Genomic DNA, 72,089 nt, shown 5'->3' with positions numbered 1-72,089 from the left:
CGTGCTTCTTCAATCTCTGCTCTTCCTGCTCCAGCCGCTTAAACAAGCGCCGACGGGACTGCCTGCTCCCTCCTCCCCGTGGCCGGCTGTGCTGCCGCGCAGGCCTCACCGCCCCACCGTACTCCCATCGCTGGCCTAGCCATCCCTCTACTCACCCACACCTGTTGTTATTCTCCGGCGACGACAGACGAAGCAGTAAACCCTCGTACAGTCGTGCTCCCCTCCGTGTGAGAAACAACTGCCGAGTCTTCCCTGCCTCCGTGTCGTCCCCTTCCTAGGCCTCGCCGTCGACCACCGCCGTGGTGCTCTCGGCGCAGCGTGGTCAATGTGGTCAACGACCGACTTCCATCGGAAGAGTACTGTGCGTGGAGACGCTGACAGTTGGATCCACGGCCGCAGCAAGGAACTGCCTCCTTATTACGCGCAAAATAATTATTCCTCCACCTGACAGCGGGGACCCACCGGACGGGCCACCGTATTTCACGAAAAAAACGTTTCCCCCCTGACTGCTGGGACCCACCAGCTACACCTTCGCACGCAAGGAAGTGCGTCCGGGCAAAAAAACGATTCGCCCCCCTGACTGCTGGGACCCACCAGCTACATCTTCGCACGCAAGGAAGTGCCTGACAGTCGGGACCCACCTGGTCGAAGCGTACGTAGCGTTGTCATTCTGGTCGCGAACATGTATGTACATATATACTGGTGGATGTAGAGGCGCGCACGTGTCGTAGTAGAGGCGCGCACGTAGCATGTACACGTACGTACAGCGGCCAGGGGTCTCTAACGCCTACTCGCGCATACGTACGGCGAGGGCTCGTTGACATGGCTGGGTCGGAACGGAGAAACAGCGTCGTCGTCGTGTTCATGGGGAGGCAACGGAATGCGTCGTGTTCATGGGGAGGCAACGAAATGCGTCGTATTCATTGGGAGGCAACGGAACGCGTGGGAGCCAACCGGCTGGGTCGGAACGGAATGCGTGGTCTTGTTCATCGGGAGGGCTTGGACGGAACAGGCGATGGAAACGAGGCCTGGCGTACCGCAGAACGGAGGAAACGGCCTTGTGTTCGACCGGCCACGTTCGAAACGGGATCCTGTTCATCGGGAGGGGTCTGGCGTACCGCAAAACAGACTAAACGGACCTCCTACGGTCGAAACGGGGGTCCCGTTGATCGCGAGGGGTGTGGCGTACCGCAAAACGGATGAACGGACCTCCTACGGTCGAAACGGGGGTCCTGTTGATCGGGAGGGGTGTGGCGTACCGCAAAACGGACGAAACGGACCTCCTACGGTCGAAACGGGGGTCCTGTTCATCGGGAGGGGTGTGGCGTACCGCAAAACGGGACTCCACGGGATACTGTTCATCTCCACCGTCGACCTCCTCCAGCCTCCACGGGCTACCGTCGACCTCCTCCAGCCTCCACGAGCTCCTGTTCATCCAGCCTCCACCACGCGCTACTCCACCGGCTACTGTTGAACCACCCCTCCACGGGCACCCCTCCATCGTCTACTGTTCATCCAGCCCTCCACACCACGGGGTCCTGTTCAACCACCCCTCCACGGGCACCCCTCCACCGTCTACTGTTCATCCAGCCCTCCACCACACCACGGGGTCCTGTTCATCCAGAGGCAACGCCACCGCTCACTGTTCATCCAAACCCCCCCGCAACGCTCACTGTTCATCCCAGAGGTAGCATCGATCAGCTTCAGTTAGCAGCAGTAGCGAAGGAATCGCTCGATCGGGTTCAGTAACGTATCCTGCAGTGCAAGCGCTCGGGTTCAGTTAGAGCCCAACGCCTCGCTCGGGTTCAGTTAGAGCCAACGCCTCGCACACACGCGCGTACGTGTACGAGAGAAACGTGCATCGCTCGGCCCCCAACCTCCTACCGTAACCGGGAACTCCCCGAAATTTTCCTCCCCCTCGCTTCTACCACGGTTTTTTCCGTCATGGACGGCCCAAATAATGTCATGCAGCTGCGTCTCCGGCCCGCCCAGGACGAAAAGCCCATTTTCTGTCATGATTTTTTGTCATGGAAGTAGGAGCCCACCACATCTATGATGATACCGGGTTTTGTCACAATTATCGTCATAGAAGTGTCATATGTATGACAGAAAAAAAATTTCGTTCGGCCCAAAATGTCACAGATGTGTCTTTTTTTTGTAGTGTTGGTTGATGATGAATTTATGAAGATTTTAAAGACTACAAAAGCTTAGCTATTGAAGCAACTTCATTTTGACACAACACAAGGTGAGAAGTAAATATTGTGTATATTTGAGCAACAACGGACTTGAAGAAATGCAGTATTCTACATGCATGTAAAATTTCAAGCACTTTGATTTACTAACTCCGTACATAGCTAAATTCATAATAAGTAATGCGGGGGAATATTTTTATATGGATAAAGAATACAACTCCAATAAAGACATATAAAATACAAGTAAAATAATAAATAATAAATCTTGGCGCCCAAATGCGCAGTCATCCCGCTAGCTTTAATTATACTAGGACCCGCCTCAGTATTATCTGCCTGCAACTTGATCAAGAAACAGAGTGAAAAGATTATAACTGTTAATACTGCCAAATCAAACAGCTAGTCAATTTTTTTAAGAAATAACATAAACCCCATATGATGTTCATATGGATACATAGAAGGTGCATCAACTGAATTGGGGTTTCTACCACTACTCTGGGAGCCAAACACACGTATTAACACATAGAAAATGCATCAAACCACGTACACATACTAGGAGCTATGATTTTTTGTTGTTGAAATTTTGGGGCATCAAACCTTGTCAACCATTCTACTTCCCTGTGAAGTTTAGTGAAGAAATGATATCTGTGGTATTCTCAGCCAAAAGACCAAACATTTGATTATATAAAAAACTTTTTGAATGAATAATAGGCCAGACTATATTTTTTTCACTAAGAATACCACATATGCCATTTCTTCGCGATACACTCCAAGGAAAGCTCTTTGAGGACTTTTCTTCTTGTGAAAGTCGATGTTGAAGCTTCTAATGTGCCGAGACGGGTGCACCAAGCTTAGTTCCGATCATTCGAGATCATAAGGGTGGGATCATCCAGTCTGTTGGGTGCTCTCTGCTGAAATGTAGTGTTGAAGGAGAAGCGGAAGCATGTGCGGTATTCAACGGTTTTCTATTCCGGTAAAACTGCATCTTAACGAAGTTCACGATTGAGACATACTATGTTCGGATGGTCGAAAAAACTAAAAAAAAAAAGTGCCATACCATGAACATTTGTTGAGAAGTGGGTAAAGTTTTTCCTCGTACCAAATGGTGAGATGACAAGTATTAGAAGAGAGCAACCATTCCGGGTTGCTCATGAGTTGCAAATTATGCGAGACTTTCATGTTCTCCTTAAACCCAGAGACGATCGACCATGAGCGGCTGAATGGATTGCAGTGCTATTGTTTCTCCCTTCTTCTTGTTTCTAAATCCAATGCTACTGTTTCTAGTACCAGTAAAATGAATGGTATGCTCTTCTTCACGTATAAAAGAAAAAGAAAAGTGAGAGAAGAAGCCGTGACCGATCATGGGAGTAATCATATTTTTGTTAAACGGGCTTGACCTGGAAGAAGCCAGCCAGCCGATTGGCGGCGTTTCGAAAACGGCCGTCGGTCCGGATGCCAGCCCACAGTGGACAAACAGACACGCACGAGACTGCAGCCCGACCCCACCGCCACGTCACTGATCCGCGCCCCCTCGCTCCCTCACCAACCAGCGCCGAGCACGCGGATCGCGTGCTTCCTGCACGCAACCCCCAGCCGTCAGATCAGGACGCAATCCGAGACCTTCTCCAAACGGTAACAAGCAACCGCCTCGGTCCACGCTTACCCCGCGCGCCCACCCCCACCTATAAATTCCCCACCCACCTCCCTCCCCTCCTCCCACTACCCAATTCGTCGCCTCCCAGTTCGAGTTCCGCCGCCCGCACCAACCGAAGCCAAGTTTCGAGGCCGCCGCCGCCGAGGAGCAGTAGACGCGCCGCCATGGCCCGTACCAAGCAGACCGCCCGCAAGTCCACCGGCGGCAAGGCGCCCCGCAAGCAGCTCGCCACAAAGGTCCGCCTCATCCCCTCCCCCTCCCTTCTCCCCATCATCTGTTCCCCTTCCTCCGTTCCGATCTGTTCGATGTGGTTTTGTTTGCTGACGGTGATTCCGCGCGTGTGATTGCAGGCGGCGAGGAAGTCGGCGCCGACCACGGGCGGAGTGAAGAAGCCCCACCGCTACAGGCCGGGCACCGTGGCCCTCCGGGAGATCCGCAAGTACCAGAAGAGCACGGAGCTGCTGATCCGCAAGCTGCCCTTCCAGCGCCTGGTCCGCGAGATCGCGCAGGACTTCAAGACGGACCTCCGCTTCCAGTCCCACGCCGTGCTGGCCCTCCAGGAGGCCGCCGAGGCGTACCTCGTGGGACTCTTCGAGGACACCAACCTGTGCGCCATCCACGCCAAGCGCGTCACCATCATGCCCAAGGACATCCAGCTCGCCCGCCGCATCCGCGGGGAGCGCGCCTAAGCGAGCGAGGCCAATCCAGCCCCTGCCGCCGTCGTCGCCGCATTCGGCATTCGGGGGCGCATTCCAACGTTCGCCAGCATTTGTAGTAGTTGATTAGCCTCCCTTGTCGAGATATGCATCTTGTGGATCGTTGTAGAAAACCATGTTGGTTGGTTACCGTAGTTACAAAGGCTCTTGCCTGCTTAATTTGTTTTGGTTTGCGGTGATGCAAACCGATGCTTACTGTGATGAAATTGTTGGTTAATACAGCGTTGATTGACAATTATCGGTCTACATGCAGTAATCATGTGGTGCTGTGTAGTTGTCGCCTCCTGCTCTTAGAATCCGTCTGTGATTGTGTCAGTGGCGGATAGAGGTCCTGTGGCTGTAGTGCTGTGAAGTTGTTGCCTCCTGTTCTTTGAATCCTCTTGTGATTTCCTGTTCTTTGAATCGTGATTTTCTTCGTGGCGGATACTAGAAGGTCCTGTCGCTGTGGTGCCGTTTGGCCAACGGTGGGGAATTTGGATTTAACAGGACGAAGATGAGCGATATGTGTATGGCTCGGCACTTTGGTTTGGAAATAGCGCAAAATGTACGCATTTGACATCAGTTACGAGTGATTTTGAAATTGTTGCCTTTGATCCCTTTTGTCATTTTGGCTGCTGGGCTGTACAATATTCGATGGGTCCCGGTTTGATTTGATGTGCCGTGTGGCCGACGGATGCGGCGGCTGGGAATTTCAAGGTGCACGGTGATCATCTTGACTGGCTAATTGATGGGCAACGAGTTCGAGTTGGGTATTTTCCGCGGATTACAACCTCGAGAAAGGAGAAATCAAAGAATCGTCTAACTTGATGGTGAAATTGGCAACTTGCATCCAATTGAATCAGCCAGTGCATGATGGAGATGGCGTCTCTGCTGCATTATATAGATGTTGCGGCTCCATAGCAGGCAACAGCAACAGCCAAAGTTTGCATCATTCACGTCAGATTTGCGCAGCCGTACCGTTCGCCAGGACCATGTACTTGAAGGCTAGCGTTTGCTCCAAAGCAAGTTTCACTGATCTCAGGTATGTAGACCGATCTTATTTTCCTGTCTGATATATGTGCTGATTTGATCTAGAAAAGTTGAGATCAGACATTGTATTAGGGGTGATGGAATTGAGCTCTAGAAGCACTGCTCGTCCAAAATTCTTTTGGGATCTACTAGGATTTTGTTTTGATGTAAAATCAATACTTTTCCAACATTACCGTAATCAACTCAGGTTTCATGTTTTTTCAACAAGTTAAAAAGTCCAGAGCCGGAGCCTCCATCCTGGAAAGTTCAGTCTTCTTAACTTCGTATTCCTAAGACATCAAAGGTTCAAAGATGTAGATCGGTGGGGTAGACATCAGACATGGAGGAGTCCTGTGGCCTCATGTGTCCTGTTCCTAAGGAAGACACATGGCCAAGTTCTGATGGATGCAACGAAAATCTCAAATTCTAATGTCCACCGTGGACTGGATTAATCTATATCTATATCTATATCTATACCTACTAATAAAGCAAGGTGAGTTTCGCCGATTTTTTTCATGGGAATCGTTTGGGAACGGCGCGCCGGCGGAACGCTCGGCCGGATGCTCCCGCTCGCACGCGCCTAATTGGTTGCACCCATGCGGGCCCGAGGGAAGCCCACCCATTGACAGATTCGCCTTATCTCCTCCCACCTCTGTCTCGTCTTCCCCTTCCCAAATCTCTCTGCCCAGTATTCGTCCCACACCTCACGCTGCTCCTTTGCTACGGACGCCATGGCCGTCAGCAGGAGATCCTACAGCAGGGGGCGCACGACGGCGGGTGCTGCAACCAGCACTCGCTGGAGCTGGGAACGATGACCACCGGCGGCTGCAAAACGGGGGCACCCATAGATGACTGGAGCGTAGACGTTGTATGGCACAGGCGGCTAGTCAATGTGCTTCAACCGGCATAACACATGGCTACAACCGGCAAGAGTTTTTGCTGGGACCGGCGAGTTTTTTTGTTGCGTCGGAGAATGGCGGAAGCTGCTGCCATGAAAAAAGCTGGAACCGGCTATGCGCAAAGTTACAACCAGCAAACAAAAAAGCTTCAACCATTGTCATGGGGTACATCGGCGGTGACCACGAGCTGCGCATTTGCTGGAAGCGACATGGGGTGCTGCAACCGGTGATGGCAGAAGCGCCCACTGGCCATGGGAAAGTTGCAATTGCAACCAGGGGGAAAGCACGACCGGTGATCACAATTGCTACAACCGGTGACCGGGGTGGACGAGAAGAAGCTGCTACAATGATTTTTGTGCTGGAAACGGTGATGAGAAAAGCTTCAACCGGCAATGAAAAAAGCTTCAACCATAGACTACGGAAGTTATGAACGGCGATGAAAAGCTACAACTGTCGGTGACAAAAGCTACAACCGGCGATGAAGAAAGCTTCAACCATTCATGTCCCAGCACTGACCTAACAATTTTTTGCTGGGACTAATGAGCTTTTTTTGCTGCATGCGTTTAATGGAGCAGGACGGTAACGAGCCATGGAGTACGTCCGGCGACTGCAGCGACGTGTGCCGCGAGCATGACGGCGGGTGCTGTGATCGGGGCGGCATGGAGCAACGAGCTCGCCGACGACATAGTGCTAGCTCGGCGAGGGCCACGAAGCGCTACAACTGGATTCGGCGGCGCACGATGGAGCCTAAGAGTGCGGCGCCGATGAGCACGCACTATGTGCTGGAAGCAGGGCGTTGGCGAAGAGCACGCCCGAGCCCATATTTGCGGTTGTTTGACAAGGTCGTGGGCCGTTTTTCCTTTTTTTTTCTGCGAAGCAGTTGTATTATGAGGATGACGCCAGAATCGCATGGCCCACATGACTCGTATCGCACGGCTGGCAGGCGACCGGCCGAAACTTTCGGCTGGCGCGCCGGCGCCTATTACTCCCCTTTTTTCATCCGTCCATCCTTAAAATTTATTTTTCTATCCGAGGTGGTACTAAATTTTTGTGCGTCCATCTGTATTTTTAGCAATCACGAATTTCGTACTCGGCCCGCACATGATGTGGCCCAGTAAAGCCAGCCCACTTATTTGCCTGCCCATGTAGCCTCAAAAAGCCTAATTCTCGCCATGGGCAGTAGATAGTTTGAGTTCGCACGGGGCGCTCAAGACTGGGCTGGCCCGTTTTGTTTTTCCGTCCAAATTTATTTTTATTTTTACCTTATTTCATAATTCAATTTTCTTGAAAAAAGTTCAGAATCTTAATTTTTGTAAAAGTTTCGAAAAATATTTGAATTAGAATATTATGTTCGCGTTTTCAAAAATATTTGGAACATTATTTCATTTTCTCGTTCCGATTTTTTTCAAACTAAGAAATATTTCAAAATAGTGTGTGATTAAAAAATGTTCTAAAAATGAAATATATTCTTATTTTAGTAAAGTGTTCACAAATTCAAAATAATGTCTGAGTTTAAGAACACATTTTGTTCTAAATGTTCAAAACATGTTCCGTTTTCAAAAACCGGTCACAAATAAAAAAAATGTTTGAGTTTTGGTAGAAGGTTTTTGTGTTCAAAAAATGATGTTATTTCAAAAAAAAAAGAACATGCTTTTAAAAAAAATGGACGGCATACTAAAAACATTGTTGGAAATTTCAAAAAATGCTCATGTTTCAAAGAATATTCGACAATTCATATTAAAAAAATCAAAGAGTATTTTATATCCGATGTTGCAATATGTTCTTAAATATTCACGCTGACCATTGGTTAGTAGTAGGCGTTTGTTGCCATGGCTAGCGGCACATGGTCCGGTCTTTAAGGTCATGTGTTTCAGTGTTTTACACGTCGTTTTTTGGATTATAGTTCGTGCCTTGCAAATACAGGTTATTTCGGTGCCTGCCAGTGGGCTGGCCCAGACGCGAACTGTTGTGCGTCCCACGCGCTATTTGACGCAACTAGTGTCATATAGTAGCTCCCACACGGCTGCCCTAAGAAAGGAAAAAAATATGTGTATAGATTTTGTTTCGTCCATTCCACACGTAGCTCCCCAATTTTTTCGGTTGTCCCCCAGCTGGGCCAAACTGGACCTACCACACATTTCTTTTTCTGTCGGACGGACGAGCAAAAAAAGAGGGGCGCGAGTGGATTGAACTATGGACCTTCCCTATTGTGCCCACGGATAAAACCAATCCAGCTAGCTTGCAATTATGATAGGAACAGTCTCATCTTGAAATTTTATACTAAATAACACCAGTTCTTATATGTCCATAAGTTGTCTGGAAATAAGGAAGTTATGTGAGAATAAGGAGGTTGTTTTGAGAATTATGAGCAGAACGAGGGAACTTGCCAATAAAAGACAATATGCTGGAGATAACTTGCACGTGCCATGCTGGCTGGCTATAATGGGAAAAAATTGTGGGCAGGTGCTAATAAAAGAGAATATGCTGGTTTTGCTCTAATTAATAAAATTTATAGGCACGTGAGCGTAAAAATAGTTGAAGAGAATAAACCCTGAGAATGATGGGACATTCATGCCTGGTTATGCGCTACTTATGCTAATGAAATATAATTTATGCGCTGCAATTAGTAATCCATCCGGTTATGTCGTCGTAGGAGAAAGTGATCGAAGTAACCGTGCCTCGAAGATCGCCTGCCGCCCAGCAACCAAATGAAGACGGAACCACAACTCCGAGACAGAGGTCGACCCGGAGGAAAAAAAGGTACAAGTTGGGTGGTCGCCGCCGCGTTGACTAGCCCCACCACTATTAAGATCTCACGGGCCAAACATGACCCGTGGGAAGACCGCAGCTCCTCGCTCTGTCACCCACCGCAGTGGAGATCGTTTTTTATGAACACATCAATTATATTTTTTGCCGCTTGTTATAAAAACAATTATCTCTCTCCATTGCAACGCACGGGCATATGTGCTAATTAGCAGAAAAAAAGGAATATCAACTCGGCCTGAGTGGCGTGGTAGTCCGCCATGCCAATGAAGCATCCGTTAGTCCGGCATGTGCTTAGTTTCAGCTGCAGAAGGACATCCATGGTTTGGATGGTTTTTTTTTTTTTTTTTTTTTTGCGAATGGTTTGGATGGTTTTCTGCCCTTCTAATTTAACCCATCCCCGTTTTGTTCCTGTTTAGATCTTACTTTTTCTTTAAGCTGATTTAGATCTTACCTGATGATGTATGCATGCAATTTTGGATAGCTGAAAAGAAAGAAAAGGTGTGGGCTGAGAACCTTAACCTACAGACATCAGCATGTATGACCATCAAGAAAATTGTGTAACTTCCATACCTGGTGAGACCTGCACAGACCAGCATGTGGCGTTCTCAAGCTAATTGAGTTATTCATGCAACCTCATCCAGAACCGAGAAACTATTACCTCTCAATACATGCACAGTTTATTTTCCCCACTATGGTAGCTATTACATATTGCAGTTGTGAGGATGCACCATGGAATAAGTTAACACCATAGTTACTAATCCATTGCACAATAGTAGATGCATATACATTTATGAACATGAACATTGTATATAATTGTTCTATTCCTTCCCTATTATAATCTAACAAGAAGCTTGACAGGTAAAGTGTTTGTATACAAAATCCCAAGCTCACGATCTACTAAGAAATACAGATATCAACAAATTATTTCAACTCAATATTTTATATCTAGAATACATATTTTATAAAAGCTGATGTTTGTTATCCGTTGCTGTAATTTTTTGGATCGACAAAAAAAAGTAACCAGGACTTCAGCCTTTCTATATACTCACATACAAGTGGTCAGGTTCCACTATTGATAAATATTTTCTTCTGCAATGTGTGAGGTGCTGCATTATTTTTCTATTATTTATAGCCAGATTAATGTTACCTTACTCATATTATAATTTCATACCAATTGATTTCAATACTTATTTATGTAGATTTATTTGAGCTGATTATGCATAATTATATTCGAAAAGCGAAGGTTTTTGGTGCCAATGGCTAACTACAAATCGATCCTTCATTTCACTCGAAAGAATTTATCAAATCTATCTTTACGTAGATAACTATTCTTTGAAACAGTATGTCGCCAAGAAACGGAAGCGCTCAAAAAAGGTGCAACGAAGGAAAACTAATTACAAGAATAAAATTCATTTTCCCCACAGATAACAAAGAGATAATACGTCCTGTTGTAAATATGTTGGTTTGCCTATATTTAAGTCCTTTCTGATTTTTTATGCCGGTGTTAATTTACCAAAGATCAACTCCACTGAAATGGAAATTCAAAAATCAATTTTAACTTTCAAATATACTAAGGTTGTACTTTTCAGAATTGACACAGTTATAAGAATATCTTAGTCGGCTTTGGATTTACAAAACAGTTTTAATATATAACAATAATATGTCAGATATGTATATGAAATATGTTTCAAACTCAGATTTGCTTTCACAACTTATGTGCTTTTCAATATAGCTAGCCCGTGCAAGCGCACGGGTTGACGACTAGTATATATAATTACAGGGTAGGGTAAACTCCAATATACATGTAACACAAAATACATACTCAACACAATCTCGTGTCGTCGGCAGTCGGACACGGTCACCGGCGCGAGCCGGGCTCCGTTGGTGGCTGGGCTCTCCTCCCGGGGCCCCAGCGGCTTTGTCCGCGAGATGGGCTTCGTGGTGACCATGCCGACGCCCCTGGCTCGCTTGATGTACGTGCCGGTCCAGGCTCCCGCTCTGGCCATGCCGGAGCGGGGACGGAGCTGCTGCTGACAAGCCCGATCGCCGTCGTGCCTTGCGCCTTCATGTGGTACAGCGACTGCCCAGTGAGCTCAACCCCGTTGCCAAGGGAGGCTTCTCATGTGGCTGGCCTCCTCGGCGATCACCCGACAGGCGAACCCCGTCAGGACGGTCTTGTAGGTGTGGATGATTCTCTGGCTAGCTGCGACTGTGAGCATCCTAGAATAGGGATGAACACCGGTGTGCGTGTGGACGATGTAGACATGGGTCTCTGGTTGTGGCTGGGATGTGTTGACCGACTGAACGAACAGACAGTGGCGTAGCCAGGATTTTTGGGTTGGGTGGTCCAATTGATATAAAATTATATTTACATCATAAATACAACATACCAACATATAGTTATGTGTCAAGATGAGGGGGCCAATGCCCCCCGGCAAGTTTGAAGCAACTTTGGAAAAAATGGGAGAGCTTACATGGGAAAAATTTAGCCTTTGCTCTTCCCTATCCCCCAACACTTATGGTTTGTCTTTTTCCCTCCACGGGAAGATATCGGGTCTATTTGGTTCGGCGCCCCTTCATGTGGCACAGTGACTGCCCGGTGAGCTCAACCCCGTTGCCCAGGGAGGCTTGTCATGTGGCTGGCCTCCTCGGCGGTCGGCCGGCAGGCGAACCCCGTCAGGACGGTCTCGTAGGTGTGGATGATTCTTTGCCTAGCTGCGACTGCGAGCATCCTAGAATAGGGCCGAATACTAGTGTGCGTGTGGACGATGTAGACATGGGTCTCTGGCTGTGGCTGGGATGTGTTGATCGACTGAACGAACAGACAGTGGCGTAGCCAGGATTTTTGGGTTGGGTGGTCCAATTGATATAAAATTATATTTACATCATAAATACAACATACCAACATATAGTTATGTGTCAAGATGAGGGGGCCAATGCCCCCCCGGCAACTTTGAAGCAACTTTGGAAAAAAATGGGAGAGCTTACATGGGAAAAATTTAGCCTTTGCTCTTCCCTATCCCCCTGTTGGTGAACGTAGTAATTTCAAAAAAATTCTACGCACATGCAAGATCATGGTGATGCATAGCAACGAGAGGGGAGAGTGTTGTCCACGTACCCTCGTAGACCGAAAGCGGAAGCGTTAGCACAACGCGGTTGATGTAATCGTACGTCTTCACGATCCGACCGATCAAGTACCAAACGCACGGCACCTCCGAGTTCAGCACACGTTCAGCTCGATGACGTCACTCGAACTCCGATCCAGCCGAGCTTTGAGGGAGAGTTCCGTCAGCACGACGGCGTGGTGACGATGATGATGTTCTACTGACGCAGGGCTTCGCCTAAGCACCGCTACGATATTATCGAGGTGGATTATGGTGAAGGGGGGCACCACACACGACTAAGAGATTAAGAGATCAATTGTTGTGTCTATGGGGTGCCCCCGTATATAAAGGAGCAAGGGCGGAGGCGGCCGGCCAAGGAGGAGGGCGCGCCAAGGGGGGAGTCCTACTCCCACCGGGAGTAGGACTCCTCCTTTCCTTGTTGGAGTAGGAGAGAAGGAAAGAGGGGGAGAGGGAGAAGGAAAAGGGGGCTGCACCCCTTGTCCAATTCGGACCAGAGGGGGGTGCGCGCCTCCTTCCTTTTGGCCTCTCTTCTCTATTCCCGTATGGTCCAATAAGGCCCAATACTTCTCCCCGGCGAATTCCCGTAACTCTCCGGTACTCCGATAAATACCCGAATCACTCGGAACCTTTCCGAAGTCCGAATATAGTCGTCCAATATATCGATCTTTACGTCTCGGCCATTTCGAGACTCCTCGTCATGTCCCCGATCTCATCCGGGACTCCGAACTACCTTCGGTACATCAAAACACATAAACTCATAATATAACCGTCATCGAATTTTAAGCGTGCGGACCCTACGGGTTGGAGAACTATGTAGACATGACCGAGACACGTCTCCGGTCAATAACCAATAGCGGAACCTGGATGCTCATATTGGCTCCCACATATTCTACGAAGATCTTTATCGGTCAGACCGCATAACAACATACGTTGTTCCCTTTGTCATCGGTATGTTACTTGCCCGAGATTCGATCGTCGGTATCTCAATACCTAATTCAATCTCGTTACCGGCAAGTCTCTTTACTCGTTTCGTAATACATCATCCCGCAACAAACTCATTAGTTGCAATGCTTGCAAGGCTTAAGTAATGTGCATTACCGAGAGGGCCCAGAGATACCTCTCCGACAATCGGAGTGACAAATCCTAATCTCGAAATACGCCAACCCAACAAGTACCTTCGGAGACACCTGTAGAGCACCTTTATAATCACCCAGTTATGTTGTGACGTTTGGTAGCACACAAAGTGTTCCTCCGATAATCGGGAGTTGCATAATCTCATAGTCATAGGAACATGTATAAGTCATGAAGAAAGCAATAGCAACATACTAAACGATCGAGTGCTAAGCTAACGGAATAGGTCAAGTCAATCACATCATTCTCCTAATGATGTGATCCCGTTAATCAAATGACAACCCATGTCAATGGCTAGGAAACTTAATCATCTTTGATCAACGAGCTAGTCAAGTAGAGGCATACTAGTGACACTCTGTTTGTCTATGTATTCACATATGTATTATGTTTCCGGTTAATACAATTATAGCATGAATAATAAACATTTATCATGGTATAAGGAAATAAATAATAACTTTATTATTGCCTCTAGGGCATATTTCCTTCACCCCCAACACTTATGGTTTGTCTTTTTCGCTCCACGGGAAGATATCGGGTCTATTTGGTTCGGCGCCCCAAGCAACCCGGCCAAATATTTGGCGTTGACTTCAACATCGGCCTCTGTTTTGGATCTCGTCCAATTTATAGATTAACGTAAGCCCCAATAGCTTTCCCTATTGATTTCTAATCCTATATTTTGGTGAGGGACTGGCAGTCGAATTCTCCGGCAATTATTTGGCGCGCCAATATTGGCATGGCGAGCACAAGAAGGATCCAAACAGACCCATTGTATAGCTCAGCCACTGCATACTGTCATAGAATTTATCAAAAGAACACATCGTTAAGTTTAATCTTGCAATAATTCTACAATAAAAAGATTTAATTTATCAACTGTCAGTTCGAATGAACCCATAACCATAATTAGTTAGTTGGCTCCATTTATCAATTTTGAGTTCTGATTTGTATTCACATCTCAACCTTGAAGGAAAAATCATACTTTGAATTGAAAATGGAAGTCATACTTTAAATTGGAAAGATGTGAAGTCGATGGAGTTCCTTCTTCGGTGGCTCAGTCTGCCCGGTGCACTTGTTACTACCTCCCGCCTCGCCGGCACACTACATCCTCTAGGATACAAGAAAACTTGTTTAAGGATACGAGGGAATATTTCTTGCCGAAAGCGTACACCTTTATTTTGAGACAATCTCGCAAAGCTTTATTAATTTGTCACAGTGTTTACAGGGACGGACGAAAGATCTCCGGGATGTCCTAATCAGACATGGCAGCCATCACCAAGAGAGAGAGAGAACATGCTTCGCTAAATTGTGAGCTTCAACATTTGAGCTCCTAAATTCATGAATTACTTTGCAAAAAGTAAAAGAAGTCGACTGGTATATAATCTCACTAATAATTGCACCATAACTAGCTAAACTCATTTGCTTGATGTCATCAACTACCACCTTACAATATGAGGCGATATGGACCCGTTGAATATAGAGATCATCCACCAGAGCCATTGCTTCCCTTACTGCGAGCGCCTCCAGAGTAGTGGGATCTGAAATATTACCGAAAGCCATTGTTGACGCACCCATGAAAGCTCCATCATAACTCCTGCACATTGCCCCCACTGCTCCGAAACCCAGTCGTGAGACAGCCTCGTCAACATTAGTCTTCACACAACCGAACTCTGGTGCGGTCCAATGAGATGCCCTTTGCGCTGTTGGAATTGGGATTCTCGGTAACCGGATACCAAGATTTCGAACTCTGAAAGATACGACGTGATAAATCCTTGAACCGAATGTGGACTTTGAAAAATGTTCTCATGTATCGCCTTCCTCCTCTCCTCGCTCTCCAAATCGCCCGAAGTGACACCACTAAGCGGGAGAACTCATCATGTGGTAGTATTTCATGTAGGGCAAAAATCCAACTCTTTGCATTAGTGTCGTTGTTTGCACTCATCTGGGCAAGAGGCTCTGGTGCTAAAGCCCACACGCATGTAGACATAGTGCAGCTAAGTAGTGCATGTCTCCAGAAAGTAGGAAAGAATGAGGCAGCTAGCTATCAGATCATGTAGTCGTACATATATTGTGGGCTCGGGCCTTGAACGTTCGCTAGGGCCTGCCAATTTTATTTTATTTTGCAGATGTACTGAATTACTCGGCTGATTTACAGGGTGGTCCATGGACCACCCTGTCCACCCTCCAAATACGCCACTGCGGACAGAGGCAGAGCCACAGAGCAGAGCAAGAGGGATAGCAGGTAGACGATGGACATGGTGGATGCCTCTTGTTTGTGATGGAGCTAAGAACATTATGCATAATTCAAGATGAATTACAACACTGGAAATCTCCTTATTCAGAAGGAAACATGGGAGATTTATAACTATGACAATTGTCAATTTGGCATAATCTGTACTAATCTACGCTTTTATAGAAGTTGTTCCAATACAATCAACGGGAGAGATTTTTTTGAAAGAAGCATCAGGAGAGATAATTGATGTGTCCATCAAAACGGTCTCCACAACAGTGGGGCGATAGAGCGGAGAGCTGTGGTGTTCTCGCGGGTCATGTTTGGCCCGAAAGATCTTTATAGTAGTGGGGTTGGGCGAAGTGGCGGCCACTACACAATTCGTGCCTATATTTTCTTCAAATCCGCCTTCTTGTCGAGGTTGTGATGACCTCCTGAATTGTTTTTTAACATGTGAGCATTTTTTTGAAAACATAGTTAATTTCTGTAAAAAAAGTAAACAAAACTTGAAACATGAATATTTTTTTAAATTTACAAACATTTTTGAAAAAAGGACCATTTTTAAGGCAGAGAAACGAACATTTTTTGAATTTGTGAACAATTTTTTAAAACGGAAACTTGTTTTGATCATTGAAAACAATTTTCAAAAATGTATTTTTAATCACGAACCTTATATTGAATTTGTGAACATTTCAATAAAAAGAATTATATATCAAATTTCTACTCCCTCCGTTCCATAATGTAGTGCCTATAGATTTTTATAAAGTCAAACTTTACAAACTTTGACCAAGTTTATAGTGAAAACTATTTATATATACAATGTAAAATATATAAAATATGAAAATGCATCTTACGATGAATCTAATAATATATGTTTGGCATTCTAAATGTAAATATTTTTCTCCGTAAACTTGGTCAAAGTTTGTGAGGTTTGACATTTTCCAAAATCTATAGGCACTACATTATGGAACGGAGGGAGTATTATTTTTAAAATGAAATTTATTTTACAAATCTCGAACAATTTTAGATTTTTTTTAAAAATGTGATTTTTTTTCGAATTTCAAATACATTTTAAACAAAATAAAATTTTAAACTTCCAAATATTTTTGAAAATTCTAAGATTTAAAGAAAAGTAAAAAATTTAATTTTTGAAAATTCTAAAAATAATTTATGGGAAAAAATAAATTGGAATGGAAAATAATAATAATAAAACACAGAAAAATTGAAAATGGGCCGGCCCAACACTGGGCAACAGATGGGAAGCTCCAACTATATTCCGCTCTATGCGACAAATAAGGTTTCCCAGCTGCGTGCACAGGATATAAATGGGTGGCTTTTCTCGGCCTTAGCGCGTGCGGCCCATATACGAAATTCTGGGCAAAACTCTTTTGTTTTAGCAGATGGACCATAAAAATTTAGTACCACATCGGATAAAAAAATATTTTTAATGGTGAACGGATGAAAAGTTGGAGAAATGCACCTTGCTTTATTAGTAGGTATAAAAATGTGTATGAAAGATTCAAAACGTTAATAAATCATGCACCAAACTATTAAAATTCTGACCATAGATAGCTACAAGTAACTGTAAATGCCTGAATCAAAGAAACATCATCTTTCAAATGACTATAAAATAATCCCACGGTAACATACAACATTAAAGAAAGGAGCGGAGTAACTTCCAAATCGTTCTGTATTTAAACAACAGACTCGAACAAGTCCCTTTTACTAATTCGCGTTGATGAAAGCGACAACATACATACCACATGCATTGGTCTCTCTTGGCACAAGCGGTTGACTTAGTATGCATGTAAATTAAAGACAAAATGAGTGATGTCAGCAAAAGATTCTCTTTATTTCCAAACTTCAAAATATTTTGTAGCTCAAATCGTCCGCCAAATTGAAAAACTGTCTTCACATAAAAAATTCGTCGCGACGAGGGCTTCGAAACTAGATCCCATGTTGTTATGTTTCAACGAAATTTTTTTGGGGTCAAAAGTTACCCGACCTAGGCTAAATAAGTTATCACGTCTCTGATACGTCGGTTACCATCTTGTTTACATAGAAATTACCGAGGCATAAAAATGGCTCGTCCAACATTCACTCCAGATGCAAATGCACTAGAGCACAGGAATACTGATGTCATTGTAGATTCTCACTATTTAAAAACTGTAAAATGTTTTATAGCTTACTGTTGTTTCTGATTGAAAAATCATTTTAAAATAAAAATCCATCGCAACGAGAACTTCGAAACTAGATCTCATGTTGCCATGTTTTGATCACCTTTTTCGTCAAAACCTTTCTACTAGAGAAAGATTCATGTGATGTCGGTATTGGTGCAGTGCTTATGCAAGACGGAAGAAGTTATATGTATGTTAGCATGTTATTTATGCAGAAGTGATCGGGATGTGTTTTCAACAACTCCTTCCCCCGGGTCAAAGTTACCGTGGTATTTATACCTAAGTTATCAGGTCCACGATGCATATATCACCGTGCTACTTGCATAGAAGTAACCAGGGTATGTTTCAACAACTTTGTATTCGGGTCTAAAGTTATCATGGTGTTTGTATCTAAGTTATGAGGTCTATGGTGCTTATATTACCATGATAATTATCAATGTTCAGAAAATCTTTAACTGGTAGTTGCTCAGTCGATTTAGGCGTAGCGATTTATCAGTAAATGGGCATATTAACTGGATTAATCGGTCGACCATTAATCGGTAGATTGAATACGAACTTGCCAACATATATTCAAACTTTTTGTGTATTATACCATACTCTCATTGTCTGAGCTATGTAGTATACCAAAACATGCTTCCATACACATATGAAAACATAGAGAGGAGGTAAAATTATTAATGCAAGCTATTAAGGAGCGGGATGGGGCTAGAAGGGGTTACTAGCCAAAAATTTGGGCTTTGTTTGCCCACCCGTTCATGGGCCAGCAGGGATTAATCGGCATGACAACTGATTAATCGGTCTAACTGGCCTGACAAGTTAACATGATGAATAGGTGTTATTCGATTCGGCTATGCTATGAGTAGCGATTAACTGGCCAGTTAACTGATTAATCGGATGCATTCTTCAACAGTGATAATTATACAACCGGGGGGTGTATTCAATTTTTTCCAACATCCCTCCCCCACCCCTCACCACCGTCGCCAAAGTTATCATGACTGGGGAACATAAGTTACCAGGTCTGCGATGTGTGACTTATCACGCTATTCAAACAAAAATGGGGTATATTTCATCAAGCGCCCTCCCCCCATCCGGTTGCCTAATTTACCAAGACCGTGGTATAGGTTATCGAGTCTGCGATGTGTGAGTTACCGTACTATTCATATAAAAGTTACCGAGGGTATATTTCATCGCCCCTCGTCGTGAAAAGTTACCATGACTGGGGTGCATAAGTTATCAGGTCTCCTGTGTGTGAGTTACCATGCTATTTACACCAAAGTTACCGGAGGACATTTCATCAACCCCCTTCTCCCACCCCCGTGCCATAGTTATCAGCATTGGGGTACATAAGTTATCAGGTTTATGTTGTGTGAGTTGCCATGATATTCAGTTATTCACACAAAAGTTACGGGGGGATATTTGATCAAGCCCCCCCCCCCCCCCCAATTGCCAAAGTTGTTGTCAGGACCGGGGTACATAAATTGTCAGGTTTTTGATGTGTGAGTTACCATGTTATACACACACAAAATAACTGATGATATATTTCATCCCCCCCCCCCCCCCCCCCCCCCCGCGTCCATCTCGCCAAACTTACCACAGTGTCATCAACTCAAGACTAGTTGGTAAAATAATCTACTTAAGTGCGAAAAAGATAGGACATTGCATTAACTTTTGTGTAAACCTAGAACATGAGACATGTTAAATAGCCTATTTACTTTCATCTGTTCAAGAAAAGGGAACGTACGTGAGGTGGTTGGCTAGTAGAGTTACCTCATAAGAGGTATAAGGATCGAAACATGTCGTGCATATAACCATACTAATAGAGTAGATAAGTCATCGGACTAGAAAAGAACAAGAAAACAAATGCCAAAATGATAAGAAAAAAATAGTGCAAAAAAGGAAAAGAAAGAAAAAGGTTTATTTTTCACCCCGCGTTACATGCATGTACAAAAGACTGCTGACCTAATTGTAAACACAAGCTAAATGTAGGCCAGGCCTTGGCCTTCCAATCAAAGTGATTTCTCTCTCTAGTAGTATTTCTATGTCTATGTCTGTGTGATGCCAGCAGCCTTGGACTTGGAGGCTTGAACTGCTACGTGTGATGCCTTGCCAGCAGCTAGCCTTGGAGGCTTCAACTGCTAGTGTAAGGGTGCCGTACCGTCGGACGATGAGGATGCTCACCTAGCTTCTGGATGGACACTAACATTGAGACCACATTGGAGGTTTCCGAGCACAACCGCTCAACAAACTAATGCACTTGAAGATCACCATCACTGAGACCATAGCCCTATCGACGAGAAGAGGAAATTGCCGCCCATGACCACAGCCTGTTCCAACGGAAAAGTCATGAGAAGGGAAAGAGGTAGAGTGAGTTCAAGCACTATCAGAAAAGCGAGTTCAAGCACTATGAGGAAATTGTGAATATGCTGCATTCTGACATCCTGTTCTTTGATTTGAATTGACCACATGAGACGTGATTGTTCTTTGATCATTCTTTTTGAATAGTTTGGATTGCTTTGCGACATGGTTGTTCGTTCTTTGATCATTAGAGACTGCAAATGTTTGAGTGCGATCCTTTTTTGTCAATTTGATTGATAGGAGTACTTTGCGATGGCAGTGGGTCCCGGTTTGGTTTGATGTCTCCGAGTGGGACTGAGCTTCAGTGACGTAACTATAGGTGCAGTTGCTGGCTCACATGTCAGTGACCCAACTGCACCTGCAGTTACATCACTGAAGCCGAGTCTCTCCGAGTGTGCCTGTGCCGTGTGGACGACGGATTCTCATCGACTCCAGATTGCACAGCTAGAAAGCCTTTTTTGCCTTGGCTGACCAATTTTGGGGCAACACGTGTTTCGACAAGGAACGCTTGTGCTAGGAAGGAAATTTTGCTTCGTCCAGTAAGAAAGCGGCAAAACACGTCTGAAAAGCAAAGGAATTGACTTGTTTTACTGTCCATCCACATTAGTAATAAGAACATCTACAACTGGATATAGCAAATTCAGCCCCTATACTTCTCCAGAGATGTCCGTGAACAATGACCGGTCAGCCCTCGAATACCTCAAATTCGACCCCTCAAAACAATGTTATCCATGCAACATGCTATCTATGTCAAATTCGACCCCTAAAAACCATATTATCCATGCAACATGAAAAATTATTTACGTCGAATTCGACCCCTAAAAACCATGTTATCCATTCAAGATGAGAAACTATCTACGTCGATAATCATATGAACATAGATGAACACAGTTATAAAAAAAATACACAAGCATATAAACAATTATCGGTCCAACAATGCTAGTTCATCACGGGTAACATAGATAAAAACTAGATTAACTAGAAATTTAAACGGTGACAGAGAGGTGTCGGGACATCACCATTTACGTGCCGGTTCCTTGCTCTTGCGGTTACCGGTGCAACTGTAGCCCTTCATGTAGGCATCGGTGGCGCAAGCGTCGTCATCGTCGGATCCGTCGAAGGACGAGACGAGGCCGACCATCCTCAAGACCATGCGTGCCTGCTCCTTCGCCAGTCGGCGGCCTTGGTCTTGGCCGCCGCATCTACCTACGCTTCACGCTATGACTGCTCGATGGCGAGCCGGGTGCTTTGACGTTTTTGGGGTGGAGCCGCCGTGCCGAGCAAGTAGCGGAAGACCGACACGAGAAGCTAGTCCTCCAGATCGACCAGAGCACACACGTGGGACGGACAGGACATTGCATCCGCCGCCATCGCATTCTCCCTGACCTGTTGTCTCTCATGGTGTGTGGCCCGCGCCTCGGATTCAGGCGTTCGCGTCTATGCCAGCACCGGCGTGAACCCAACCGTGGCCTAGGACGCCATCCGGAGCGGGTAGAAAAGGGCGGCAGTGGGGGGGGGGGGGGTACATCAGGAGGAGCGTCGAAGTTGTGCGAACGCGATGGGCCGACGTCATTGTCCGCACTGCATTGCTGAGCGACAAGGGACGACGTGGAGTCATAGCTTCCGCTTCCGCCATGGTCCAGTCGTGACCGACGCAACGCAATGTGAACGATGAGCTCCTCCACGTCGTCCGCCTTCACCTCGTGTAGCAACAACTCCTAGTCGATGTTGCTGTCGGATCCGCCGTCGAATGATGCGCTGATGCCGGAGCTCGACATGGATCGGAAGGGGATGGGATGGGAGAGAAGGAGACAAAGAGTGGCGTGGAGTGAGCTTTGACTGCGTTCTATGGTTCCTCTGAGTGGGGATGTTTGTGGGGTCCACATGGGCCATGGTGGGCTGATCCGATGTCACCGGGCACGTCCGGATCTCCCCACGCCCACCCCATATTTGGGCTGGGTTTGAGTGATGCCGATCAGCCCGGACGACCGCGACCGGTTTGGGGAGACCGGCTGGGTCACGATTTTGTGACTGAGCACTCACCAGGTCGTCCACCTAGTTAGTTTGCAGAGCTCGGTTGCAGATGTTCTAATCTACAAATTGGAGACTCACCAAGTTTTTCTTATGGTAGTACTGTAATTAATTCATTGTTTTTTCAAACGAGCCAAGAGATTAGTCATTTTTATTGGTCGATAAGAAGAAATCTGCCTGTTTAATTAGAGGAAACCAAACAAAAACCTAGGGCCTTTTTGATTCACGGGATTCTGAAAACGCGGGAATAGGAAAAGTTATAGGATTGAAGTGTCATGCCCATTTGAATCCTATTGGATAGCAAGGAGTGTTTGATTTCACGGGAAAAGCAAAGGAACTGTAAAAAGAGGTCGGAGTGGATGTTAGATTTCCTATGGAAGTAGTACAAAAGATTTCATTGGAAAAATTCCTATATGATTCAATCTTATGAATCAAAGGACAAATGTAGGAAAAATTTCAAAGGATTTCAATCCTCCAAGAATCCAATAGAATTCCTTTAAATCAAACGAGTCCTTAGATTACAAAGTCGTCCCATATTTGTCGTTGGGTTACCGCCTCGCACCCTTCTTTGCAACACATCCCACATGGCAAGCACCGTGCGTAGTATATTGGGAGGTTGCCGCGCGCCGTACAATCAAAGGCTGATCGGACGGTCGCTTCAACTGAAGGGAGACTTTTCCGCGTAATTTTCTCGCGCAATGCCGAGGGGAACAAGCTCGAGGCGGCACACAAGCTGACCGACAGTGTCACACGTACGCACACAAGCACAAACATGCAGGAAACGGACTCCCCCACCGCCATCTCCCGCCCGGCGAGAGAAAACCCGAGAAGCGACCGACCGTTCATATCTGGTTAGTAGGCGTACGTTTGATCTGGAGCCCTGTAGAAGTAGCCACCGCCCGTGTGTGTGTATGTGCCCGGGGCAATAATGGAGCTCTCGTTCTGGTTTCATCAAGAAGAAGAAGGTGATACATCATGTTGATGTGTGCCTTGCAGCGAGCTGTCTTTGATGGCTCTATTGCTGGTTTTGGTTCTGATCGCTGCCTTGGCGTTAGGTAGAGCGAGCTGCATGGATAGATGCTGTCGACCATGGAAATGGAAGGATTCTGCCGCGAGTGCAGGCCATGGAAGGGACAGCAAAGCACATCCGCCGAAGTGTGAACCAAGTGCAGGAGTAACGCTTTGATCTTTGGTGCGAGCCACGTGATTGCCGGTCACTTGCAGCTACAGTGAGGCCTCGTTTGGTATCCCTCCCACCTCCCACAATGTGGGTTCCCAAATGGCAAAGGGAAGGGCCCTCAAATTAACACAGATCACAACAGACTTAGCTGCACAAATAACAATAGATTTGCACTTACAAAATTTCATAGCCTCCATACAAAATTCTACAGATAACAATGGACCACAGATAAGAATTCCACAAATAATCCTAAAAAAACAAGCGCATAAAATATCAAAATTCATGAACTAGAATTTTAGGAGATATTACAACCGATAACCATCTGTTCACAAGGGTTCAGATACCGGTCGAGCGTTGGTCTAAACCGTTTTCATGTGCCATCATCACTCAAATTTGTTCATGACAAGAAAAATGAATTATCACTTACCATGTTCAAGGCAGAGATACTCTCGAATTAGATGAACTGCATGGGCGCGATCACTGGCCCTACTCAAGTCGTTGAGAAACTTCGCATCAACATCAGGTACTGCATCTTGATGTTGATTGAACTACACAAAAAATTAAGTTGGCACCAGTACACAATTTCAATACACAAATTTAATTATAACGGATTAAGATGAAATAGTATCAACCAACGTATGATATGTGCAGTGTGCATAACAAAATCGAGACTATATTGCTTGCTAAAAGAATATAATTTCTTCAAGCTTCTCTGAAGCTCTGCAAAGTACTCACAGTCAGATTGTCCTAAGAGCCAGAATGCCACTTGCAGTCACTACAAAGTACTTATATTTTATATTCATTTGTCAGGGGACAAAGCAAAAAGAATCTTCAACCAGATGTTTGTGTGTGTGTCATCCTTAGACTACCCACAGTGGGAGTAACATAGGTGGTAACATCACACTTATCTAGGAAAAATAGATGATGTGGCATGTAATTAATGAAGAAAGAGAGGCATGTGGTAACATAGCTAGTTACTGTAATATCACACATATCAAGAAAAGATGAGTCTACAACGTAATAAATGAAGTGATCCATGACACAACACATATGTTACTACCCACTGTAGAGGTAGTAACATAGACTAGTAACATATGCATGTTACTACTCTAAGTTACTCCCCACTGTGACTAGTCTTAGCCACGAATGCTTATGTAAGGACGGGTTATCGATTAGGTGAGCTGTATATTCGAAAATTTGGGCTGGACAATGATAAAACACGAAACAATGGGATGAAGTTATGTTAGATGTGAGATAATGTGAGATATTATCTCACGTCTAGATGTGACATAGTCAAGCCCTTTTCTTTTATGATTGTAATGCGTAGGTGAACCAACAAACAACTACCTCTGTTTAGGTATATTAGTTCCTTAGAGCATCTCCAGCCACACCCCCAACAGCCCCCCCCCCCTCCCAAGACGTCATTTTTTTCGCCGGCGCCAAAGAAAAACCTAGTCGCCCCCTAGGATGCCGAATTCTGTCGGTTCAGTCCATTTTTTAGCCCGGCGATTCCAGGCCGAACCCAGCGCACTGGGGGCACTTGGGGGCTCCGGCGGAAGGAAAAGTGATGCGTGGGCCAGCACTGTCAGGCGAGAAACGCCTTTTCCCCGCCCAGATTCGACCCGCGCTTCGCATGACGCCACTTCCCCTTTCGCCGCCATGCCGATCCCGGTGCCGCCCACCTACCCACAGCCGCTGCTCCGCCGCTAGAAAGGCCATTTCCCCGCGGAAGAGAGAGTTTCGCCGCAACAGCCTCCATCCCGCTCCTGTGCGAGCTTTGCAGGGGCGCTAAAAACCATGTTATCCATGCAACGAGAGAAACTATCTACGTCAACTTCGACCCCTAAAAACCATGTTATCCATGCAACATGAGAAACTATCTACGTCAAATTTGACCCCTAAAAACCCGCGTACGTTCGATCTGGAGCCCTGTAGAAGTAGCCACCGCGCGTGTGTGTGCGCCCCCGGGGCGATAATGGCGCTCTCGTTCTGGTTTCATCAAGAAGAAGAAGGTGATATATCATGTTCATGTGAGCCTTGCAGTGAGCGAGCAGTCCTCTATTGCTGGTTTTGGTTCTGATCGGTGGCTTGGCGTTGGCTAGAGCGAGCTGCATGCAGAGATCCTGCCTGCCGCGAGAATATACCCGGTGGAAGAGACAGCAAAGCACATCCGCCGAAGTGTGAACCAAGTGGAGGAGCAACGGCTTGCAGCTACCGTGAAGTGGTGCACATACAATCTCTTGAAATAAAATAATTTTATTTAGCAAAGTTACACTACAATATTGCATGCTTGCATTTAATCGTAAGAATTTTGAGTCTAGAATATACCCGGTGGTTAGCTCGAGAAACCAACAAGAAATACAACGAATCTACCCGGTTTACCATGTGATGGGTGCATACCCTTTTTGTGTCGCCGTTTATTTTGTCACCAAACTTGAAGCCCACGCTGAGCGGATTTAATTTGGTATTTGGCAGTATCCGTATCAGCAACCGAGAATACAAATCATTCATTCAGTATTGTTTTCTTTTACTACCTCCGTTCTGATCTATTCGTTCCTTAGAGCATCTCTAGCCGCACACCCAACAGGCCCATCAAGACATCAGTTTTTCGCCGGCGCCAAAGAAAAAACCCAGTCGCCCCCTAGGATATCGAATTCCGTCGGTTCGGCCCATTTTTTGGCCCGATGATGCCAGGCCGAACCCAGCGCACTGGGGCACTTGGGGCTCCAGCGGAAGGAAAAGTGGCACGTGGACCACCACTGTCAGGCAAGAAAAGCCTCTTCCCCGCCCAGATTCGACCCGCGCACCGCAGGACAGCAATTCCCCTTTCGCCGCCATGCCGATACCGGCGCCGCCCACCTACCCACAGCCGCTGCTCCGCCGCTAGAAAGGCCATTTCCCGGCGGGAAAGAGAGAGTTTCGCTGCGACAGCCTCCATCGCGCTCCCGGACGAGCTTTCGAGGGCCCCTAAAAACCATGTTATCCATGCAACATGAGAAACTATCCACGTCAAATTCAACCCCTAAAAACCCGCGTACGTTCGATCTGGAGCCCTGTAGAAGTAGCCACCGCGCGTGTGTGCACGCGCCCGGGGCAATAATGGAGCTCTCGTTCTGGTTTCGTCAAGAAGAAAAAGGTGATATATCATGTTCATGTGTGCCTTGCAGCAGCGAGCAGTCCTCTCTATTGCTGGTTTTGGTTCTGATCGGTGGCTTGGCGTTAGGTAGAGCGGGCTGCATGCAGAGACGCTGTCGACCATGGAAATGGAAGGGTCCTACCGCGAGCCACTAGTAGAAAACAGGGCTTTGGTCACAGCGCAATATACACATTAGTCCCGGTTGCATTACGAACCGGGACTAATGTGAGCATTAGCCCTGGTTCAAATGGGCCCTCTAGTCCCGGTTTGAACACGAACCGGGACAAAAGGGCATCGCACCCATTAGTCCCGGTTTGAGATATGAACCGGGACTAAAGGGTGCGATGCCCTTTTGTCCCGGTTCGTGTCTCAAACCGGGACTAAAGGGCCCATTTCTCAAACTCTACCCCCCCCCTCCGTATCGCCATTTCAGTTTTGAAAAAAAAACAAAAGAAAATGATAAAAACTTCAAAAAATAAAATCCTTCGAGATGTAATTATATTACTACATCTACTAGTTAGGAAAATTAAAAAACTTAAATTTGGACATGTTTTGCAAAAAAGTGTCATGAAAAAGTAAAAACGGCTATAACTTTTGCATACGATGTCGGAAAACACGTATAATATATCAAAATGTTCAGCACGAAAATCCGCATCCGATTTTGGCGGCCGTAAACCTGTTTGCAAATTTTTAGAATCCTCAAATTCTAAAAGGAAAAAAAGATATGCTCAAATTTCAGTTTTTTTGAATTTTGGTTAAATCTGGTCAAACTACTTATTTAAGAAGTATTAGTGTTACTACATAATTTTTCACGAATATTATTGTTACTAAATCATTTTTTTTTGAATTTTGGTCAAATCTAGTCAAACTGTGGTCAAACTACTTACTCAAGAAATATTAGTGTTACTAAATAATTATTGTTTTTAAGAATAATAGTTTCAAACTCAAACAGTAAAACGTGTGACTTCATGCTCAAGCTAAACTCCTGAGGGTTAATAGGATTGACATCTTACTAGTGTCAGGAAAACAACAAGTGCAGACTTGGAAACGAGGGGGAATAGAACCCGGAAGTTAAGTGTGCTCAGGCTGGAGTAGTGAGAGGATGTGTAACCGGCCGGGAAGTTAGATGATTTGGAATGATGAGGGGTGATTAGAGATTAGAGGTTAAATTGAGCAGTGATGAGGGGTGATTAGAGATTAAATTATAAAATAATTCAGAAATTTGTAAATAAAAAAAATCGTAATTTTCTTTAGTCCCGGTTGGTGTTACCAGCCGGGACTAAAGGTGGAGCTCCAGACAGCAGCCACGTGGAGGGTCTTTAGTCCCGGTTCGTATAAGAACCGGGACTAAAGGGGGACCTTTAGTACCGACCCTTTAGTCCCCGTTCCAGAACCGGGACTAAAGGATCTCTAAAACCGAGACAAATGGCCCTTTTTCTACTAGTGAGCGCAGGCCATGGAAGAGACAGCAAAGCACATCCGGCGAAGTGTGAACCAAGTGCAGGAGCAACGCTTTGGTCTTTGGTGCGAGCCACATGATTGCCGGTCAGTTGCAGCTACAGTGAGGCCTCGTTTGGTATCCCTCCCGCCTCCCACCATGTGGGTTGGCAAATGGGCCCTCAAATTAACACACATCACAACAGACTTGGCTGCACAAACAACAATATATTTGTGCTTACAAAATTCATAGCCTTTGTACAAAGTTCTACAGATAACAATGGACCACAGATAAGAATTCCACAAATAATCCTAAAAAACAAACACATGAAGTCTCAAAATTCATGTGAACAGAATTCTAGGAAATATTACAACCGATAACCATCTGTTCACAAGGGCTCAAATACCGGTCGAGCGTTGGCATAGACCGTTTTGATGTGGCATCATCACTCAAATTTGTTCACGACAAAAAAAAAATTGAATTATCACTTCCATGTTCAAGGCAGAGATACTCTTGAAGAATTAGATGAATGGCAAGGCGGCGATCACTCCACATCGACAGCAGGTACTGCATCTTGATGTTGACTGAACTACACAACAATTAAGTTAGCACAAGTTCACAATTTCAATAGACTATTTTTAAGTATAAAGATGAAATAGTATCAACCAACATATGATATGTGCATTGTGCATAACAAAATCGAGACTATATTGCTTGGTAAGAGAATATAATTTCTTCAAGCTTCTTTGAAGCTCTGCAATGTACTCAGAATCAGAATGTCCTAAGAACCAGAATGTCACTTGCAGTCACTACAAAGTACTCATGACTTAATATTCATTTGTAGGGGACAAAGCAAAAAGAACCAGAATGCCATTTGCAGTCACTACAAAGTATTCAGATTTTATATTCATTCATCAGGGGACAAAGCAAAAAGAATCTTCAAGCAGGTGTTTGTGTGTGTCATCCTATGACATGTATAAATGTTGGACAAGATTGTGCCTGAAGCAAGCAAGAAAAGCAAGAGCATCTACAGCCGGACTCAGCAAATCCGGCCCTTCAAACACCTGCGTCCGCAGGCACTCCCTATATCCGCGTCTCCGCCCCCACGTATCTCTTATTCCGTCCCCTATTTTCACACTAAACCATGCAACGTTGATAAAACTATGTAGATCAAGAGCGGACATACAAATGCACAATCGGTTCATCAAAAGATTACAGCCGGATCATCGAAAGATAGCCAAAATTCACATAATACACATAATACGGCGGGCAAATTCAAACTACAACTACAAGCTTGAAATAAAGACGGATCTTCACCACTTCCTCGTCGGCCCTTTGCCCTTCCGGTCGCCAGCGCAGCTGTAGGAGTCCGCGGCAGGAGGTGGGTCCATGTTGGAGCCATCGGACCCGTCGGAGGAGGAGGTATCAGAGATGACGATGAAGCCTTGCAAGCGCCAGACAACGCGGTCTTGCTGCCGCTTGAACTTGGCCACCCTCGCCGCCTCGCTTGCTGCCTCCGCTTCCTTCCGCTCGGATTGCTCAATGTCGAGCCGGAGCTGCTTGGCGTTGAGCCTCCGGAGTCGTCGGGCCTTCGTCTCCTCCTCAGTCAGTGACCGGCGGCACGCCCACACAAAGAGACGGTCCTCCTTGTCGGGCACCTGGCGGCGGCGGCGGACTACGCAGACCCATCGGACCCGCCCGCCATCTCCATAGCCCTCTGCCTCTCGCGGCGGGCAGGTCGTGCCTCCGACTCCGGAGTCGGCATCCGTTGCGTCGGCTGAGCGGGCACTAGAACCTAACGCTGCCCGCGCGGAGCAGCGGCCGGAGGTGGACGAGGCCGTCGGGCGGGAGGAGCAGATCTGGCAGGCCTCGCTGATCCGAACGCAGGGCAGGAAGGGCTGGCACCGGCATCGGCGCTGGCGCGATGGGCGACAGGGGGCGTCGCACCACACCCGGAGCTGCCGCCCGTATCGACCCGCGAGCGCTCGAGCGTGATACGAAGCGCCAGCTCCTTCTCTTCTCCGGAGCTACCGTCGGAGTGGCTGCCGGTGCTGGACATGGTCGCCGGCTCTAGGGATTTGGCAGATTGGGTAAAAGGGACAGTCGGGAAGGGGAGAGGAGTGGAGCGGAGCAGAGTGAGCTAGGGTTTCTGCCGAACAGCGGTTTTTGTGAGGTCGGGGTGGGCCAACAATGGGCCGGGCTGATGTGGCGGGCGTGCCCGGACCGCCTCATATCCGCCCTACATTTTGGTACGGATATGAGGGGTGCCGGTCAGCCCGGGCGTTTGAGGACTGTTTGAGAGCTCCGGTTGGGTCAATATTTTGTGACCGGTCAGTTATCGGACGGCCTGCCCGAACGTATGAGACGGATATAGGGCGCCCGGTTGTAGATGGTCTAATTAGAAGCTGAAAAAGCACGACCAGAGTACCAAATTACTAATAAACTAATAATAATAAATATATAAAGGTTTGAGTTGGTGATGAGTTCACCCACCTCCTCCTATTCATTCTTACACATGGGACCCCCTACAGCAGAAGAAATAAAAAAAGTATGTATCATAAGTCTTACACATGGAACCTGCTGCAGCTAAAAGATTAAAAGAAATGTGCACCAGATGACCAGAAGTCAACCTCAGGATGTCTGTAAAGAAATGCATGGCTTGGCAACCGAACCACCCAATTGCTTGCACGTAGAGAACAATGTACTCCATAATCTATCTATCTATCTACCTATCTATTAAAATGATAGAAAACGAACGGACAAGATTTAACTAGCAAAAATGAAAGGTGAAGATTTAAAGAAGCTACTAATATAGATCTGTACGTGGGAGTCCAAACGTTTTTGACTTAGGCCAGATTGGAATCGGAAAGGTATTACAAGAACGTACAAGTAACCTCGCTGGACAAAAAATGTAACCAGAGCAGTCGCGTTTTCACACGTTTGTAAGGCAAAGGGTGATGGCCTGGATTCATGTCACAAATAAGAATATTTGACGGCGGCCAGACTCGACGGACAAAAAGAAAGGAATCTAGAGCAGTCCGGTTCTTACACGTTCTTAAGACAAGAGTGCTGTGGCGTAGCTTCACGTTAATTACAGAAAACAGAGCCGTGGTGGAAATCATATTGGTATAAATTGGCATCCCATAGTAGTGGAAACAATGACATCACGTGTTGATGTCTATCGGTCAATATATTTTGTTGGCAGCTTTTTTCTTTACTAACAATTAGACAAGTACTAACAAAGCTGTTGTCTACAAGATAATATACTAGGCACAGCCATTTTGTATTTGATAAACAAATATACCGTATTTACAAGATTAGAAGTAAACAAATGTTCTCACATACGTACTTCAGAATTTTATAAATAATAAAATTTAGATGGTAATAAATTGAAATTAGCATTCTCGCTAGAAAAAGACGAGCTTAGATATTTATTTCAACATGCTACATGTGTGAGTACTGTATCATATGAAAGAAGGAAATTGATACTGTAGTTACTATAGCACATGTTGGAATTAAGAACAATAGAACATGCAATAAAAAGCAAATAATTATATATTTTTATGTCTTTTTTTCCTTCTGCAATATAATATATATGGCATAGCAAATCAATATGGTTACGATCACAAAGAACACGCTAAGATGGGGCGAGAAAAGGGAATGTTTAAGACATTTCCAATGAATATACACGGATAAATATATATTGAAAATGAAAATATATTATGTGAGGCCCTAATAAAAGTATAAAAATAAATATGAACCTAAATTGATTGAGGGATGATTTAGATAAACTAAAAGACTCACAAATGAAAGAGTGAGTGTGAGATAATGTTTTAACAAACAAAATGTAAAACATACATGTCAAGTATGTAATATATGAACGGCAAGGAAAATGAAAACCCACACAAGTGGTAAGAAATAACAAAAAAAGGCTATAATTAGGACGATGAATCCCAAAATGGATAATATAAAAAAAAAAACCGTCAGTGTGAGATGATTCGCAAAAACTATAAACTCACAAGAAAGGGTGTAGATAATATTTTAACAATAAAGTTATAGAAGGGTCATGGTAAGTTTCTACTGGCGTATCTTAATTATGCAAAAAAAAGTAAGGCCAAGTCAAACAACATCGAGATGACCGGAAAAAACCATATGACATGTCCAAGTAAAAGAGGGAATGTTTTTGAAACTTTGAGGGATATATACCAATAATTGTATTGTCTTACATCAGTGGTCGGTCGACATAGGTAATTTAAGTAAGATGAGTTTGGTAAAAGCCTCTAGAAGCTCGACATGGCACTAATCGAAAACACCATAAATATCTAAGTAAAGGATGAAAATGGAGTAACATGGTGCGAAAAAAAAGAAACACAATTTAAACCAATAAGGAGGCTGGGAGACTCGGCTCCAGGAGGCTCGCTCGATTTTGTTGCGTTCTGGCCATCGGATGCTGATCAAAGAGGTGGTTGGCGTGCTCCTTCTCGTTCGATTCATCGTTGCGGTGTCGCGTCTCGTTTTGACCGGCCGGTGAAATCGCAGGGGCTAATGACGTGTAGGCTCATGGCTTGTAGCGATAGGCTGGGTCAAACGTTTCTTGGTGTTTGCGCGGCCTCTCCTCACCCGCCGCGTGCGCGCGCCGCGCGCTGCGCCTGTCGGGCATGCCTGACTGTTCGTTGTTGTGGGCAGTTGGACCGCTGCAGGTGGGCCTGCCTCCCCTCTGGTCCAATCCGTCAATTTCCCGCCGTTGCTTGTTTTGTATGCGTGTGGCGTCGGTGTCTGAAGAGAGGCCCGTGGTTGACTCCTACATCGTGCGTTGGGGCCGACCCCCACTCCATGCCGCGTCTCGTCCAACGTTGTACCGGCGCCTTTTGCTGCGGGTCGTTCTTTACCATGGTTCTCTCCTTAGCCATCTGATCAGCGGTCCATGTTTCCTTCTGGGCCCGCGCACCAGTGTCGATTGCTGCTGTGTTGACCGTCTCACCCAGCCACAGGCTCCTCCTCCCTCACCCAATGGCGGCTTCCTACCTTTGCCTGCGCCTCGCCTCTTCCTCCTTCTGACAGCGGCAGCGGCGAGCATGAGAGCAGCGGAAGCGGCTGGACGCCATAAGCTGGCCAAGGTGGTCTACGGCGAGGAACGTTCAAGCTCGACGCCGTCCTCCAACCCGTACGTCCCAACCCGATGCATACCCAAGGATTTCGGTGGTAGCTCCAAGGAAGGACCAAGGCCTGGGACGACGTGTCTTGTCCTCATCTCCCTCTAACATCTCCATGCCGATTGCTGCTTATTAGGGTGGGAGGGAGGGAGGGAAAAAGATAGATGGCGGCAGCTGGAGCTGGATGAGTTATTTGGGGAGCTGCGCAGGCGTCGGGCGACAGCGAGCGCATCCGACGCCAACACACCGAGGTGAGATTCGCTCGTTCTTTCTCTCCCCATGCGGCCTCCTCCCTTCGCCCCGATTCATGGGCGTGTTCAGACACCTTTTCTTCTTTGACTTCTCCCCTCTTTTTCATAAAAGCAAAAAGAAGCATGAGCAAAACGAAAGTGAGCACTAAACCATTGCTGATCATCACGTGAGATGGAGTAGTTTTCAATGGTGAACATCTATATGTTGATCATATCTACTATATAATTCACGTTCGACCTTTCGGTCTCCAGTGTTCCGAGGCCATGTCTGTACATGCTAGCCTCGTCAAGTTTAACCCGAGTATTCCGCACGTGCAAAACTGTCTTGCACCCGTTGTATGTGAACATAGAGCTTATCACACCCGAGCATCACGTGGTGTCTCGGCACGACGAACTGTCGCAACGGTGCATACTCAGAGAGAACACTTATACATTGGAATTTTAGTGAGGGATCATCTTATGATGCTACCGCCGTACTAAGAAAAATAAGATGCATAAAAGATAAACATCACATACAATCAAAATATGTGACATGATATGGCCATCATCATCTTGTGCCTTTGATTTCCATCTCCAAAGCACCGTCATGATCTCCATTGTCACCGTCTTGACACCTTGATCAACATCGTAGCGTCGTTGTCGTCTCGTCAACTATTGCTTCTACAACTATCGCTAACGCATAGTGATAAAGTAAAGCAATTACATGGCGATTGCATTTCATACAATAAAGCGACAACCATAAGGCTCCTGCCAGTTGCCGATAACTTCTACAAAACATGATCATCCCATACAATAACGTATGTCACATCATGTCTTGACCATATCACATCACAACATGCCCTGCAAAAACAAGTTAGACGTCCTCTACTTTGTTGTTGCAAGTTTTACATGGCTGCTACGGGCTTCTAGTAAGAACTGTTCTTACCTACGCATCAAAACCACAACGATGTTTCGTCAAGTTTGCTGTTTTAACCTTCAACAAGGACCGGCCGTAGTCAAATTCGATTCAACTAAAGTTGAAGAAACAGACACCCGCCAGCCACCTTTATGCAAAACAAGTTGCATGTCTGTCGGTTGAACCGGTCTCATGAACGTGGTCATGTAAGGTTGGTACGGGCCGCTTCATCCAAAAATACCGCCGAATCAAAATAAGACGTTAGATCTATCCTGCCATGGTAACAAACTATGTGTTCTATCCTGATCAGCTAGATCGGCAGTCCAATTGGGGGAGAAGCTAGGCCAGTGTGAAGGCAATTCAACTCTAATATGGCAGAGTGTTATTGGTGCTGCTCTTACCTGATCCTTAATTAGTACACAATATACAATTTATGTTGGTAGAACCACCCCATATGCATAATTCAAAAAGGAATATTTTCCTCACAAACAAATACAAAAAGACTTTTTACTTAGTGCGATGTCCACGTAATTTGTCAGGGTCGTTAGTGGCAGATTTTTTTAACTAAAATAACACCTAGAGTTTGTTCAAAATAACTATATGTTCTTTTTATTTTCTTATTATTTGAACCAAATAAATTCCATGGCATTTTAGATTTGCAAGCTTGATCTTTTGTACCTATATTGGACATTCTTGACATAGAAAGGATATAATTGGCTTCTTTCTTTTCTTCTCCTAAGACATTTTGGTCATCTCTTGACATCCATAACTTATCATAGATGGTTCAAAAATTTATCATTCTATTTCTGTTTCCTGTAAGTTATGTCTTTGTTTGCATTAATTTGTAATGCAATTAGTGAGCTTAGCATTGTCATTGCTTCCTGACAATAAATCATGCATGTTATTTTGCACATATCCTTTGTCTTTTATCAGAGTGATATGGATGAAGTGAGGCATGAAAGTAGAAGCAAACCACACTCAGAATCGACAATCCACGATTCACTACACTAGTCGTTTCTCATTTTTAACCGTGTAACCAATAATCGTGCATGGTACCCCTAGCTTCGTGTACCAACTAGACATGTTATGTACCCAGCTAGATTTTGCTATCCATTCGCAACCTCTTCATTCATATATCTCTGTCCACCACATCTTTCACACAAAAATAACAACCGAATGGTCGACAAATAATTCAATAATGGGCACTTAAACGGGCAACGTGTGACGCCACGCTTCTGCACTGCTAGCTAGTACATATAAAAAAGAAAACAAGAACAATCTATACCATGCAAACACGTACATGTATATCATGTATCCCAATATTTGTACGTAATGAAAAGAAAGAAAGAAAATATCAATCTAGCATACACGCACATGTAAATAATGTATCTTACTCATACCTTTCTATTATCACTTTCAATTATCATGAGCTTATTAAAATTAGTATGAGCCATTAAAGGTCATCTTTCGATAGGGCTATCGGAAGGAGTAGGAAATAACATGTTAGTTCCTTTGTCCGGTGACCGTAAGCGCCCCAACTCCTTTGTTTACTTGGACAAACATCAGCTACAACCCTAACAACAGTAAGTATCGTTTTAGATTTCAAGAAAGCATCGGTTGGTAACATATCATTTGACTTCCTCGCTGCCATTGATTACAAGCAACACCAGCACCCTTATCTCATACAAACTAGAATCGACCACCAACAGCTAAGGAAGAAGGCCCTGTTGCAATCCAGCGGTAATGTGCAATGACAAGGATTAACCGATTTGTTAAGTTTAGGAACCTATATGGAGGACATACGATCTGTTGATACAATTTGTGTAATTGTTCACACAAAGAAAAAGGAAAAGGTTAGCTAAATCGCTATGATTCTGAAGCACCCGATCGAGTTAAGGTACTATCAAAGTTTGTTGCTGCGGACAAGTAGGAGTATATTGGCAAACAAAGTTCTTGAAATCTGAGTGAAGCTTGTTAAAAATATGACTGACTGATATATGAGATGGAGTGAGTAGTTTAAACCAGCAAGTAGTATATCATAATGTATCACTGACTTGACTGATACATGATTTTTCTTTTTGAGAAGAATAATCACCGGGGCTCACTGAACTGAAGTGAACAGAACTGAAGCCTGAGGTGGAGAATCAGCTATAAAAGGTCGACCACCCGCAGCTAGCTCCATCACAAACAAGAGCCATCCACCATGTCCATCGTCTACCTGCTAACCCTCTTGCTCTGCTCTATGGCTCTGCCTCTGTCCGTTCACTCGACCAACACATCCCAGCCACAGCCAGAGACCCATGTATACATCGTCCACACGCACTCCGGTGTTCAGCCCTATTCTAGGATGCTCGCAGTCGCAGCTAGCCAAAGAATCATCCACACCTACGAGACCGTCCTGACGGGGTTCGCCTGCCGGCTGAGTGGACCTGCAAGGGCTTGTGTGACTTCAGTGGAAGCCATCGAGTGCTTCTCGTTTTGTATGATAGGGAGAGGAGTGGAGAATAACCCTGTGGTCACATGGAATGCTGCTCCATGGCCGGGGCCAGGCAAAACGGTCACTGCAAACGCTGAAAGGGACTCAGAGAGGTTGACAGCAGCTTCTATTTATAGATCTGGGTAGAATCAGTTGGTTAACTCTGGCTAAAAGGTTGGTTAGTACTCTCCGTACCAGTACTACTCTACTCAGAGTGCAGAAAAGTTAGCTCTACCAAACCCCCAACTTGGATAATATACTCTAGAGTTTTCTTTTGGTTATATGTAATCGTATGCTAGAATCGGCTATCAAGTTATTTGTTAGAACGTATATTTTAAAGAACTATACGAAGATTTTTTAAATATGTACTACATGTAAACACATTCAAACATGCATCATAAATTAACCCGTGGAGGTATGGGATCTTGTCATGCTTTATTTTCCTCGCATACACAGAGATTAGATGTAAATGTTTTTAAAAGGTTAAGTATTGAAAAGGAAAGGGACTAGCAAAGTTTTATTACAAAATACGGTTTAAATTTACAGTACCACAAATGTTGATTTCCAATAAAAAAGCTAATGTAAAACGAATAACATCATAATTGCCGAATATTTAGTAAAAATGATATTTATTTACTAATTATAGATAAGTTGAAAATATATTTTGATATAATTAATTCTAAAAGTATAAGAGTTTGATATAAATAAAAACGATCTAGAACTACATATTTTCGTTTCATGTTTATCAATCGTTGGCGGTCGGACGTATGGCGAAGCCGTGGAGGACGGTGCTGTAAGTGTGGATGACTCTCTTGCTAGGTGCGAGGAGGGTGTGGTAGGGGCGCACACCCACGGTGTGTATGATTCTTTGGCTAGCTGCGATTGCGAGCATCCTAGAATAGGGATGAACACCGGTGTGGACGATGTAAACATGGGTCTAACCAACCGCGTGTGTAGCCGTGATGGTCTCTTTTCGGCGGAGTCCGGGAAGTGAACACGGTTTGGGTTATGTATGAACGTAACTAGTTTCAGGATCACTTCTTGATCACTTCTAGCTTCTTGACCGTTGCGTTGTTTCTCTTCTCGCTCTTATCTACGTATGTTAGCCACCATATTTGCTTAGTGCTTGCTGCAGCTCCACCTCATCACCCCTTTCCTACCCATAAGCTTAAATAGTCTTGATCTCGCGGGTGTGAGATTGCTGAGTCCTCGTGACTCACAGATTCTACCAAAACAGTTGCAGGTGCCGAGGATACCAGTGCAGGTATGCTACTGAACTCAAGTGGGAGTTCGACGAGGAACTTGGTCGTTACTACGTTTCATTTCCTGATGATCAGTAGTGAAGCCCAGTTGGGACGATCGGGGATCTAGCATTTGGGGTTATCTTCTTTTCATTTGGATTTGACCGTAGTCGGTCTACATGTGTATTTTGAATGATGTATGAATTTATTTATGTATTGTGTGAAGTGGCGATTGTAAGCCAACTCTCTTTATCCCTTTCTTGTTCATTACATGGGATTGTGTGAAGATGACCCTTCTTGCGACAAAACCTACAATGTGGTTATGCCTCTAAGTCGTGACTCGACACGTGAGAGATATAGCCGCATCGTGGGCGTTACAAGTTGGTATCAGAGCCATCCCCGACTTAGGAGCCCCCTGCTTGATCGAATCGCTGACGTTGTTGAGTCTAGAACAAAAATGTTTTGAGTCTTAGGATTATATATATCGGAGAGTAGGATTCTTTTTACTCCTCAGTCCCTTCGTCGCTCTGGTGAGGCCTCCTGACGTAGATGTTTTGACTTTCTTCTCCTCAAATTTCACTAATTTTTTTAGGATCACGCAGGTATGGGATCGTTTTGATATTCTTGTGACGAGAACATTGTTCTTGGTGCCTCCTGACATTTAGGGGTAGTGGCAGTGTCCCGGGGAGTTGAGCTCCGAGGTGTTGTCGTCACCATTTTATCGTTGCAGTTCTGGAATACCTGAGTTTCGCCGACATCGAAAATCTCTTTTATGCAGCCAGTGGTGAGATAACCTCGACGCCACCAAGTACTGGGCGGGAGTTCGGGAGTATCGCCATAGCTCGTACAACAGATGCTTTTCGAAGGTTGAGGTACACGATTTTCGAAGGTTTCTTGGTTATGTGTTGACGGATGGATACAGCTGGATGTAGGGATTGTTAGTTTGGGTGAGATATATTGCTTCCCCTCTATCTCCAACACCAGATTGCATAACCAGAAAGTTTCGGGAGTTTATAGGTGGGAATTCAAGTAGCTCTAGCTTTTCTTCGGGCAGATATTTGGTTTGTGATTGGGTAATCCTTACCACTTATTTGCTCCAGTCGTACCTTGTTATTTCATTCATCAATCTCTTATCAAGTGGCTTCTCACCTTAATGGACGTGTGATGTTAGCTTTGGAATTCATTCGTTCATCCTTGTTCGAATGTTTATTGTGAAGCTCTGTTTCGATCCATTTTGTAAACTTGTCAATTGCCACCAAGAGTGAGTCTTTTTATCTTTGGATCTTTTGAAAGGCCCAACCATATCAAGTCCCCAGACTGCAAACGACCAAGTAATTGGAATCATCCTCAACTCTTGAGCCGGTACATGAGCCTGGCGTGAAAATTTCTGACAACCATCACACCTGCTGACCAAATCCTCTGCATCAGCGTGAGCCATCAGCCAATAAAACCCGTGGCGAAAAGCCTTAGTCACAAGAGATTTTGAACCAGCATGATGACCACAATCACCTTCATGAATCTCATGAAGAATTTCACGGCCTTCCTCAGGTGAAACACATCGTTGAAACGCCCCAGTGACACTGCGATGGTGCAATTCTCCGTTGACAATTGTCATGGACTTAGACCGCCGGGTTATTTGTCTGGCTAAAGTTTCATCTTCAGGTAATTCACCCTGGGTCATATACGCCAAATACGGAATTTTCCAATCAGGAATCGCATGAAGCGCCGCCACCAACTGCCCTCCGGGTCAGGAACTGTAAGATCTTCCTCTGTGGGCAATTTGACTGAAGGGTTATGCAGAATATCCAGGAAAGTGTTAGATGGCACCGACTTACGCTGGGACCCTAATCGGCTCAAAGCATCTGCTGCCTCATTCTTCCTGCGATCAATATGTTCGACTTGATAACCCCTGAAATAACCAGCAATAACATCAACCTCGCGTCAATAAGCCGCCATGAGTGGACCATGGGGCAAGGCTTCATACTCAGCTGCATTGTTAGTACAAGGGAACATCAACCTTAAGACATAACAGAATTTATCACCTCGTGGGGAAGTCAATACAACTCCAGCCCCCGAGCCCTCCAATCACCTGGACCCATCAAAATGAATAGTCCAATATGTGTTATTTGGCTTGTCCTCAGGCATCTGCAGCTCTGTCCAGTCATTGATGAAATCCACAAGTGCTTGGGACTTGACGGCCGTGCGAGGCATATATTTCAAACCATGAGGTCCAAGCTCAATGGCCCACTTGGCTACCCTACCTGCGGCCTCTCTGTTTTGAATAATATCCCCCAAGGGAGTGGAACTAACCACAGTGATAGGATGACTGAAGAAATACTGCTTGAGCTTGCGACTAGCCATGAACACCCCATAGACAAGCTTCTGCCAGTGCGGATACCTCTGCTTGGACTCAATAAGCACTTCACTGATGTAGTAAAGCGGCTGTTGAACCGGATATTCTTTGCCTGATTCCTTCCGTTCTACCACAATAGCTACGCTGACTGCCCGGGCATTAGCAGCCACGTATAATAACAACGGCTCTTTATCAATAGGAGCAGCAAGGATCGGCGGCTCAGCTAATTGTTTCTTCAAGGCTTCAAACGCTTCATTAGCAGCATCACTTCAGACAAAATTATCTGTCTTTTTCATCATCTGATACAAAGGGAGAGCCTTCTCTCCCAGCCGGCTTATGAACTGACTTAAGGCCGCAATATGACCCGCCAGACGCTGAACATCATTGACCGCTGGTTTAGCCAAGGAAGTAATAGCCTTAATTTTCTCCGGGTTAGCTTCAATACCCCGTTCAGAAACCAAAAAGCCCAAGAGCTTGCGTGCTGGTAGACCAAAGACACACTTAGCCGGGTTAAGCATCATCTTATAGACCCGGAGATTGTCAAAGGTCTCCTTCAAATCATCTATCAAGGTTTCCTTCTTTCTGGATTTCACCACAATATCATCCACATAAGCATGAACGTTGCGCCCAATCTGATTATGAAGACAATTCTACACGCAGCGCTGGTAAGTCGCCTGGGCACTCTTGAGCCCAAAAGGCATAGACACGTAGCAGAAGGCTCCAAAAGGAGTGATGAAAGCCATCTTCTCCTGGTCCTTAACTGCCATCTTGATTTGATGATATCCAGAATAAGCATCCAAAAAGCTCTAACGCTCACAACCCGCCGTAGCATCAATAATTTGATCAATACAAGGGAGAGCAAAAGGTTCAGCCGGACAAGCCTTGTTTAAATCCGTGTAGTCCACACACATACGCCAAGTGCCATTCTTCTTAAGTACCAGCACCGAGTTAGCTAACCACTCAGGATGAAAGACTTCAACAATGAACCCAGCCGCCAAGAGCCGGGCCACTTCTTCACCAATGGCCTTACGCCTCTCCTCATTGAAGCGACGAAGGAATTGCTTGACCGGCTTAAACTTCGGATCAATATTAAGAGTGTGCTCAGCGAGTTCCCTCGATACACCTGGCATATCAGAAGGTTTCCATGCAAAGATGTCCCGGTTCTCACGGATGAACTCAATGAGCGCGCTTTCCTATTTCGGATCCAGATTAGCACTGATGCTAAACTGCTTGGACGAGTCGCCAGGAACGAAATCAACCATTTAGTGTCATCTGCCGACTTAAACTTCAATAGAGGATCATGTTCCGTGGTTGGCTTTTTCAAAGATGTCATATCCGCCGGGTCAACATTATCTTTGTAAAATTTCAATTCCTCTGTTGCACAAACAGACTCAGCGTAAGCAGCATCGCCTTCTTCACAGTCTAAGGCTATCTTGCGACTCCCATGCACTGTGATAGTGCCCTTATAACTCGGCATCTTAAGCTGTAAATAAACATAACATGGCCGTGCCATGAACTTGGCATAAGCCGGCCGCCCAAATAGAGCATGATACGGGCTTTGGATCTTAACCACCTCAAAAGTCAGCTTCTCTGCCCTGGAGTCATATTCATCCCCAAAGGCTACTTCCAAAGTGATCTTGCCTACAGGATACGCCGACTTACCAGGCACCACTCCATGGAAAACGGTATTGGATGGCTCAAGATTTTTGTCAGTTAACCCCATATGGCGGAAAGTGTCATAATAAAGGATATTAATGCTGCTACCTCCATCCATGAGTTCCTTAGTGAACTTGTACCCTCCAACTTGAGGCGCCACCACCAAAGTCAAGTGACCCGGGTTATCGACCCGGGGCGGATGATCCTCTCGACTCCACACAATGGGCTGCTCAGACCATCGTAAGCAACAGGGAATCGCCGGTTCAACTGCGCTTACGGCCCTTTTATGGAGCTTTTGATCCCGCTTGCATAAACTCGTGGTGAAGACGTGATATTGCGCACTATTCAACTGCTTCGGATTACTCTGATAACCAGACTGCTGCTGCTGCTGTCGCTGTTGCTGATTCCCCTGATTATTCTGCTGGCTGTAACCACCTTGATTACCTTGGCCTTGAAAACTGGCACTTGAACCGCCACCTCTATGACCCGGATCATGAGGGCCGGATCCTGAACCGCCATTTGGGCCATGGCCGTGCTGGAAAAGATGAGAATCCCTGAACTGCCTCATGATAAAACAATCCTTCCACAAATAAATGACTAGATGGCTTTTCACGTGTTCCGTGCTTCGGACACGGCTGATTCATTATTGCTTCAAGGTCGTATCTTGGTCCCTGAGTCGACCTCATCTTGCGACGCTGATTATTATTCTACGTGTTGGTATTAGCCACAAAATCCAAATTATTATCAGCTTTGCGCTTACCATTGCCCCCCCTGATTCGCCGGGTTATGATGCTGCTGCTTGGCGTTGCCACTCTTCTTTCCCTTTCCCGGATTTTCATCATCAGACTCGGGGTCCTTGGTTCCATCAGAGTCGGCATACTTAACCAGAGCCGCCATCAGCTCCCCCATGTTGCTGCAGTGGCGCTTGACCCGCCCTAGCTTCTGTTTAAGGGGCAAAAAACGACGATTCTTTTCTAGCATCAAGACTGCTGTGTCGGCATTGATGCAATCCGATGAGTGCAGGATAGTTGAGACCCGGCGCACCCAATGGGTTGTTGACTCGCCATCTTCTTGGACACAAGCGTCCAAATCCACAATTGACATAGGCTGCTTGCACGTATCTTTAAAATTCTGGATAAACCGGGCTTTTAACTCGGCCCATGATCTAATAGAATTGGCAGGCAGCGCTTTCAACCAAGTACGGGCCGTTCCGTCCGGCATCATGGTGAAGTACTTAGCACATGCCGTGTCGCTGACATCCAACAGCTCCATGGCCATCTCATAACTCTCAACCAACGCCTCGGGGGGTAAGTCGGCTGTGTAATTTGGCACTTTACGAGGACCTTTGAAATCCTTGGGTAAGCGCTCATTACGTAGAGCCGGCACTAAACACAGCACCCCCAAGGTTCTAGACCTCACGCCTATCTCCACTGAAGTGGTTGGATAAACCGAAGAGTGTTGATAAGCCGCTTGTTGAGCCGCCGGCTCAACCTCCCGTCGTACTCTTCCTTGATCCACCAAAGCCTGAACACCATCCTGCGCCGGGTTCTGCCCACGAGGCTGGTTACGACGCCTGTCACTGCTTGAAACTTCTGGCGAATCGATGTGTCTTCTATAGCTCCGACTCGAGCGAGGGGTGGAATGAATCCTCTCACGACTGTAAGAATAAGCCGCCTGCTGGGCCACAGCCATCTGAAGCAATTCTCCGGCCCGTCGTATTTCCATGGCCGCCGGCGATTATCCTTCGATAGGTAGAGCCGCCAGCCGAGTCGCCGCAGCAATCATATTATCCAAAGGGTTAGAATAATGACCCGGCGGCGTTGGTATATGCTGAGGCGGAGTAATATTCAGGCGGAGTGGCTCCGTCGCACGCGGCCGAGCCGGTGTTCTCACCCTAGGTGCTTCAATCTGGTTTATCACCGGCGGCTTACTGGTTCCCGCTCCAGGTGTGTTGAAGAGATTCCTCGCCTCGTAAACCGGAGGTAGACGGCTCTGGTGCCTCCTTCTCATGACTTCATTTGCCGCGTTTTGATCCAAGTTGAGCCGGAAAGAGTCCGCCTGAATCCGCTGTGCATGAGCGTCCAAAACAGCTTGCTCCGTGGCCATCCTAGCGTTCTCCGCCGCGAAGTCCTCGTTGGCTTGAGCTATCTCATCCCTTAGCTTTGCCACATCCACCTTATGTTGTTCTTGATTATCTGGGGTTACCTCCACCCCCATTAAGGTTGTTAAGGCTTCCAGCAACTCTGTCAGAGCCTGAGCCGGCCGGCGCACAGAGCCGGCAACGCTGGCTGTCGCCGCGGCCGTAGAATCGAGGCCATAGCAGCAGCAGTTGCAGACCCAAGCGCCGGCTGAGTACCGACCATGAAAATTGCCACCCGGCTCGGTAACTCGTAGAGGTCCGGAATACTATCGCCATCGGAATAACCCCCAAGCCGGCCATCTTGTAGTTGATACATTGAATCAGTTGAGCCGAACGCCTCGCTGTCAGAGTATACGACCGTCTCTCCACCAGATACGGAACCTTCCTCAAATTCCGCCCCATGGATATGTCCAACAAAGGCGTGCTTCACAGCGGATCGATCCCGGGCTGGTTGTGCGCGCTGAGCCGTCTCGATGATGTTGGTGCAGATGTCCGGCTCAGGGCCCGGTTCGCCGATCTTGCCGATGAAGACGTGAACTCCGCCGAAGGGGACCCGGTACCCATACTCAATTGAGCCGGCCGCGGGGCCCCAGCCTGCGTCGTCGATGTAGAGCTTGCCGCGATGACTCTTGGTCATCCAGTCCACGGCGTATCCCTTGATCCCTTCGAAGTTGCCCTTCAAGAACTCGAAACCACCGTGCGCAGGCCCCATGGTGGGCGCCAACTGTCATGGGGTTAACATGGCAGATGTCCTAGTGCAAGGACTTAGTTGTGGAGCCATCACGCCGAGGTTAGCTTAAATGGGTTAATTGGGACAAAAGACACGGAGAGTTTATACTGGTTCGGCCCCTTGCGGTGAAGGTAAAAGCCTAATCCAGTTTGAGGTGGAATTACGTGGGTTTCGATTACCAGGGAGCGAATACGCTTGACCTAGCTTTCGATCTCTTGTTTCTTGTCCTAAAACACCGTCGGGTCGTCCCTTTATATACACAGGTTAACGCCTGTCGGTTCATAGAGTCCTGGCCAGCTCATACAACGTGTCCGGCTCAGTGACTAATTACTCCTACCTTACAGCACAAGTCATACATACATGGCGGTTTACACCTACGGGCCTTAAGTCGCCTTTGTGCTTTAGGCCCTTAGCAAGCCTGCTTCATGAAACGCCATCTTCAATATTCGTGGGCTGTCTTGGTAACCCGCCATCGGCTTAACCCGGCCCCTCCTGGCCGGGTTATACCTAGTAGTTATATCCCCAATAAGTCTCATGAACGCGGTCATGTAATGTCGGTCTGGGCCGCTTCATCCAACAATACCGCCGAATCAAAGTATGACATGGTAGTAAGCAATATGACTATTATCGTCCACAACTCATTGTGTTCTACTCGTGCATATCATCTACGCATAGATCTGGCTCATGATGCCCCTGCTGGGGAACGTAGTATTTCAAAAAAAAATCCTACGATCACGCAAGATCTATGTAGGAGAAGCATAGCAACGAGTGGGAAGATTGTGTCCACGTACCCTCGTAGACCGAAAGCGGAAGCGTTTAGTAACGCGGTTGATGTAGTCGAACATCTTCGCGATCCAACCGATCAAGTACCGAACGCACGGCACCTCCGCGATCTGCACACGTTCAGCTCAGTGACGTCCCTCGAACTCTTGATCCAGTTGAGGCCGAGGGAGAGTTTCGTCAACATGACGGCGTGGTGACGGTGTTAATGAAGTTACCGATGCAGGGCTTCGCCTAAGCACTACGACAATATGGCCGAGGTGTATAACTGTGGAGGGGGGCACCGCACACGGCTAAGAAATCAACTTGTGTATCTATGGGGTGCCCCCTCCCCACGTATATAAAGGAGGGAGGAGGAGGCCGACCTACATGGGGCGCGCCAAGGGGGAGGAATCCTACTCCTAGTAGGAGTAGGTTTCCCCCCTTTCCTAGTCCAACAAGGAGGAGAAGGAAGGAGGAAGGGGAGAGAAGGAAGGAGGGGGGCGCCGCACCCACCCCTTGTCCAATTCGGACTATGGGGGCGCGCGCCACCTCCTGGCCGGCCCTCTTTCCTCTAAGGCCCATGGTGGCCCATTAACCTCCGGGGGGGTTCCGGTAACCCTCCGGTACTCCGGTTTTATCCGAAACTCTCCGGAACACTTCCGGTGTCCGAACAACATGGTCCAATATATCAATCTTTATGTCTCGGCCATTTCGAGACTCCTCATCATGTCTGTGATCTCATCCGGGACTCGGAACAACCTTCGGTACATCAAAACACATAAATTCATAATACCGATCGTCATCGAATGTTAAGCGTGCGGACCCTACGGGTTCGAGAACTATGTAGACATGACTGAGACTCATCTCCGGTCAATAACCAATAGCAGAACCTGGATGCTCATATTGGTTCCTACATATTCTATGAAGATCTTTGTTGGTCAAGCCGCATAACAACATACGTTGTTCCCTTTGTCATCGGTATGTTACTTACCCGAGATTCGATCGTCGGTATCATCATACCTAGTTCAATCTCGTTACCGGCAAGTCTCTTTACTCGTTCCGTAATACATCATCTCGTGACTAACTCATTAGTCTTTTGCTTGCAAGGCTTATTATGATGAGTATTACCGAGAGGGCCCAGAGATACCTCTCCGACACTCGGAGTGACAAAACCTAATATTGATCTATGCCAACACCACAAACACTTTCGGAAACACCTGTAGAGCATATTTATAATCACCCAGTTACGTTGTGACGTTTGATAGCACACAAGGTGTTCCTCCGGTATTCGGGAGTTGCGTAATCTCATAGTTAGAGGTACATGTATAAGTCATGAAGAAAGCAATAGCAGTAAAACTAAACGATCATAGTGCTAAGCTAACGGATGGGTCTTGTCCATCATATCATTCTCCTAAGGATGTGATCCCGTTGATCAAATGACAACACATGTCTATGGTTAGGAAACACAACCATCTTTGATTAACGAGCTAGTCTAGTAGAGGCATACTAGGGACACTATGTTTTGTCCATGTATTCACACATGTATCAAGTTTTCGGTTAATACAATTCTAGCATGAATAAAAGACATTTATCATGATATATAAGAAAATATAAATAACAACTTTATTATTGCCTCTAGGGCATATTTCCTTCAAAACAAACGTGGTGAAAGGAAGACAAGTTGGGTCTCTTGGGAGAAGATGACAAGGCCAAAATATGAAGGTGGACTGGGTTTTAGGGATATTGAACTATTTAATCTTGCTCTTTTGGCAAGACAGGCGTGGAGGATCCTACAAACACCAGAGACACTTAGTGCAAAAATTCTGAAAGCGCGTTACTTTCCAGCTACAGATTTTCTTGATGCTCCACTGGGCAGCCAGCCATCTCAAATTTGGAGGGCAAATGTAGAGGACAAGGAGATCCTCTCACAGGGACTCATCAAACGCATTGGTGATGGCAAAGAAACTTTGATATGGCAACATAATTGGGTTCAAAAAGAGGCGTCCTTAAGGCCCATTGTTTGCCTGAGTCAACATAGGCCACAGTTTGTGGCTGAACTTATTGATAGCTCCAATGCTAGGTCGAAGCAGGATGTGGTCCGAGTGACTTTTCTCCCAATAGACGCGGATGTGATTCTCACCATTCCGCTTGCTACTCGGCAATGTAGTGACTCCTGGGCATGGGCATACGAACAGAAGGGGTCTTTCTCCGTTCACTCGGCATATCATATGCTCATCAATACGAAGCTAAGAAGGGATGCATGGCTTGAGGGCCAACCAGGTCCATCTGATAGAACCAGAGAAGAAACAAGCTGAGTCAGTCTCTGGAAGATTGCGGTTCCGTCAAAACTAAAGGTGTTCCTATGGAGACTTGCACAATGCTCTATACCCACGGCGGATGTCCTCAGTCATCGTAATATGTCCACATCGTCGCGCTGTGCTATCTGTGGAGAGGAGGACTCGTGGATGCATTCATTGATAACTTGTACGATGGCTCGTTGTGTATGGGCTCTAAGCGATCTGGAGCTGGTGGAGCACGTGATTGCAACAGCGGAGCCTAATGCAAAGGCATGGATCTTCAGCATGCAAGAATCAATGCCACATGAGGAGTTCACAAAGCTAGCCGTGACACTGTGGGCAATTTGGTCGGCGCGGAGAAAGCTAATCCATGAAGGGGAACACCAGAGCCCGATGGGGACACATTCTTTCATCACACGGTACTTGGCAGACTTGCGTATTGCTTTCTCATCACATGAAATACCGAAGCCAAGGACAATTCCAGCGCGGGTACAAGAATGGATACCACCACCGGCAGGTCACCATAAGGTAAACGTCGATGCAGCCACCCGTAAACATCCTCCTGTGGGGGCTGTTAGTGCTGTCTGCCGGGATCAGTCAGGAGCATATGTTGGATCGGCGGCAGTGGTCTTCCATGGAATGACTGATCCGAATATCTTGGAAGCTCTTGCATGTCGCGAGGCTATTGCACTGGCCAAGGACCTGACACTGACTCATATCAGGGTGGCCTCAGATTGCCTCTCGGTGGTCAAGGACATACAAACTGGAACTATGGGCACAATTGCTCCAATTGTGCAGGAGATCGACGACTTGAGCAGGGATTTTCAGTCCTGCTCCTTTACCCATGAGAGACGTATTTCCAATAAGGAGGCTCATGGCTTAGCTAGACATGCTTTACATTTAGGGGAGGGTCGCCATGTGTGGCTGTTACACCCTCATGATACTTCTATCATTCCTGTAATTCGCTCTATTGATCAATAAAGTAAAGCATGCTTCCCTCAAAAAAAATTAGGGAAAGATGTATGGTTCTTTCGGCTGTCTGGCTCGTTCGTTTTGACCGTTGTCGGTTTCTTTAGAGGCTTGACCGTTGTGCTTTCGCAGAGGCACGGCGGAATGAAAAAAAACGTGTTTTCTATTTTTTTCTTCTACGAGAGGCACATTTTTGCTTCGGTGAGAGGCACGGTTGTGGAAACAAAAAAAACACATTTTCTATATTGTTTTCTTCCGCGAGAGGCACGTTTTTGCTTCCACGAGAGGCGCGATTGTGCTTTCGCGAGAGGCATGGCCTTGTATCTTTCGGAAAGGGAAAAAAGGTGCTCCCGGTTCGTTTTTTTCTCTGTTTTTTTCGTGAAATAAAAGTTCGTCAAAACCTAACAACATGGGTCTAGTTTTGAAGATCTCGACGCGGGGAATCCAATGATGAAAACGGTTCAAGACTTGAACACATGATTTAAGAGGTAAAACATTTTCAATAAACAGATGCATGAAAAAAGGGAAACTCTCATGTTGCGATAAGTGGCGCGCATGCAGTGCGTCACTTGTCGCAAGCTGAGAAGGTGAGATTGATCTTTGAAACACATACTTTTTAATTAGTGATTTCGGCCGCACAGGGAGAGGAGGTGGTTAACAACTCGAAGCCCAGCAATCAGGAAAACAAAAACGTAAGATACATGTGCAAATCCTGAAGCCCAACAAACAGGAAAACAAAAACGAAAAAGCCCAGCAAGCACGTCAAAACAGGTACACACGCAACGCACGAATCTTGACAAAAAAACTTATGCAATGGACAACTTAGATGTGACATAATTATTTCTTATTTAGATGTGAATAGCAAACCCGTAATTTTATAAGTTAGTCGGATAGTTTCCTTGTGATGAGATCAGTCCACCTGCGTTTAAGTTTTAAAATTTGGCACCAGTGCTTGTATTTTTCTTAAATTTATTTTAGCCCCCACCCGCCTTTACTCTATCTATGGTATGGCGTGCCAGTGAACTACGAGTACCATATGAATGACTTCGTCAATCTCAAGTTCTGTCGGCTCGGTCTCTCGGGGGTATAGAGACAACTACCCAATGCATTGTCTCTTAGGTGTTGTGGTATTTGACTGGTCAGACATCAAGTGTGCATCATAATATTGTGGCCTGCTTGTGGAGAAAAGTAAATGACAGAAACATGGGGAGAGAAGCCACACCGGATCTAAGAGCCGTATGTCCACTAAGAGCATGGTTAATAGTATAGCCATGTATTGGCTATATGATCTTACCACATTATCTATAGCCAAACTTATAGCCGACAAGTATAATAGTTGCATATAAATATGTACCCTCTCCGTCCTGATTTATTGGTCCATTTCATATTTGTGCTAATTTTGACCTTAGATTTAATTAACAAAATATTAATGTATGTCACCGAAAATAATATCGGTGGAAACTATGTTCAAATACGAATCCATAATTTTAGGTGACATGCACTAATATTTTGTTAGTTATTGGTCAAATTTTGGCATAAGATACGAAGGGGACCAATAAACCGGGATGAAGATAGTACTACTTTTTTTATACATGACCCACCTTACTCTTTCACAACATGTCTAGAAACGTGTGCTGCGGCCGGCTATTAATAGCCCGCTTCCCTTCTTTCTCCTCTAACTCATAAAAATATAATATTTAAAGGCTTACAGCTCGCCTATGTCATCCTATTTTACTTGCTCTAATATACAACTCTCATCTCTCTTTTTTAATTGATTCGTCACTTTAGCTTTTTAGCTATGACACGTTTGAGGAAATATCTTTGACATGACGCTCCACTCGGGGCATCCTCCCGTCAAGCGGCATACCTTATACATGGCTAGCTTCGCTATGAGAGCGACGCCCGAGCTTTCGTCGAGAGAAGTTGAACATGATGGTGCCTCGAATCTTGGGCCTACAACCATCACTGCCACCTGTGTGTAGTGTTCCACTTTGACAAGGGAGGGGCCATCGTACCATTTATGTTCATATTTGTTGCCGGGGGGGGAGAGGGGGGGGCAATTGCCCCCATATATGTTATGTTTCTTGCAAATGGGCTTTGCAAGGCTCCTGATTGGCTGGTATATTTTGAGAAACTCCATGATTTGAAAATCAATAGGAGAGCGCCCAACATATCACATTTATTGTTTGTTGATGATAATGTGTTTTTTTTCAAAACTAATACATAACAAGCCACAATTGTACAATTTGCTTTGGGTCTATATGAATTGGCTACATGCAAGGTCCAACTTATCAATCCAACCTTTATGTGACACGATGAAGATCATAAAAAGTTTAATTATATTCCTGACATTACGTACACCATCTTTGAGGAGAAGTATCTTGGTCTACCTATCACTATTAGTGTCTATGCTAGAAGGAAGAAATAAAGTTGCCAAATGTCAACTTATAACTTACATATTTGACAAGATAATGGCGGTTTGTCAGAAAAATATCCATGGGTTGTAGGAAAGGAAATTCTTATCAAGCCAGTGGCGCAAGCTATCCCAACTTACACGATGGGGATACTTAAAATGGCAACCAGACTTCATGATGACTAAACGATTAGGAGATTATCTTGGGGAGAACATCAATCAAAAAGAAGGGTGCACTGAACCGCATGATCTTAAAAACTCAAAGGCTAGAGGGCTTGGGCTTCGTGATATGGCATTGTTTAACCAAACTCTTCTGGACTGTCACGGGTGGAGCTTGACCCAAAAGCAAGATTATTTGTGGGGGAAATCGACGAATGAAAAATATTACCCAAATGAAAACATTATAGAGAGAATGTTCATGGGGATGCATCCTTTTTGGGGCTAATACGGAACAACTGGGGCATTGCATATATTTCGTGTTCGCCGTGTGTTTTATTTTGTTTGTTGCATTCATCATGTCATCATGAGCATTGCATCGCATGTTTTCATAAAACTTGCACCCGTTGATAGTTGCCGCTTCTTCCTCGTCTCTGTTGACCTTTCTCAAGACCGACCATTCTTTTGTTGCCCGACTGTTTGACCCTCTCTACACAATGCTCAAACCCCTCACACGCGTCCGGAAACTGCCCCGAACCCGAGCTGCTCAATCATCACCGTTGCTTTGAGATTATCCCCTAACATCCCTAAAACATCTCCGTTTTCTTAATTGGACTTCCTAACCTATATTTTCTCAGTCGTTCAATTTAGATCAAAGGGCTTCCATTAGTCTGCATTTAGATCCACTTCCTATATAAACTAGACCAACCCTAGAATCTAGGGAGATGTCCCATCGATTCCTCTCGGCCGCCGCCACTATCTTCCTCGGGATCCATCCCAATGCACCTACCTCCTCTCCCCGAATTCTCCATCGGGCCAATCCCGCAGCCTCCTCCCGATCCACCAGCCAGCCACCACCAAATCCTCCTCCTTGCCTCGATCAAGCCCACAAAGAGAGGAGCTCCTCCTCTGCTTTCTCCTCGAGCCCGCAGCAACAGCGCAGCGCCCGAGCGCTCCTCACCTTGCCGCTGCACCCCGCCTCCATTCAGGCGCCGGGAACGAAACCCCCGCACCTGGATCTCACCGCCGTGTCAACCGTTCGAGCTCCGGTGAACCCAACCGCCTGAACCGCGTCCCGTCTTCCTCGTCGACCCCTGCAGCAGGACCAGGTCCAGCACCATGCCCCGCCTCCTTCCCTCGTTCTTCCTCCTCCCTTTGTATTCATCTCCCAGGGCTCTCTCTCTGCCGTGGACAGGAACCGCCCATGGAGCTCTCTGCAGCCTCCCGTGCGTCTTGCCGGAGCTCCACCCCATGACCTCCTCGAGCACCCCGCGCCGGCCAGGTCGCCTCACCTCATCCAGCTCTCCCTTCGGTTCTCTCTCTCTCTCTAATCTCTCAGCCTCTTGTCTGAATTTCTCCCCCGCCATGGCCTTGCAGCTCCCGCCGCCGCTCTGCTCTGTTCGTGGCCGTCTCCGACAGATCCGACGCGGCCCCGTGTCTTCGGCCTCTTCCCCGCCTCCAGGGTGCCGCGCCGCCCCATAGGAGACCACCTGCGCCGCCCGCCAAGTCCCCTGCTTCGCCCCCTGCATCCTCTGCTTCGAGCAGGAGGACGAACGCGCGCCTCACGCGTTGACCGCGACCACCCCGCACCTGGTCGCTGCCCCGTTGACCAGCTCGCCTTCAGATCCGTGCCCAGGCCCACTGTCGCCAGCAGCCTCCCAGATCCAGCCGGCCCGCTGGCCCCGCCGGCCTGCTGCCTCCACCAAATCGGGCCTTAGCCCATGGTGAGCCTCCAGCGTCCCTGCTCCTGTTGGCCCAGCCAGATTCAGCCCGATCATGTTTTTTTCTCGTTCTGCGAATTTGTCCAATTATCCAGAGTATTACAGATTTGCAGAAAACCCCTTGCTGTTCATGCATTCAATAACTAAATAACCATGCACCATATGTTAAAACTTCAAATATGAAAAGTGCTTAGAATTTCATCTAGTTTTATAATATGCTACTTTCATCCATGTTTAAAATGTTTAAAATGTTGTTTGTTTAAATTTGCTTAAATGCCATGTTAAAATGATTCATTTCATAACTAAATAACCGTAGCTCTATTTTAAATAAACTTTATATGTATATGGGGTAGGAAAATGCATAGATTAATATGTTGCACTTTATTTTCCTGTTTAACAACAATAAAATATGGTTTTAGGTAGAACAGTACCAAATCTAAAATATGGACATGAGGATTTTCCGGAATTGTTGTTTGTTGTTCCGGCCTCATTTAAATTTGCCTAAATAGTTAGTTTACTTATGCTTCACCTCTTGCCATGTTTAACAACATTTAATATTATTGGGTACATAACCGAGAGAGAACTAAATGAGTCATGTGATGTTTCGTCAATATGCAAGTCGTTGCATATTGAGCTTCACTTAATTTGTAGTATTGTTTGTGCACTTTTCCATGCCATGCCTCATTAAACCGGACATGCATCACACTTGATTGTGCATCATGCCATGATTATGCTTGGTTGTTTACCATGTTGTTTGCTTCTTTCCGGTGTTGCTTCTTCTTGATAGTTCCGGTTATGTTGCGATTCTGAGGATCCGTTCGACTACGTTGGTTCGTCTACTTCATGGACCCGTTCTTCTTCCTTGCGGGATCTCAGGCAAGATGACCATTACCCTCGATATCACTTCTATCTTTGCTTGCTAGTTGTTCTCTCTATCGCTATGCTTGCGCTACCTACCACTTGCTATATCATGCCTCCTGTATTGCCATGTCAAGCCTCTATCCATCCTTTCCTAGCAAACCATTGTTTGGCTAAGTTACCCCTTTTGCTCAGCCCCTCTTATAGCGTTGTTAGTTACAGGTGAAGATGAAGTTGGTTCCATGTTGAAACATGGATATTTTGGGATATCACAATATCTCTTATTTAATTAATGCATCTATATACTTGGTAAAGGGTGGAAGGCTCGGCCTTATGCCTGGTGTTTTGTTCCACTCTTGCCGCCCTAGTTTCTGTCATACCGGTGTTATGTTCCTTGATTTTGCGTTCCTTACGCGGTTGGGTGTTATGGGAACCCCTTGACAGTTCGCTTTGAATAAAACTCCTCCAGCAAGGCCCAACCTTGGTTTTACATTTGCCTACCTAAGCCTTTTTCCCTTGGGTTTTCGCGAGCCCAAGGGTCATCTTTATTTTCAACCCCCGGGCCAGTGCTCCTCTGAGTGTTGGTCCAACCTGTCAGCCGCCGGTGGTCACCAGGGGCAACTCTGGGCTGGCCTATCGGAAGTTTGGACAATCCGGTGTGCCCTGAGAACGAGATATGTGCAGCTCCTATCGGGATTTGTCGGCACATTCGGGCGGCTTTGCTGGTCTTGTTTTACCATTGTCGAAATGTCTTGTAAACCGGGATTCCGAGACTGATCGGGTCTTCCTGGGAGAAGGAATATCCTTCGTTGACCGTGAGAGCTTGTGATGGGCTAAGTTGGGACACCCCTGCAGGGTATTATCTTTCGAAAGCCGTGCCCGCGGTTATGTGGCACGTGGGAATTTGTTAATATCCGGTTGTAGAGAACTTGACACTTGACTTAATTAAAATACATCAACCGCGTGTGTAGCCGTGATGGTCTCTTTTCGGCAGAGCCCGGGAAGAGAACACGGTCTAGTGTGATGCTTGAACGTAAGTAGCTTCAGGTTCACTTCTTGATCATTTCTAGCTTCTCGGTCGTGCGTTGTTTCTCTTCTCGCTCTCATTTGCGTATGTTAGCCATCATATTTGCTTAGTGCTTGCTGCAGCTCCACCTCATTACCCCTCCTTCCTATAAGCTTAAATAATCTTGATCTCGCGGGTGTGAGATTGCTGAGTCCTCGTGACTCACAGATTCTACCAAAACAGTTGCAGGTACCGACGATACCAGTGCAGGTGACGCAATCGAGCTCAAGTGGGAGTTCGACGAGGAACTTGGTCGTTACTATGTTTCACTCCCTGATGATCAGTAGTGGAGCCCAGTTGGGACGATCGGGGATCTAGCATTTGGGGTTGTCTTCTTTTATTTCGGTTCCGTACTCGGACCTTGATTATACTCTGAATGATGTATGTTTAATTTATGTATTGTGTGAAGTGGCGATTGTAAGCCAACTCTTTATCCCATTCTTGTTCATTACATGGGATTGTGTGAAGATGACCCTTCTTGCGACAAAACCACCATGTGGTTATGCCTCCAAGTCGTGCCTCGACACGTGGGAGATATAGCCGCATCGCGGGCGTTACACATGTATAAGAAGAGGCTAGCAAATTGGTTAGAGAAATACCTATCCAGGAGGAAATGAGATTGTTATTGAGTATTTTGCACAAGCTATCCCAACTTTCATGATGGATGAAATTAAAATGTTGACGCGGTTTCAAGACGCGACCACGCTCCATTCAGGGAACACTCAAGGCATCCACCCGTCAATTTGTACACCTTATGCATGCCAGATCTTGGCCCTTGGGAACAATGCCCCAAGTGCTTCCTCACGAGAAGAAGAATGCGGTGCCTCCGACCTTGGAGCATGTAGTCGTCGACGCGACATCTGTAACATACCCCACTTTGTCCCTATGGGAGTGAATCAATGAAGTTAATAGAATTGTAGGAGGTATATATGACTGATTCTCCACCACCGCGTTGGAGATCGTCGTGCCGTTCGTCGTAAGTTAGGGCCTGTTCAGCAGCCCTCCAGCTCCTGATTCCTCCAACTCAACGGGTGGAGCTGAGCCGAACACGCCAACTCCTAGAGTTCAAAACCCAAACAAAGAAGAGATTGAGACACTGCTTCAGATCATACACCTCTTTGGCGATGCAATTGGACTAATGGTCTACCTGAGCAAGTCTTCTACGGCGTCGATTAGTTCAAAACTCTCTTGATCTAGCTCAGGTGCTTTACAATTTCGGTGGTCAAACAGTAAGCTTCTCGATCAAATGCCTAGGGCTGCCAGTCATCACCAGGCCTCGCATGGTTCACCTGCAATTCATCTTTGATTGCATCAGAGCAAGGCTGGCAGGGGGGAAAGGAAAGCTTATGTCAATTGCCAGCCGGAGAGTCTTGGTACGACGTGTCCTCAACGCGATTCCAATGTTCGCCCCAACTGTTCTGCGTGCACCAAAGAGACTTCTCCGTGTGAGCGACAACGGTTACAGTTAAACTATGGTCGTACTGCCTCCTTCTGACACTGCCCATGGCTTCAGAGTCTGACGCTCGCACAGCTCTTTCCCAGCTCTACAAACGCTCGAAGCGGAAGAATAGGACGGTCGATGCTGCTCTGCACAACAACACCTGGATCGAAGACCTGCGGCGCGGCAATGCTGCATATCTGGTCGTCAAGTTCCTCGTGCCGTTGAGAGCCCTTTAGGAAGCCAATATCACGCTACAAAATGATGACCCCGACGACATCAAGTGGAACTTCGAGACGTCTAGCAATTACTCAACCAAGTCTGCGTACAATTTGCAACTCAATAGAATCGTGCAAACAAACTTCAAGCAAATGATTTGCTAGGTCTGGCCCCTGACAAGGTCAAGTTCATCGTTTGGCTGCTGTTACAGGACAGATTATGTCGCGATGATAGACTACAAAGAATGTGTTGGGAGAACAATTACCTTTGCCGGATGTGCATTCAGAACCTAGAATGCTCAATGCACATCGTCTGGGAATGCAAGGCGAAGAGCTTCCCAAAATCATGGTTGCACGGTGATCGACCCTGCGGGCTGGAACCACTGCCGCAGATCAATGGATCAGGTTCAGATGATCACTGCAAAGGGTTCTGCTCACGACAGAAAGAGGGATCAGTCCATGATGTCCATCGTGTTGTGGAAAATTTGACAGGAAAGGAACCAGCGCATGTGCATGCACTCTTGCTCATTGGTGAGTCCGATCATGGCGGCTATCAGGCGTGACATGGATTCATGGAGGTTAGCTGGTGCTAAGTGCCTGCAAACACCACTAGGTGATCCTGGCTGAAGTTTGTTTCTTCAGCTTGTTGGGTCTGCAGTCCACACCCCTGTTTTTTTAATCTTTTTTTCTCTTGTAACCTCCAACCCATGATCATTTGATCACAGCGACTGTTTTGCTGCATTCTCCGTACTTAATATAATTGCAACCCTGCAGTGCTTGATCTTAAAAAAAGAGGTGGTGCGTGACTCCTATCTCGTGTGGGAAATGAGCGATATGCTTGCATGTAGCTGCTGCATGTCTAACAAAATTTCAATTCAGCATATGGATGCAACTTACAATGCACCACGCACATCAAGCACACAAAAAAACTTCTTGAATAAGAAGTGCCATCCATGATGAGGCACAAAGGCAGAACCAAACACAACTTGATGGCGATCCCACTATCGTCTCCTTCAAGAAGCCGAGAAGACACAAGACCCTCCTCCCTCGTCGAAGAGGCACTCTACCCCCTTGCCTGACTCGAAGGATGCCAATTGGACGAACGAGACGCTCACCCTTTAACTAGGAGAGGCACTGGCCTCAAGACTGCCAAGGCAGAATAACCCGTGGACAACCATCACGCCATGATGAGCAGACCTCAACAACTACAATGGCGGTGCCCACGAACAACCAAACTGAAAGGAGAAAGCTTCATAATGTAGTCACCAAACAACAAGGTGCAAAGAGGCGGGCCAAGCAACAAACATCGAGCATGAACCCAAGTGCGCCCCAAGTTATTTGCACCTTTGGAACATGTTGCTGTCGTGAAGGGGAACTCTATCTCCCCTTTCCGAGGAACGAGTGCACCGACCCTCCATCGAATAGAATCATGCAATAGACACCTAGGCATAACACATTAGACTCACCAAAACCTCAACACGGATGTCACCACTCAAAACAGGCTGCCGAAGGTGCCCACCAGCCATAGCACTAGTTGCACACGCCCCTGCATTGCCCAAGGTGATGCATGCAAAGAGGGTACAATACCCTCAATGCTACAGCTGCCAATCTGAGAAGGATTATGAGCTTTCACCCAGGAGCGAGGGATAGGGATGGGAGGGAGGCACCTCGGCGAAGCCCAATATCGTCGCCCCCATTAAGGTTGGACTGGATGAGCAAAGATTTTTCCTAGTCGGGAGCACACATCACTAACCGAATGTCCTCGGCAACTGGATCTGACTGGAAGAAGAGAAAAAATGGTAAGGGAACAGACTTGCTTCAAAATCACACATCAGGGTTCAACAAGGCATCTCACACAACACGAGCCGCAAATGTCGTCGTCTTACCATCCGCACGACTGAGGACGCCACCTATCGCTTAGACGCGTCACCGCTCCATTCAAGGTTGTCACGTCAACATTGAACTTACCCCTGAAAAGCGCAACGCCGAACTTTCCACCGACTTTTTCAAAGCACAAAAAGGGAAAATGAGCGAAGAGGTGACTTCCTCAAACATCAGAGAGTGAGAGAGGGCAAACACATGTAGTAGGTGAGGAACCCTAGCCGCCTCATAGCCGCCCTGTGTCAAACGACACGTCATTACAACGAACTGGGAGTCTGGGACGTGTCAGCGAATTCACCTTACATCAGCCGTTGCCAAATCGAACGAGCCGAATGGACGGTGGCACATGCACCGAACCCACCGGAAAACACAGAAGCACACGCCCCGCGGCGACGAACACACGAGAAGAAACACACGCGTCGCGCGGCGATCCCACGCGTACGCCCGCGATCTCGCGCCCCACGGATCGCGATCCGGCCGCGGGGCTCGCCGGCCAATGGCAGCGCCCCGCGCGGCGGTATAAAGCGCGGACCTCAGACCCCCACACCTCGCCACAGCTTTGAGTTCCGCTTCACCAGTCACCACTCACCACTCGCTAGAAGGTGCTCTGTTTTGATCCAAGAAAAAGAGAGGGGGCGCTCTGCTTCGTTCGATGGCGACCGTGATGGAGGCGGCTGCTGCTCCGGCGATGGTCGGAGCTGGCGAGGAGGTGAAGGAGGCGGTTGCTGCGCCGGAGAAAGTGGAGGAGGTGAAGGAGGCGGTTGCTGCGCCGGAGAAAGTGGAGGAGGTGAAGGAGGCCGGTGCGGGCGAGGAGGTGATGGAGGTTGCCGAAGGTGAGGCAAAGGAGGCGGGTGCGGGCGAGGAGGCGATGGAGGTCGCCGGCGGTGAGGCGAAGAAGGCGGAGGAAGGGGGTGAGGTGAAGAAGACGGAGGGGGGGCAGGGGAAGGGGGAGGAGAAGAAGCCGAGGAGCAGGAAGCCCCGGTCGGCGGGGCCGCACCACCCGCCCTACTTTGAGGTGAGCGCTCTGATCTGGCCTGATGTGATTAAAGTACGGTAGGAATTCAGTTTGTGTTGGGTTCTGAAATGATCTTTGTGCGCAGATGATCAAGGAGGCGATCATGGCGGCGGGCGACGGCAAGGCGGGGGCGAGCGCGTACGCGATCGCGAAGCGCGTGGGGGAGCGGCACGGGGAGGCGCTGCCGGGCAACTACCGCAAGGTGCTGGCCGCGCAGCTCCGGAGCTTCGCCGCCAAGGGCCGGCTCGTCCGCGTCAAGGCCTCCTTCCGCCTCGCCCCCGCCGAGGAGAAGAAGGCCCTGCCGGCCAAGAAGACGACCACCAACAAGGCCGCGTCGAAGAAGGCGCGGCCGAAGAGGGCGAAGAGGGCGGGGCCGCCGCCGGCGAAGCCGAAGCCGAAGCAGCCCAAGTCGATCCGCGCCAGGAAGGCCAACAAGGCCAGCGCCTGATGCCGCCGCCGCCGCCGATGCCCTGTCCCCTGTACATATCTGCTCCGTAGCAGTACTAGTCGTACTGGCACGTTCGATCGAGCGCCGTGTTCTGTAAATATCCACCCGTGTGTGTGTGTTCCGGCAATAATGGCGCTCTCGTGCCGGTGTCGATGGATGTGAGGAAGGAGAAGATGGTGCATGTGCCTGTGACCGCAAATCTGCAAGACTGATGCTTGTAACACTCGGTCTCTGTGTTGTGATCATGCTCTGCTCCTACCCTCTGCGGTTTCTGGCTTCGATTGGTGGGGGGAACTGGCCGTGGATGCTGCTGACCATGGCAATCGAAGGATCTTGTGGGTAGGGGTGGAAAGTGACAGGGGATAATCCGAAATATCCGATATTCGTATTCGAGAAAATGCCATTCGCATCTGAAACATCTGCATCTGAACCAAAATGAAAATGGAAATTATTCGTATCCGAATTTATTTAACAAATAAAAATAAAATATGGTTTGAGTTTTTGACACAAATATGGATATGGAGTGGATATATTCGTATCCAAATAAAATTATGGAGGTAGTTTTCAAAATTCTAGCCCCAATATGCGAATTATCCAACATAAAAGCCAAATAAGTGGTCAAATTTTACTCTTTTTATGATTAAACTTAGAAGTAGTATGCATTACAATAGTATTTATTCATAAACCTGTTTATCATTGATTTATTGTATGTCACAAGTTAATTATTTCATGTCACATAGCTATTGACTAATAAACTTAAGCAATATGTCGCTATTATTCGTATCTGTCCGAATGAAGAAAACATCCGATATGTATCCGTATTCAGATAACATCCGAACCGCATCCGTATCCGATAACATCCATACTCGCATCTGTATTCGTTTTGAAAATAAGAAAATGGAAGTGGTAAGAACACTATTCGATCCGTTTTCACCGCTACTTGTGGGGCGCATGTCTTGGAAGAGCAACCGCATCCGTATTCATTTTGAAAATAAGAAAATGGAAGTGGTAAGAGCACTATCCGACTCGCATTCGATCCGTTTTCACCCCTACTTATGGGGCGCATGTCTTGGAAGAGCAACCAGACGATTTCCTTAAGAAATAACTCAACATCAGAGCAGCTCGCAAAATTTAGATCGTGCTCTTTGCGGGATGAAAGTTCTAGATATGCTATTTTCTGTCTGCACGCGTAAAAATCATATTAAGGCACTTGGTATTGATAGCTCTCTTGTTCACTGTCACTCCTCGGTTCCTCGGTAGTCCTCACTCCGGGAAGCAAGCCATCCTACACAAAATTTTGAAAGATCTTCTCTGTTTACTTGTTCGACGAACTCCTCCTATTTTAATGTTGCCCTTTTGCTTGAAACTTGAAAGTTTCGTGCTCAATTCTGATCAGGCTCAGTTTCTTTATGCTCAGTCTCTTGTTGCCACTTCCAATTCACAAATGCTATTTCTCATTCAAGTCGTCGCCTATAGCGTGTCCGCTACAGGGCTGGGCCAGTAATATTGCTGTGGCAGGATTTTTTTTCATCAACGTTCTTTTTATCGGGTTATCACTGTATTGAAGCGGTTTTCTTTGTTTTCTTATGTTCTAATTGTTTCCTTTTCTTTTTTGTTTTCTGAACACATGTCTTACTTTTTCGTACATATTGTATATTTTTTATACATCAGATTTTTTTATAACACATTTGACATTTTTAAATACATGATTAACTTTTAAAAATGAATAATTTTATATCTTTTTCACACATTACATATTTATCCACATATAAAATAATTTTATATACGTTTAACAGTTTTAAAGTACATGATTAATATATTTAAAAAAAAATAAGTTTTCATGTCAATATTTCTAATACACATTGTATACTTTTATATAGATATTACAGTTTGTTATACACTTTCAATTTTATTTAAATACATAATTAACATTTAAAAATATCTAATGTACATATTCTTGGAAGGAATGATTTTTTTGAAAATTGCACACATTTTAACATGTCATGCACTTTTTTGAACGTGTGAACATTTTGTGCCAATCTTTTTTAATTCTTTCTACATTTTTGAAAAGTATGTGGTCCAAATTCGCGGAAAATATTTTTAAAAATAATCACGAGTGTTTCGAATATTTATATATTTTGGAAATAGAAACCAAAAACCCCCAACAATAATAACCAGAAAACCTAAGAAAATCGGTGATATGTTAACTGGGCCTGGCCATTTCAAGCTGGCTTGAGGCGATGTGTTCTTCGTCTTGCTAGAGGCGAGACATAGTGCCCCTGAAAGCCGAAGCTGTGGACCTGCTCTTGATTCGACGGACGTCAACGTTATCTACGGCCTAGATGGGCTCAGTCCAGTTTTTCACAAAGCTGATACTCCCTCCGTCCGGAATAACTTGTTGAAGAAATGGATAAGATCAGAGCCCACAGAAAATTACACTTTTTTCAAAATGTCATATCACTTGTGTGGTGGAGTAGGCAAGCTCATTATCGCACACCTGGGATCACTAGGTCCATGATCTATGCTTTTATTCGTTTTATTTTCTCCCACTATGTATGATTTGAGAAAAATATTTCCTGATTAAATAATGTTCATTTAAAAAAACTGAAATTTTCAAAATTTTATGAATCTGAAAGTATTCTCTTGAGTTCTTAAAAATGTCCATGAATTCAAATTTTAAAAAGTATTCATGAAAAGAATAAAGGAAACAAAGAAAGAAAACGAGAAAAGAAAAACAAAGAATAAAAAGGTTAGAGTACTAGAAAACTAGTTATAGAAGCATAGAAAAAAAACCGTCCGAAAGCTTACCAAAACCGAGTGGAGTCTTCCTAACCCTGTGAGTGATGCTTTGTAAAAATGTTCCAGTGCTTCTGCTAATGAGCCGACCCACCAAAAGTGTTGCGTGCGCCTATGATATTGCTTGCATTGAGCGATACATATCATTGATGATGTTTCTTGTCATATCTGACTGCTTTCGCACCAAAACACATAAACTTAGCCTTATAGAGTCATTAACCTTGACAACTTCAAGGCGATGTATCTGCAAAAGTGTTCGGTAAAACTAAAATCCAAATGCTCACATAATCCAACCGTTCATCACGAAGTTGGTCCAACATGACAAAATGTTTATCCAAGGAAGGAAGTATGTATGAAAATTTATAAATGTCGTTGATGTTATCCAGCCTTTTGCCCCCATCTGAAAGCTGCCTCTATTGTATTGTTGTAATCTGTAAAATTATTGCATCCCATTTGGCGATGGGACGGGGAGCCCTCAATGCATGTGGTGCAAGCCTATGTTCGGCTACCAATGCACGTCTGAGCTACCACTTTCCTTCGTGTGTGTGTTAGCGCTAAAACGTGAGGCATGCCACATCGCTATGTAGTCACATCGATATTTGAAATGTTCCTTTATAACGAGTAGGCAAATCAACTTGCCAACTAAAAAAACTACTCCTTTCGACTTTATATTAAAGTTTTTTTTTTGCGGAAAGACTTTATATTAAAGTTGTGCTGAAGCTGCTACAAGTAATATCGATGGGAGGGAGTAGTTGATCTTTTTCTTTGGAAATTGAAAATCACGAGCAATGGAAAATATGAGCACAAGGATTTTGCCCTAAATCTACTTGATCGATGATGAGGCCAAAGCCAATGTCCTTCATTCCAGTCTAGCTTGGCTTAGCCCACTCTCTGCAAACAAAGTAGGACCTCTAAATGTTTTTGAAGATCCTGATTTTTCTATGTGAATAATCTCTCAAAGTCCAAATCTAAATGCAGTCTAGACAGAGAGATACAACGTGAATACGGGATTAGTCTTTCGTTTTAATCTACGCGTGGAATGAATTTGGTCTAGAACGGTAAGACATACTCCGTTCATCCAAAAATACTTGTCGATCAAATGGATGCACTCCATCTGTAAAGAAATATAAGATCGTTTTAGATCACTAAAGTAGTGATCTAAACAGTTCTAAAAAAACAAAGTAGCGATCTAAACGCTTTAGTGATCTAAAACGATCTTATTTTTTTTTTACAAAATGAGTATGTAGTGTAATGGTAGCAACCGAATGACGGGGAATGTGGGTCTATCCCTTTATAAGTTGATGGCAACCCTAAAACTCGTCCTAGAGCGAATTTCAAAAGAAAAAGAAAACTCGTCAGAGCTCAGACGTTCCAAATACCAAAAATCTATCAACGTGCCAAAATTACCGCTACTAGTTTCCTTGCAGAAAAGTCAGAATAACCTCATAAAAGTTTTAATAATAATTAAAATTAAAGCCAGTGTGGTTATATCCGGTGGATGGAGAGGTCTGTCGTCCAAGGAGTCTGCCTTCCTTCCTTCCCCTCCTCCGTCCAGCGGTGGGCCCCGGCGGCAAGTCTCTGCAAGCGACAGCGCCAGAGGGAGCGAGCGAGCGTTTCCTCCCTTTCCTTCCACCCTCGCTCTCCCCCCCATCGGCCTCATCCACCATCAATCTACCCGCCACCCCCGCCTCCCTCTGGACCGTGGGCCACCCCTCCCCCTCCCCTCTCCCTCCCGCGCGTCGACGCCCGTCCTCGCCGCCGCCCCTGCTCCCCAACCCCCGCCATTCACCAGCGCCCCCAAAGTCCGAGCGAGACAGACGGGGGAGCGGGAGAGGGAGGGGAGAGCGGCGGCGAGCAGCCAGCTCCGACCCCGCAGGCCCGGTCGCCGGCGGCCGTGCCCCGCCGTCCCCCGTCCCGCTGGCCGGCGGGCCCCGCCTCCTCGCCTCCGGGAGCTTCTGCTGCTGCTGATAGTACTGTGTGGTAACCCCTCTCTCCCCTTCTCTCGCCCTCTCTGATAAGTACAGTGCAGCGGGGGTTGCTTAATTATTTCCCCAAACGAAATTTCCGCGGCGAGCAGGGGAGGGGCCGCATTGGGTGCCTGCGGCGGATTAGGAGGGGATTCGTCGCTTACTCCACCCGCGAATCCGCGGAATCCGCGCGGGCGCCAGGGGGAGCGAGCGGCGGCGGTCCTCGGTGAGTGATCTAGGGTTTAGCGCTTCCCCTAACTGGGCTCGTTTCCTCTGTTGCTAATTTAGCGTCCTCGTGTCCAAGTCACGGCTGTGAATTCCGCAGGAGGTGGCGGCTGGCCCTGTTTTTGCCCCCCTTTTGCAGTTAGAGGGCGCACAGAGTGGAAGTGCTGCTTACTGTGGGATGGGTACTAGTGAGCGGGTGCATGTGGTGTAACTCTCCACAGCTTCCTAGTGAGCGGGTGCATGTGGAGAGTGTACTGCTAGTTTCAATTGAAGGCAGCATTGTGTGCAGTTGGATTCTATGATGCTCACCGGTCTGTTCGTGAAGCTTTGGTTTGGCTATTTGAGCATTAGATTCAGAGTCATGTCCATAACTGTTTATGCATCCAATGTTTTGAAAGGACAATAGCTGATCTGCTGCCCCCTCCTACTTGCCTAGCTAGAGATGAGTACTATTATTTGAAATTGTTCAGCTGCGAAACTATGTGGCAAGTTTGGTCTCCGGGGATTTGGAGGCCATATTGAGGCTCTGGTTCTGCATTTCTGCTATCTGAGAAACTGAATCTGGAGTTAAAGTCGGTGAATGAATAATTGTTTATCTTGATACTAGCTGATTGACTTGTTGCCTTCTCTTATGCATTGAGTAAACATGCGTTGCTACTTTGTTCCCCAATTATACTGACACATTTTATTCTGATATCTATTGCATTTCTGAACTGGTTCATGTGTTGGCTTAGAAAGCATTCTACATTGATTACCTTTTGCCTTTCCATTCCTTATTCTCGTTTTCCCCGGTAGCTCTTTTGAGCTCTGACATAGCAGCAAGACAATCTAGCTAGGTTACTCTTAGGCAATACCTTCCCTGTGATAACACATTTGCCGTACTCTTAACTCTTTTTCTTCTTATCTTGAAGGTAGTCACATAGTTGCCCTATTTCTCCTCTCTGCAAACATATGTGATAATGGACAACCTTGGACATAGGGAAAATGGGAGGCAAAGGCCAGACCCATATAAAGCACTTCATACTCAGGTTTGTGCAATTCATCACGAATAATTCTTGTGCAAGATTTTAGTTTTATATATTTGTATTTTGACATATGAAAGTTACACTGTGTTAGTAATTAAAGCATAGAACATTGATTTGATTTATCTTCTGCTAGTAAGAATTGTCCTGTAACAAATCTTCTTTAAGGGCATAACCAGATCACAAGCGGTAGATGAGTGGCTAAAGTGTACGTGTGCTTGTTTTAGACTGAAGACAATATTATTCAGCTTTATGAGAAAGCTAAAAGTTGAGATAGTATGCTGGTCAGTGCTTGTCCCTCAGCTAATGTACATAGTATCCCTAAAGTTTCTCCAAACTGAGGAATGATCAAACTAAATAGTAGAAGTTCATGGTGATAAGATAGTAACAAATTTCATAGCCCTCTTTTTGTCATATTTTTTGTTTTGTTCTCCTGCATAGCTGCAGAGCAAATGGTACAGTTGAAACAACCATGCCCAAGAAATGAAGATCACGACCTAAACTAGTCTTGGAAATGTGTGACGTTGAGCTTTTTTGTACTGCATTCAGAATTGTCACAAACATCATTTTATATTTTTTTCTGAACATAATTGTTGCAAAGATTTGCTCTCTGAACGAATGCGGACCTTATGATAATTGCTCTATGTTTCAGTGGATGATGCCCCAAAGGCAAATGAAAGACCACCACAGCATGAACCTCCTAGCACTAATGAGTGAGAGGGACACCGCCATCATGGAGAGAGACCATGCTCTGGCTGAGAAGAAAGCTGCCATGGCTGAGAGAGACATGGCGTTTGCCCAGCGGGACTCTGCAATGGCTGAACGGAATGCTGCAATCATCGAACGAGACAATGCCCTTGCCGCACTTGAACTGGCCCGTACAAATGGATTTAATATGAATAACGGGACCGGATTCAACCCAGGATCTCTCAATGGAGCAAAGAACTTCCACCACCAGGACCAGCAGCCCCATGCTCAATCATCGCCACTGCAACTGGCAGATTCTCCATATGACCATGCGAGGGAAATGCACATATCAGACGCATACCCGATCTCAACAGCCCCGGTGAGTGCTGCTGGAAAGGCAAAGAAGCCCAAGAAGAACAGTTCCCAAGCATCTCCACTGAAGAGGCCGTCAGGCGTGCTCCGGAAAACCAAGAAAGCCGGCGGTGACTGGAGAGACGCCGGAATGTCTGGTGTCGGGGAGGATCCAGCTCGCGCCGCTTCTGAGATGAAGAACGAGTGGAAGGACCAAGACCTTGGTCTGAACCAGGTCTCATTCGACGAGTCGTCCATGCCCGCGCCTGCCTGCTCGTGCACGGGGGTCCTCCGGCAGTGCTACAAGTGGGGCAACGGCGGGTGGCAGTCGTCCTGCTGCACCATGAGCATGTCCATGTACCCGCTCCCGGTGATGCCCAACAAGCGCCACGCGCGCATGGGCGGACGGAAGATGAGCGGCAGCGCGTTCACCAAGCTGCTCAGCCGACTAGCGGCTGAGGGCCACGATCTCTCGGCGTCGGTGGACCTCAAGGACCACTGGGCCAAGCATGGCACAAACAGGTACATCACCATCCGGTAGCTCTGCTGCTTCTGTTCAACATGTAAGGAGGGGTATGCGGCAAAGGTCCTATAATCTCCTTGCTGGGGTTGGACGGGTCATCATCTCTGTAATGTCATTGAGGGATGTAGGCTAGAATTCTGTGTAGGTCCTCCTCCCTTTCTGAACCCCGAGTCGCGCTGGACAGTGGAAATGTAATTTTAGCAACCCCAGGTATTCGTCGTCGATTCACTGTATAGTTTTGACTACTAGATTTAATTGGCAGTAGGCGTTTCTTGCTTTGTCATTGGTTTACATATCAGATGCTGCATTAGGATTCGTGTCTTGCTCCTGCAGGATAGCAGACGAATTAGAAAGAAGCAAGAATAATAGCAGCATCAGGCTGCACGAACGTACGTACCTCAGCAGTGAAATCCCATTTTCCATTATTATTATTACGTTGCAGTTGTTCAACGTTGCCATCATCGTACAAAATCTGGATGCCAAAAGTAAAGTACAGAGATAGGAAAAATAATTTAGTTAGCACGAAAGTAGCTTTCTACACTCTGGCTCGAAATGCTCCCGGCGTGAACAGTAAAATACTACTTTTAATAAATGTTTGTTGTGCATGTAAAATGCGTTTTAAACATTTTCAGGACATAATTTTGTTTTTTTTATCACGCCTTACACCAATGTGATTTCGCGAGCAAACACACCAAACATTCTTTAAATTTTGCCACAAAAAAGTCACAATTTTTTGAATTTATTTTCTATTTTTTTTGAATCTATTGTTAACCCGGGAGCATTTGAGCCCGGATGTAGAAACTTCATATCTGACAGACCAGAGGGAAAAAGTGGAGATGGCAAAATAATAATGCCCGTCTACTGAATGTGTACCTTGAGCTTTTGTGAACAAGTGCCAAATGACATAGCATCACCACCACAGAACCTGTAGAGAAAGAAACAGCTTCAAAACTAACCAAACTGGCTAACTTAACACATGGAGGTAACAACAACATAAATAGCAAAGAAGAAAGAATAAAAGCAAGGACGAAGCGGATCACCGGAAACTCCTATAAATTCATCCTAGCGGACGTGGGATTGAGCGCCCACCAGACCATTAGCGCTCGTTCGCTCGCATCGGTCACTAACAGTGCTGGGCCGCTTCTCTGAGGACAATTTTGGTCATTTGGTGTCAATTTCTGCCCATTCACTTCACTTTCTATTGTAGCACTCTTTCGGAAACACGGTTTTTTTCCTTTCACGAGAGGCACGGTTTTACTTCCGCGAGAGGCGCGGTTGTGATTTTGTGAGAGGCACGGTCGTGCCTTTTTCGGAAAGGGAAAAAACCGTGCTCCCGGTTCGGTTTTTCATCCGGTTTTTTTCGTCTTTTTTTCATGAAAAAGTTCGTCAAAACCTGTCAACATGGGATCTAGTTTTGAAGATCTCGACGCGATAAATCCAACGGTGAAAACGGTTCGAGATTTAGACGCACGGTTTAAGAGATAAAATGTTTTGAATAGATGAATCTACGAAAAAAGGAAAACTACCAGGTTCGACAAGTGGCACACATGGAGCGCGCTGTGGGAGTGATCTTTGCGAGGAGTACTCCTCAATTAGTGATTTCGGACCATGTATTATGTTCTAATATCCATAGCACGACCCATTAACGCAGCAAACCACATATAATAAGCAAACATATTTTTATTTTTTGCGAAATAATAAGCCTACATTTATTCAATGAGGGTTACTTTTTTGTGGTGCCTTTTTGTAAATGCCAAAATAATTCAAACGACAACATTTGTGTTCTTCTCAACACCCAAATGCTGCATACAAAAGTGTAGGGGCAAAAACTACACATTTTTGCCTATGAAAAAAAAAGCAAACTTTACAAAAAAAATGTCTCTTTGAGTTTGTTTTTTCACTAGCAAAAAACCGCAGCACTATGTCACTTGGAAATTTTGATAGATGCTTCTTCCACTAAAAGGAACATGTACAACACATGACATTTTTTTTCATATTTAGTATATTGTTTTGCTCAATATTTACACTGCACAATGCACTCTTGTGCACGCAAAGGCCGTAAGTAGGATATTTGCAGTATCCATACTACCATGAATTTGTGATTGCTACGAAAATAATTACAAACCATCAATATATTATCTTTTCACGTGTAGACATACTAGATCTGCTAAAAACGATTTTGTTGGATAAATAATAAACAATTACACTAATTTACCGGCAAAAAGTTGAGCACCCTACTTGCACTTCACCAGAACACTCCCACACGGGGCCGCTCGCGCTAACGGCATGCGTGTCCATCCCATGCGCTTCTTCTCAGCGACGCCTCGACACGTGCATGCCTTTTCCCTTTCTGCCCCTGCCTCCAGCCCGCGCCGTCGATACAAATGAGGCAACAAAAAAGAGCATGGTTGGAAAGTCTTCGTACCCTGTGTGAGCACGCTGGAATTAGGCCAACTCCACCGCGCGACCCCAAACGGACATCCGGTTTGGCCGGATTTTGTCCCTTTGGGGCGCCGATGGGTTCGCCCGTGTCCGCCTCTGTCCGTTGGGTCGTGCATGCGCCCACCGCACAGCCGCACCCCAAATCACGTCCGCGTTGGATATGATTTAAAAAAAAGAAAAATGTAAATAAAATGACGTAAAAAAGTAAATAAGCGCAGTTTAATAAACTTAAAACTTAGTTAGGGTGGTCACGGCCACAAAACGGCCCAGTTTCACGTCGAACTTGACATAAAAAGGAAAATAAAAAACGGCCGCCGCTAGCGCGCTCCTGCCCGTGCCCGTCGATGACGTCGTCGTCGCCGTCTTCACTGGCTGCCGGCGTCGTTGTCGTCGCTGACAAGGTCCACGTAGGCCGGCGGCGTCCAGAGGTGGGCCGGCGGTGCGTGGTAGACGGGGGCGGGCTGGACGGCGGGAGGTGCCTGCACCACCTCCTCTCATGGCGATGCCTCTCGCTCCGGTGACCGCGGCGGCGTCGGGCGCCAGTTCACGCCCACGGCGTCGGCCATCTCGTCTGCAGTGCACAACTAGCCCCACCCCTGGCCCACCAGGCCGGGGTGGAACGCGGCCACCGGCTCCACCTCCATGGCCTCCCCCCTCCTCTCCTCCTCCTTGACGGCCACCATCTCCATCTCGGGGAAGGCGACGTCGCCGGCAGCAGAGAGTGCCATCGCCTCCTCCAGGTCGTGCCACTGGCGCTCGTCGTGCGTGTTCATGGAGTCCTCCATGACACGCTGCATGAGCCGGGCCTCCTCCTCCGCTGTCATGCGAGGAGGTGGAGGTGGTGACGGAGACGGGGAAGGCGACGGCGTGGGCGTGAGGCCGCGCACCCGCGTACGCCTGCGCACCTCCCGACGTGGCCGCCGCGGCCCCGACACCGTGCCGGCGAAGTAGGACGCGCGACGCGTGTCGTGCTCGTCCTGGAGCCATGTGTCCCAGAGCACCGAGTCGGGGGTGTACCTGTCGTCGTAGAACAGGTCGTCGGGGAGGAGGCGGCGGCGGCGCTCGATCTCATCGCGGCGCATACGGCCGCTCGCCGGCACCGGCGGGATCGGCACACGGTTGGCGCTGAGGTGCCATCCGTTGGGGAGGTGGACGTCGCTCCACGGGACCGGCGTCCTCGTATCCCAGTACCGCCGGCACACCTCCGCCGCGAGGTACTGCCGGTCGCGCTCGCCGGCGGGCCTAGGGTTGATGGTGAAGGGGGCCGGCGCGGGGGCTCGACGGGAGGAGCGCGGCGGTGACTGATACGTCTCCAATGTATCTGTATTTTTTGATTGCTCCATGTTATATTATCTACTGTTTTGGACATTATTGGGCTTTATTATTCACTTTTATATTATTTTTGGGACTAACCTATTAACCGGAGGCCCAGCCCAGAATTGTTGTTTTTTGCCTATTTCAGAGTTTCGCAGAAAAGGAATATCAAACGGAGTCCAAACGGAATGAAACCTTCGGGAACGTGATTTTTAGGAAGAATATGATCCAGGAGAGTTGGACCCTACGTCAAGAAAGAAAGGAGGAGGCCACGAGGTAGGGGGGCGCGCCTAACCCCCCAGGGCGCGCCCTCCACCCTCGTGGGCCCCCTGTTGCTCCACCGACGTACTCCTTCCTCCTATATATACCTACGTACCCCCAAACGATCATATACAGAGCCAAAACCCTAATTCCACCGCCGCAACCTTCTGTACCCACGAGATCCCATCTTGGGGCCTGTTCCGGAGCTCCGCCGGAGGGGGCATCGATCACGGAGGGCTTCTACATCATCACCATAGCCCCTCCGATGAAGTGTGAGTAGTTTACCTCAGACCTTCGGGTCCATAGTTATTAGCTAGATGGCTTCTTCTCTCTTT

General features: G+C 46.4%; 3 protein-coding genes across 5 annotated transcripts; all 3 read left to right on the top strand.

Moving 5' to 3' along the window:
- The first annotated feature begins 3,861 nt into the window (after nt 1–3,861).
- On the top strand, nt 3,862–4,805 carry LOC109744300 (histone H3.3). The gene is made up of 2 exons (XM_020303402.3): nt 3,862–4,079; nt 4,194–4,805. The coding sequence occupies exons 1-2, from the start codon at nt 4,008–4,010 to the stop codon at nt 4,530–4,532; spliced, it is 411 nt and encodes a 136-aa protein (XP_020158991.1). The 5' UTR covers nt 3,862–4,007; the 3' UTR covers nt 4,533–4,805.
- Nucleotides 4,806–59,033: 54,228 nt separating this feature from the next.
- LOC109744299 (uncharacterized) lies at nt 59,034–60,389 on the top strand. The gene is made up of 2 exons (XM_020303400.4): nt 59,034–59,718; nt 59,804–60,389. The coding sequence occupies exons 1-2, from the start codon at nt 59,356–59,358 to the stop codon at nt 60,164–60,166; spliced, it is 726 nt and encodes a 241-aa protein (XP_020158989.3). The 5' UTR covers nt 59,034–59,355; the 3' UTR covers nt 60,167–60,389.
- A 4,092-nt stretch (nt 60,390–64,481) lies between these two features.
- On the top strand, nt 64,482–68,015 carry LOC109744301 (barley B recombinant-like protein D). Of its 3 annotated transcripts, XM_040396902.3 has the most exons (4): nt 64,649–64,942; nt 65,040–65,155; nt 66,066–66,182; nt 66,829–68,015. In XM_040396902.3, exons 3-4 carry the CDS (start codon nt 66,114–66,116, stop codon nt 67,753–67,755), a joined length of 996 nt encoding a protein of 331 aa, XP_040252836.1. In that variant the 5' UTR covers nt 64,649–64,942; nt 65,040–65,155; nt 66,066–66,113; the 3' UTR covers nt 67,756–68,015. The 3 variants fall into 3 exon arrangements, with proteins under 3 accessions (XP_020158993.1, XP_040252836.1, XP_020158994.1); XM_020303404.4 differs by lacking the exon at nt 65,040–65,155 and having other exon boundaries at nt 64,482–64,942; XM_020303405.4 differs by lacking the exon at nt 65,040–65,155 and having other exon boundaries at nt 66,070–66,182.
- Nucleotides 68,016–72,089: the final 4,074 nt, after the last annotated feature.

The sequence above is a fragment of the Aegilops tauschii genome, chromosome 7 (assembly GCF_002575655.3).
Source record: "Aegilops tauschii subsp. strangulata cultivar AL8/78 chromosome 7, Aet v6.0, whole genome shotgun sequence".
In the NCBI taxonomy this organism is placed as follows: domain Eukaryota; kingdom Viridiplantae; phylum Streptophyta; class Magnoliopsida; order Poales; family Poaceae; genus Aegilops; species Aegilops tauschii.
Note: the sequence above shows the minus strand (reverse complement) of the source record. Positions and strands in the feature narration are given on the sequence as shown.

Bases quoted from the DNA above. Each gene is read 5' to 3' on its own strand.
- LOC109744300 (XM_020303402.3), top strand. From the start codon at position 4,008: ATGGCCCGTACCAAGCAGACCGCCCGCAAGTCCACCGGCGGCAAGGCG. The intron at 4,080-4,193 runs GTCCGCCTCATC...GTGTGATTGCAG, and splicing joins GCAAGCAGCTCGCCACAAAG to GCGGCGAGGAAGTCGGCGCC.
- LOC109744299 (XM_020303400.4), top strand. From the start codon at position 59,356: ATGGCGACCGTGATGGAGGCGGCTGCTGCTCCGGCGATGGTCGGAGCT. The intron at 59,719-59,803 runs GTGAGCGCTCTG...CTTTGTGCGCAG, and splicing joins ACCACCCGCCCTACTTTGAG to ATGATCAAGGAGGCGATCAT.
- LOC109744301 (XM_020303404.4), top strand. From the start codon at position 66,114: ATGGACAACCTTGGACATAGGGAAAATGGGAGGCAAAGGCCAGACCCA. The intron at 66,183-66,828 runs GTTTGTGCAATT...TCTATGTTTCAG, and splicing joins ATAAAGCACTTCATACTCAG to TGGATGATGCCCCAAAGGCA.